This window comes from Dasypus novemcinctus, chromosome 10 (genome assembly GCF_030445035.2).
Source record: "Dasypus novemcinctus isolate mDasNov1 chromosome 10, mDasNov1.1.hap2, whole genome shotgun sequence".
NCBI classification, from domain to species: Eukaryota; Metazoa; Chordata; class Mammalia; order Cingulata; family Dasypodidae; genus Dasypus; species Dasypus novemcinctus.
In genome coordinates this window covers 128,415,805-128,487,893 of record NC_080682.1, presented here as the reverse complement: position 1 = coordinate 128,487,893, position 72,089 = coordinate 128,415,805, and the positions used below count along the sequence as shown (strand labels likewise).

At 42.9% G+C, this 72,089-nt stretch overlaps 1 long non-coding RNA gene across 3 annotated transcripts; it reads right to left on the bottom strand.

The window, feature by feature from the left end:
• Positions 1-40,759: 40,759 nt before the first annotated feature.
• LOC101411007 (uncharacterized) lies at positions 40,760-54,115 on the bottom strand. 3 transcript variants are annotated; one of them, XR_011650005.1, is made up of 5 exons: positions 49,743-54,115; positions 48,726-48,931; positions 47,770-47,973; positions 42,007-42,796; positions 40,760-41,050 (listed from the first exon to the last, which is right to left on the bottom strand). It is a non-coding gene; the product is annotated as an uncharacterized lncRNA (long non-coding RNA). The 3 variants fall into 3 exon arrangements; XR_011650006.1 differs by having other exon boundaries at positions 42,012-42,796; XR_009187731.2 differs by lacking the exon at positions 40,760-41,050 and having other exon boundaries at positions 41,878-42,796.
• Positions 54,116-72,089: the final 17,974 nt, after the last annotated feature.

The window sequence follows — 72,089 nt, the reverse complement described above, 5'->3', positions numbered from 1 at the left end:
CCTGCAGAGTGAGAACTGCCTGAAGGGCCATCCTGCCTACTTCCTCATTGACCACCATCTGACAACCATGTGCCAAAGCCCACCAGAAGAGTTGGCACGTACTAGGCTTTCATTCCACTGAATTGTTACTTCTTCTCCTGGTTTCTATCTCTTCTTTGGGAACATACTGAAGGGCAGAGTTTGTGACTTGAAGTGTTGAATATTCTCCCAAGATGGCCAGCAATGGAGGAAGCCTTTGGAGGAGAAGTCCAACTTGCTGCCCTCATGTCTGCTTGACGTTTACAAATTCACACACACCCCAACTACACATCTTCACACACACACATTCCACTGTCCACAGCCACCTCACTGTACACTATCAATGTCCTCCCCAGGGTTTATATTTCATAGTAAACAACGCTTGCAATTGTTCACTCCAGAGTTGTATGTAAATATACAGGTATAGAACTCAATTTTTTTCACTCAGGATAAAGTCCTTAAGTTACATCCAAACTATTGCATACATCAATAGTGTGCTCCTTTTTTTAAGAATCCAATTACATATGTTGAAAGATAGGTACCAGCCATGGTTCCATTATGGTTTACATTATGGTTTACATTTTAGGCTATAAACGCTTTATAAATTTTTGGTGATATCTAACATGGCCTGTATCCATCATTTGAGGATCATGCAGAACACTTCCCTTGCCCCCAAGTGATCCCCTCTCCCAATTACTCTATTCTTCACTCCCCCTGCCCTCAGGGCCCACACTGACACCCAAGCTTCACTTCTTGAAGGACAAGATTTGTAGATACTTGCAAGAATGCTGAGGGCTTGACACACTGGTCTGTCCTCCCCCACTGGGAGCCACCTATGCTCGAGAGACACCCTCCCCTCTGTGGGAGAATATCAGGTCTCCCCCGTATGCGGTCATAACACCTTCCCACTCATTGTATGGGTCTACACACACTTATATAACACACTATGACATGATGAGCACTTGCACACTCCCTAGAAGCCTGACCCAGGTGCACCCTGTGCCAGAAGATGTATCAAACACCTTAAACCAGTAACCCTTCCTTATTATATTTTCTAAAGAGGTTTCTCATGATTACAGTTTCAACCACTACCTGACAATCTCTTCTGTTCTCCTGCTCCGCCCAACCCTCCCCCCAATTCCTTGGACCATCTGACCCATCCTCACCTAAAGCATCCAAAGCCAGACCCGGTAGTGTCCCTATGCCCCTGTTGTATCCCTTCATGCACAATTACTTACCTCTAATTTATCATAGGTTTCCCCCATGTGGGTGTCAACTCACAACCTTTCTCTCACCAACTATTTTCTGTAAGCCTGTCTTCCAGTCTCTAACTCTCTGAGACAGTTTGATTTGCTTAATTCATAACAGAGAGGTATTGTACTATATTCTACTACAGAATTATTGTGACTCTAGCAATGGAAATTATATCATTGATGTGGAGACAGTGGCCATGGGAGTTGCTGAAGGCAGGGAGAGGGAAAAAGAGGTGTGATACTGGGGCATTTTGGGGACTTGGAGCTGTCCTTGATGATTTTGCAGGGACAGATGCAGGAAATTATATATCCTGTCAAAACCCAATGAATGGACTGGGAGAGAGTGTAAACTACAACATAAACTATAATCCATGCTGTGTAGCAGTGCTCCAAAATGTACTCATCAACTACAATGAGTGTACCACATTAATGAAAGATGTTGTCAATGTGGGACGAGTGGGGGTTGTGGGGAATGGGGTATGTGGGAACCTATTTTTTAATGTAACATTTTGTGTGATCTATGTATCTTCAAAAAAACTTTAAAAAAAGAAACCATATTTGTGGAGCACATGCAGAGTGATGAAGTAGAGAACGTTTAAACTTAAGATAAATGAGCAAGTTCAAATATTCTGAAGGCTGTCATACAAAAAAGTGTGAGTTTGGCTATTCAGTATTTTTTTAAAAGGCAGAATTTAAACTAAGGAATAAATATTAGCAAACAACAGGAGGCAGGATAGTTGTACAAGCATATCACTGATCTAATAGTTTCTTTTCCAATATCATGCACTTTGCACTTACTTTTCCCTTCTGCTGAAGGAAGGAGTAACTTAACACTTCTCCTAGACATCTGCATGCTGGTCCATGCAGAGTGCTTATGCCCTCAAGGAGTGCCTTGCCACACAGAGTTGTCTCCCGCATAGGGGAGCCCCATGCACAAGGAGTGTATCCCATTAGTAGAGCCGCCAAGTGCGAAAGAAAGTTCAGCCTGCTCAGGAATGGTGCTGCAGATATGGAGAGCTGATGCAGCAAGACGACACAACAACAACAAATAAGAAACACAGATTCCTGTGCCGCTGACAACAACAAAAGGGGAGATAAAGAAGAATACGCAGCAAATGGACACAGAAAACAGAGAACAGACACTTGGGGTAGGGGTCAAGGAGAGAGAAATAAATAAAATAAATCTTAATTTTTTTCTTTTACATCCAAGTCATCTATTGCCAACAGAGAATGCATTCACAGCATCAGAAAAAAGTCTAAAGCTAACAAACTGTTTGTGGTCATTTGAGACTGCATGTACCCCAGAAAATCATGTTCTTAAAGCTGTCCATTCCTGTGGGTGTGAACTTACAGAGGGTGGGCCCTTTTGATCAGGTTACTTCAGTTAAGGTGTGGCCCAGGCTGTTTCTTAATCCTCTTAATGGAGTCCTTTATAAATGGGGTGAATACACTGAGAGAAATAAAGAGAAAGACCAAGAAGCTAAGAGAGAAAGACAGAAGCAAGAAGCTGAAGCAATTAAAACCAGAGAAAAAGGAAAGCCCAGCACATACCACCATTGCCTTGCTATGTGACAAAAGAAGCAAGATCACTGGCAGCTGGTCTTTAGGGACATTCTCTCAGCTGATGGCACATTGATTTGGACATTTTTCTCAGTCTCAAATCTCTAAGCTTGTAAGATAATAAATTTTCATTGTAAGATCTAGTCCATTTCTGGTATGTTGCATTGTGGTAGCTTAGCAGACTAAAATACTGTTCTCTCAGCTATGTTTTAGTATTTCACATCAATAATTCTCAGGAGGTGGGAAGACATAGAGAGCATATTCTCCAAAGAGGAGGAGTCAAATACCCAGCAATTGTCAAATACCCAGCAATTGTGCATTTCCTCAATTTCTGAATGAATCACTACAGCTATCAATCAATGGTATAGATGGGATTGACATGTGTGTTTTGGGAAAAGAGGAGGAGTCAAATACCCAGCAATTGTCAAATACCCAGCAATTGTGCATTTCCTCAATTTCTAAATGAATCACTACAACTATCAATCAATGGTATAGATGGGATTGACATGTGTGTTTTGGGAAAAGAGCAAGGAAAACACAGCTGACCACCAATGCTCTACATTAAACAGGAGAGCTATATTTTAAGTCAAAAGGAAATACAAACTAACCACATAACACCAATGTGGCCCATCCAAATGGTTAAATAATACAAAGCGAGAATTGTTTCAAAATATTCAGCATACTTTTTAAGGAATATATATATATATATAATATTATATATAATATAATATTATATATATAATATACTTCATGTTATATATGTACTTTATCACATACTTAGGTAGGAAGGCTGAAGTGTATAATGCACCCAGTAAATTGAAAATAAAAGTTTTACATTTTTTTATTTGTTAGTATTCAGGACTCTGAAGGTGGATCTTGAGGTCAGAATGCCCCATCAGTTTTCAAGGAAAGCCATGGTGTTGGTCACTCTGACGACTTGCTGTGCATTGGGGATTGGTGGGCCTGGGGCAGCTCTGGTAAGAGAATAAACCTGTTAAAGGAAACATTCAAGGTCCCTGCCACTGGCTTTTTGAGTATAACTCTTTTGTGGTGGAGTCAGCTTACAATCGGTGTTACAATATCCCTTTCACAGCCTCTTCACCATGAAGGCTGACAAAAGCTGCAAAGCCACTGGCAATTACAAAAGGATAGGCAAAGTCATTGGCAATGACACAAGTGTCCTCTTTGCATCTCTTCATATCTCCATGATTAGCTGAACCATCTCAGAACACAGGTAGGTATTGATGGTCATAGGATCCCAGGAAAATACCTCCACAAGATTCTCTGTCCTACTGATCAAACTACCACAAGTTCAGAACGGGCAGATTTTATAGCAGGTTGCATTCTACCAAAGAGCGCTTGCATTATGCATGTCATTATGGAGCAGATATAAAGCTACAAGCTGACTGCATAGGGGTGTAGCAATTCCTTCAGGAGCCTTGAGTCTCTGGTTCTTGTCCTGATCTACTGCATATTCAAAGGAGTGAAGTTCATCTCATCCAGAGAGCTTGGACTTATGCACACACTAGACACGAGAGGGTGGGAAGTCCTGGGGATATCCTAAAATTCTGCTTATCACAGGTTCCCATAGAATTCTTGTCCATATGGGGTGGACACTTCCTTCTCAAGGAAGGTATTGGGGACTGAATCATGTGCCCTACAAATGGCAACTTCAGGTCCAAACCCCTGGTCCCATGGGTGTGGACCCTTTTGTAATTAAGATATTTGAAGATGGTATGAATAAAGGTATGCCCAAATGGAATACAAAGTGAATGTGAGTGGGACTTATTCCAAAATAGCTGAATTCCTTAAAAGCAAAGGAAAATGGACACAGAAGAAGTAGCCATGGTCAACAGCCAGAAGCTGCAAGTCAGTTGAACTCAGAAAACAAAAGGGAAGGTGATGTGCTTTGCATTGTCATGTGACAGATAAGCCAAGGACCAAGGGTCCCTGGCAGCCTGCCTCAGAAGGCAAAAGTCTTTAAGGGAGAGCATCACCTTGCTAACATCTCAATTTTTGACTTCTAGCCTGAGATCCATGATCCAGTAAGTTTCCATTGCTGAAGCCATTCCATTGAATGATATTTTCTTAGTAGCTGGGAAACTAAAATTGCAGTATTTTTCAAATATGTGACCACAACTTGGATCTCTTCCCAAAACTAGTTCAACCCTCTTCAAATATCTTCTCTTCCTTCAGATATTATACCACTGAAAATCTTCCAAATTATACTTACTATAATTATACTTAAATTATACTTAGTATAATTTTACTTAGACCACACTCTTACAAAATTTATTACATTTCACATCAAGTCAATGTGTTTGTGATACATGACCTATGGGAGTCCTGTGTCATGTTATGCATATTTGTTTTTTAAGTCCACAAATTTACTATACACTTATTGTTTATGTATGTTCATGTAGGAATGATATACTTCAATAAATTGTTTTAAAAATGGAAAAATAAAGAGAGTTCCACAGTCCCATTCTCTTCTTTGGAAGCTCTATAGAGAGTCAGGATCAATCAGGGGTCACCAGTGACACAGAAATATATATACAGGAAGAGATTCCTTTTAAGGAATTGATTCCTTTGATTGAAGGAAGGTGAAAAGCTTGGAAATTCCAGGATAAGGGTAGTTGAAATCTTCTGTCTGTATTCCTTATGCTGGAACTAGAGGAGGCAGTGGAAGGTGTAGTGTTGTGGAAGTACTCCTTATGATACATGGAATACCCACTTCTCCCTTCTGAGACCTCTCACTGTTTGCATTAGTCCAAATCACGTTGTTCATTGTAACTTTCTTTGCTTAGAGTCAAATCATTTTAGTCACTAATCCCATCTATGAAGTAACTTTGTAGGGACAACTAGGACAGCTTTTGACAAACAACTGAACACACAAATTAGACATGTTGACACATAAAACTAATCATAACGGTCTATCCATTGCCAATTGGACACCCACTGACATCTCAGATAAACTATACTTTATCTCCAAATAAAGACAATAACAAAATCACATTTCCATCTGACATGATACAACTATCCTGTGTACTACTGAAAGTTCACTAATGTTTCCTCAAAATAGGATGCAAGCACTTGGGTAACCAATATTCACTCTTACCCTTGCTATCCTGTAACATAAATACTATGACGCAAAGTTAATACAACTAATCTTATATGGGGTTAGGAGAGGGATGAAAAGAAAGACATTTGCTTTATACACATATTCATATGCAAAAATGCTTCTAACAAAATAAATATTAATAGCAATTATAGTCCTCGTTGTGGCAAATGGTCACATGATCATAACTGGTAATTGCAACCATCTACTTCTATTACACATGCATAATCATTTCCCCTCAACAAACAAAGTAGCTGGTTATGGTTCTTTCCCTAGTGCAGTAACCCATACCATTTTAATGGATGATATGGGCTATTAGTAGTCCTGTGCAAATTGATTATTAGAGTTCTCCTTTGACTTTAATCACAGGAAATGGAAATACAAGTAGATACCCTAAGGAATATCCTGTATTCTGGAATTCTCTTCCTTACTTACATTTTGAAGTAGCAGTCTAATTTCCCCAGGTAATCAGGATCAATAACCTCAGCTAGTACATTCAATCCTGTCTTTGCTTGTTGATTCAGAGGCATGAGGAAACCAAAGTGGTCCACAGCAATTTTGACTTCCAGTTCAATGAAATCATTTTTTTTCTTTTCTGGAGGAAAAGCATAAGTTTTGGTGATAAGAAGCAAAACACTTGGTAGAGGATCACTAGTGAGTTTTCTCTATTGCCATCCCTTGATTTCTGGACTCACAAATCACAGCTTTGGGAGAAGCAGAACCATATATTAGACTGTAATTGAGTGTATATACAGCTTCCGGGAGGACATTTATCTAGACCTGCAAGGTATGGCCACCCAGCTAACCCCATAATTGAATCTTCCAAAGGTCATTCCACTGATGTGTCAATTCAGCTGCTCCAGTATGAAAATGGAAGATGAGGGAATTCCATTAGCATATGCCCAGTACTGCATTTCATTAACCATGAAGCGGGTTCCATGAACAGAAGCAAAGCTGTGTGGAATATCAAGATGAAGGATAAGATGTTCTGTAAGTCCACAGATGGTAGTTTTGTCACGGTTAATGTTTTCAGGGAAGAAAAATTCATATTCAGAATAAATGGAGAGCTGTGTCTATTTGAATAGGCATTGGTCTGATTGATACATTCGATAAAGTGGCCAGATCCTTAAAAGTGTAATCTGCAAAGGCATGCCTTAGATTCAAAGGAAGAAAAAGGTGGAAAGTAAAAGGATGAAAAAGGATTATCATGTGACAGCAATCATAAAAGAGGTGGAGTGTCTCTTGCTTTCCGATATATTAAGTGAAAAGTTTAAATATTGTGAAGGCTAGGAAAGGTTATGTTCTTGAACTCATCCATTCCCATGAGTGTGGGGCCATTTGATTGAGCTACATCAGTGCAGCATGACCCAGGTTGGGTCTCGACCCGTTTGTTGGGTCTTATTTAAACTGAGAACTGAAGGAAGAGCTACTCAGAAAAAGAGCCTCCACTTTGACCATGCCATCTGAGAGAGAAGACTTCAGGAATGGCAGTGATTAGCTGCCACCTTGACTTGCCACGTGGCAAGACTCCAGGATCTGCCAGCAGATGACATTTGTTGAGGAAACATCTCTGCTGGTGCCTTGATTTGGACATTTCAAGTCCCTTTGTAAAAACTAACCCATTCCTGGTAACTTTGCATTGGCAGATTTAGCAAACTAAGGCAGTATGCTTTAAGGCAATAAATGTTATAGAGACAAAGAGAAATACTTCATAATGATTAAAATGTTATTATATCTTAAAGACATGACAATTATAAAATATGTTCATGCCTAACAACGGACACTTCAAATGCCTGAAGAAATAACCTGAGAGATTTGAAAGGAGAAAGAGATCATTGAACAGTCATAGTCTAAGTTTTCCATACCCACTCCCAATAATTGATAGAACTACTAGACATGAATTCAGCAAGGTATAGAAGATTTGTGCAACATTATCAACCAACTCTATCTAATTGATGTGAACAAAACATTCCATCCATTGGCAGCAGTACACACACTCTTTTCAAGTTCACAGGAAATGTTCTCCAGAATAGAAACTCTGCTGTTCAAATGGAAAAAACAACAAAGCAAAGTCTGTATAACTTTAAAATTATGCAAAGTATTTTCTCCAATTGCAATGGAATGAAATTAGAATCAACAATTGAAAGGGGTCCGGAAAACCTCCCGATATTTGGAAGCTAGTTAATGACCATTGGAATAACCCATGGGTCACTGAAGACATTACAGGGAAATTGCTAAATACCTTAATCTGATCTAAAAAATAACACACCATATCACAACCTATGGGATGCATCAAAGAGCAAAGCTTACAGACTATGGGGAAGATGGCATCAGAGTACACAAGCAGGGCTCAACGCTCACAAAAGCAATGGAGAAGTGCAAGGAGATATCAGAGGGACTTGTGTTGGGGAATAACTAACCCGGACAGTACTGCCCAAGGCCCAGGAGGGCAAGGGACAGAGAGCCAAAGAGCCTGAAATGTCAACTGTGAGGTTCTAAACACCCCTGGCAGGAGGAAAGGGCTCCCAGTGCCCATTTTCAAGGCATGAAGCCTGATAAAACCCATGGCTAAGTGCAGCTGACTGAGAGGGAAGAGGGAGGATGTGGCACATGACAGAGTGGTTTCTCTTCTGTGAATCTGACTAGCAGAGCCAGACCAGAAGCAAGGGTAGGCTGGGGATTGTGGCACTTCCTTGGAAGTGTTTGCCAGTGAACGCCATCTGCTAGCGAGTTGGATAACAGCAATGAGAAAAACTGCTTTTAGGTCACTTTTTTTCCCAAAACCCGGGGGAAAAAAATCTGTACCCCATTAGTGTATCCCTGGCCTGGTTTTGGTTACATAACGTTGGCAATTTAAAAGCCTCAGAATGAGGTGAACCAAAACTCAAAGAGGCATTGTGATAGAACAAGCAATCATTCAAAGATGATCTAATACCAGTCTTCCTCAAGATGTTCCAAAAAATCAAACAGGAGAGAACAAGAACACATTCTATGAAGCCAACGTCACGCTAATATCAGAACCAGATAAAGATGTTACAAAAAATAAAATTACAGACCAATACTTATAATGAATATATATGTAGCAAAGTTCCAAAAATACTTCCAAACAGAATCCAAAAGCACATTAAAAATTATACACACACACAAAAAGTTATACACAGGCAGCCTACTCAATGGGAGAAAATATTGAAAAATATTGAAAATCCCATATCCAACAAGGGTTTGATATCCATGTCATATAAAGAGATCATACAATTCATCAATGTAAGGAAAAGCAACCCAATTTTAAAAAGGGCCCAATTAGGAGGACACCCAGGACCTGCAGTCATGACAGATGACTTGGGACTTCAGTGCCTTGTCAGTGGGCCCTACTGTGGAACTTACAATCCTGAGTGTGATGGAGTTGGACTCAGATGTGACTTCTCTGTGCATGCCTCTTATGTCACTTTTCCTGAACCTGAGGATCGTGCTGGGGTTAGTGTATGCTCAGGAGACCTGAATCTCAGGACTGTGCATGTGCCAGCTGGGACCTGAGCTTCAGCAGAGTTTCAACACCTACTCTCCAGTTTGTTGGACTTATACCAGTCAGCTGACAGGGAGGTAAGGATGGTCAACCACCACACCATGGAAACGAGTCTACAATGGCAAGTGGGAGAATCCCATCTACCCGTCATGTGGGATTGAAACACTTCTCGATTTTGAGGTGGAGTGGACACCACCATCCCAGGAACTTCAGGATGGAGGAATAAATTATGGATTACAGTGGACTTACCGGTAATCTAGTATACAATTGTTGTGACCCTAGCTATGGAAGAAACTGTATCACTGATGTGGAGACAGTGGCCATGGGAGTTGCTGAGGGAAGGGAGAGGGCAGAAAAGGAGTGATATGGGGGTATATTTCGAACTTGAAGTTGTCCTGAATGATATTGCAAGGGCATGCAGGACATTAAATATCCTGCCAAAATGCACTGAATGGACTGGGAGAGTGTACTCTACAATGTAAACTATAATTCATGCTGTGTAGCAGTGCTACAAAATGTATTCATCTAATGCAATGAATGTGCCACACTGATGAAAGAGGTTTTTGATGTGGGAGGAGTGGGAGGGGGGTGTGGTGACTGGGGTAAATGGGAACCTCATATTTATTAATGTAACATGTTGTGTAATCTATGTTTCTTTAAAAAAAGATAATAATGAAAACAAACAAACAACATTGTACAATGCATGAGACTATAAATCACAATGAATCCTATGGTGGAAGGTGGACTGTGGGTAACAGAACACATAGAAGAACATTCTCTCATGATCTATGACAAGTATATAATGCTAATACAGGTTGCAATTTACCAGATAGGTTGGAGGAAAATACACCAAATGTAAGATATAGGCTATAGTTACTAGCAATATTTTGATGATGCTCTTTCATAGTTTGTAATGATTCTTTTACAAAAATGCAAGGCGTTGGTAATGTATGGGAGCCCTGTATGATGATATGCATATTTTTTGTAGTTCACAACTTATACTATACACTTTTTGTATATGGATGTTCATGTATGAATGATGAACTTCAATAAAAAAAGTAAAAAAAAAAAAAAAAGAAAGAAAAAAAGAATTATACACCACAATCAAGTGAGTTTTATTCCAGGGATTAAAGGGCGTTTTAACACAAGAAAATAAATTCCCTTTATATACCACAAAACAATTTGAGGAAGAAAATTCATATGACCCTCCTGATTGCTGTAAAAAAGCATTTGACATAGAACAGCACCCTTTCTTGATTAAAAAAAAAAATCTTCAAAACATAGGAATAGAAGGAACCTTTCTCAATATGGTAAAGTTCCAACATGAGAACCTCAAAACCAGCACTGTACTGAACTGTGAAATACTGAGACATTCCCTGCTGAGATCGGGAGCAAGACAAGAATGCTCCTTGTCACCACTGCTATTCAATATTGTGCTAGAACATCTAGCTAACTTGGAAGGGTAAGAGGGCATGAATAGACCAAAAAAAAAAAAATTTTAAAAAGAAGAACAAGAGGATGATATGAACATGGCCAATGAGCTAGGCAGATAAAACTTAGCTCTCACTGTAACAACCGAGAGGGAGTCAAGGCTGCCTTGCTGACCTGCAATGGGGTACAGCAGACCAGGACAGTGCTTCACAAAGTAATCTCTCTGACTACAATGAAATGAAGCTGGAAATCAGTAGGGACCAGAGAACCAGATTAGGCACAAAGATATGGAAGTTAAACAATGCACTCTTAGATATACAGTGGATTAGGCAGGGAATCTCAAAAGAAATCAGTAACTACCTTGGAATGAATGAAAATGACAACACTACGTATCAAAACCTATGGGATGCAGCAATAGCTGTGCTGAGAGGGAAATTCAGAGCCATAAATGCATATTTCAAAAAAGAAGAAAGGGCTAAAATTAAAGACCTACCTGAACACCAGAAGGAATTAGGAAAAGAACAACAAACTAACTCCAAAGGAAATATAAAGAAGGAAATAACAAAGATTAGAACAGCTCTAAATAAAATCAAAATTTAAAAAGTAGTAGAAAAAAACAAAACAAAACAAAATCTGGTTCTTCAAGAAGACCAAGCCCTTAAATAGACCAGGAAAAATAAAAAGGAAGATGCAAATATGCAAAACAAGAAATAAGGAAGGGAATATCAACACTGATCCCACAGACAGAGAGTACCATATGAGGAAAATTTGAAAAATTGTATGTCAAAAAGATGGATAATTGAGGAAATGGACAAATTCTTAGAAACACACAAGCAGCCTACATTGATAAATAAAGAAATTGATGAACTCAATGGACAAATCACAAGCAATGAGATAGCATCAGTCATCAAACACTTACCAATTAAGAAGAGCCCAGAAATAGATGGCTTCATAGGTAGATTCTACTAAACATGCTGGAAAGAACACTAATCCTGCTTCGAAAAAATAGAAGCAAAAGGAATATTGCCTAACTTATTCAGTGATGCCAACATCACCCGAATACCAAAGCCAAACAAAGATGCCACAAGAAAGGAAAACTACACACCAATCTCTGTAATGAACCTACATGCTAAATTCCTTAACAAAATACATGCTAATCATATTCAACAACACATCATGAATTAGACCCCATAACCACATGAGCTTCATCCATGGAATGCAAGGATGGCTCAACATAAGAAAATCAACCAATGTTTTACACCATATAAACAGATCAAAAGGAAAAAAATCACATCATCATCTCTACAGATGCAGAAAAAGCATTTGACAAGATATAGCACCCTTTCCTGATAAAAACTCTATAAAGGATAGAAATAGAAAGAAACTATCTCAACATGATAAAGGGTATATATGAAAAACCCAAAACTATCCTAATATAAAATGCTGAAATTCTAAAAGTTTTTCCTCTAAGATAAGGAACAAGACTAGGACCCCCACTATTACTGTTCCTATTTAACACTGTTTCACAAGTACCTGTTCAAGCACTTGGGGAAGAAAAACCTATAAAAGGCATCCAAATTAGAAAAGAAGAAGTAAAAATTTCACTATTTTCAGACGACATGATCCTATATATAGAGAAGGCCCTGAGAAATTGACAACAAAGCCTCTAGAGCTTATAAATGAGTTCAGTAATGCCACAGGTTAGAAGATTAATGTGCAAAACTCAGTAACATTTCTGCACACCAAAATGAGCAATCTGAGGAGAAAATCAAGAAAAAAAATACCATTTAAAATAGCAACTAAAAGAATCAAACACCCAGGAATAAATTTAACTAAAGATGTAAATGACTTTTATGCAGAAAACTACACAACACTGTAAAGGAAATCAAAGTATGCTTAAATTAATGGAAGAATATTCCCTGTTCATGGATAGGAAGAGTAAACATCATTAAGATGTCTATCCTACCCACACTGATCTACAGAATTACCACAATCCCAATAAACATCACCACAGCATTTTTTTTTGCTGAATTGGAAAAACTACAAAAATTTATTTCAAAGTGCAAGAGGCCCTGAATAACCAGCAACGTATGGAAAAGAGAACTGAAATCCGAATTCTCACCCTACCTCGCTTTAAAGTATACTATGAATCTACAGTGGCCAAAACTGCATGGTATTGGCACAAAGACGCACTGATCAATGTAACCAAATTGAGAGTTCTAATATAAATCCTTTCACATACACTCATCTGATCTTCAACAAGGTCACCAAGCCCACTCAACTGGGAGAGAATAGCCTCTTCCACAAATGGTACTTGGAGAACTGGGTTTCCATATTCAGAAGAATGAGACTGGAACACCATCTCACATATTATACAAAAATTAAGACAAGATCAATCAAAGATCCAAATATAAGAGCCAGCACCATAAAGACCTTGGAAGATAATGTAGGGAAGCCTCTAAAGGAGCTTGTATTAGGAAATGGTTTTATGACCTTCACACCCAAAGTACAAGCAAGGAAGAAAAAACAGATAAATGGGCCCTCTTCAAAACTAAAATTTTGCACTTCAAAGGAGTTTGTCAAGAAAATGAAAAGGCAACCTACTTTTGGGAGAATAAAATTCAGAAACCATCTATCTGATAGGAGCATAATATCCAGCATAGATCAAGAAATCCTACACTTTGAAAATGAAAAGGCAAAAAACCCACTCCAAAAATGGGCAAGTGCTTTGGATAGATATTTCTCCAAAAAACAAATACAAATGACTGGAAAGCACATGAAAAGATGCTCAACATCACTAGTTATTAGGGAAATGAATATCAAAACTACAACAATATGTCATCTTACACCCATGAAACTTGCAACCATATAAAAAAACAGAAGACTACAAGTATTGGGGAGGATGTGGGGGAAAGGGAACCCTCATCCACTACTGGTGGGAATGTAGAATGGTGCAGTCATTTGGATGATAATTCAACAGTTTCTCAAAAAACTAACTAGAGGTCTGCCACATGATACAGCAAATCCACTGCTGAATACATACCCAGAAGAATTGAAAGCAAGGACACATCGGATACATAACACCAATGTTCATTGTGGCATTATTTACTATTGCCAAAAGTTGAAATCAACCCAAATGCCCATCAAGAGATAAATGGATAATAACAATGTGGAACATACATACGTTGGAATATTGCTCAGCTGGAAGAAAGAATATAGCACTAACACAACGGATAATACAACATGGGTGAATCTTGAGGATCTTATGTTGTGTGAAGCAAGTCAGGGTTTGAAGGACAAATATTTCATGACTTTACTGATATAAATTAAGCAATTTGAGCTGACTCACAGAGCAAGCATCTGGAAGATAGGTGTACAGGAAATAGAAATGGATAAGAAGATTGTCAGCCAAAACCTATATGGATGAAATCTCTGATGAGGTGGAAATGTGTAGCTGTGCAGTGAAACGACATGGCAGGGGTGTAGTGATACTATTGGGTTTGGTGCAGATCTGACAGTGGGTAGGATGGGGAGGGAGAGGTAGACAGTCCTTGGAACTGGGGGATGGCTGAAGAAGGTAGCAGGTAAACACTGGGGACTGGCAGGGATGTGATTAAAAGTACAATGTTGGGAAAGCTCTTTTGTCAATTTTACAAGGAAGAGTTGCTAATTTAGTGTGTTGGATGGAAGGGCATTTGGGGCAAGGCATACCTGGGGCAGGCTTTTTGGGAGTGTTCAGGAGATCATTTTGCCATAGTGTGTTCTCTCAATGGGTAAAGATCCACAGGATGTTGTTGGATTCCCATCGCGGGGAGGCCTGCTATGTTTTCAAACAGATGGGTGGGAGTCCCTTGAGAGTATGGGTGGTGCCTTATAGGGAAGGACAGACCAGTGTGTCAAGCCCTCAGTGTTATTGCAAGTAACTGAATCTTGTCCTTCAAGAAGTAAAGCCTGGTGTTCACCATGGGCCCCAAGGGGAGGGGGAAGGAAGAAGAGAAGAAACAGGTGGCGTTTGGGGAGCAATGGAAGTGTTCTACATGATATTGCAATGATGGATACAGGCCATGTTTAATTTCATCAAATATTTATAAAATGTATGGTCCAAAATGTAAACCATAATGTAAACCATGGACCACCCTTAGTAGCTACATTTCAATATTGGTACATCAGGTGTAAAAAATGTACCATCCACATATAAAAAAGTTATTAATATGGGAAGGGGTATTAATATGGGAAGGGGTAAAGGGGGAAAGATGATGGTTATATGGGAGTCCCCTGTTGTAGTAGTTTGATATAATTGATGGATTCCAAAAAGAAATATTGGATTATGCTTGGAATCTGATCTGTACATGGGCATGATTGAATTATGTTTAGGGCATTGAGTCCCCACCCCTTGGTGGGTGGGGGCTCACAGATAAAAGGCATGGTGAAGAACAGTTTGGGATTTCTGATGTTAGAGTTTGATGCTGAAGACGTGGAAAGTCAGCACCCAGAGGAAAGGGAAGCCAGCACCAGGAGGGAACCTTGAACCCAGAAAAAAGCAAGCCCCAGGAACATAGGAAACCCTGAATCCAAAACCCTCACAGACATTGTGAGACATCTTCCTCCAATAAGCTTTAGTGAGGGAAGTAATTTCTGCTTTATAGTCTGGTATATGTAAGCGCCTACCCCAAATAAATACCCGCTATAATTCCCAGCAGATTTCCGGTATTTTGAATCAGCACCCCTTTCGCTAATACACCTGTATTCTGTATGTGACTTTACTGTGACCTAAAACTTCTTTGAAGACAAAATAAAAAAAGAAAGACACTGGAGGAATGGAAGAAAATAAGATCACTGTACATGCAGGACGATATATATTACAGTGATGAAAGGAAAAACATACAAAATTTTAAACAAAATAGTTTTCACTGTATTTTTAATATCCCAATTTTTAAATTTTAATTTCTCTAAATTATTATGTATTTTATTTCTTACATTTAAACCTATTGTTATTTCATTTTCCTGTTAATTATACTTGGTGATATCCTTGGCTTCATTTTTAAGGAAGTTTTGGGTCACAGAAGGGTTTCAACTATGGTGGGGGAGGAGCATTGGGGTGTCAGTGTGGGGGATATATGAGAGGAAGCTCACCTGGGCATACATATAAGGCATAAAATGTATTTTAGTGTTCATGGGGCATTTTTACAGTGAGTGGAGATTCACACAATAACTAAAGAATATCAAATTCTCATTGTGGGGAGCTCTGCCACTTTCTCTAATGGAAGAGCAAGAATCCCCCACTAGTCACAGAGGCAATCACTAGTGAAGGAGGATGGTCCATTGATGAGCCCTTGATATTGATGACTGTTTGTGAGCCTTCACTCTTGAAATTGAAACTTAGCCTATTGTAGGGTGCCTAAGAGTTAGCTAGTGGGAACCACCCTGTGCTCAAAGGTGGCCTCTCTCTAAGCCAAACTCAGCATATAAATGCAGTAACTTCCCTCCAACATGCTTTATGACTCCCAGGGATGAGTAAACTCATGGAAATAAACTCTGGAGTATGGATTACTAAGAAATGGAATGCGGGTTGAGAATGGGAGCTGATGACTGATGTATGTAGCGATATAATTAGGTTAATTGTAATAGAGTGGAAATGAACAGGGTTGAGAGTAACACATGTAACACATTATAGTAGTGCTCAGAGTGAACATTATTGCTTGAATGCTCAAATCAGAAAATAAGCACCTCAAATCAGTAAGTTAAACTTCATCTTAAGATAGTAGAGAAAAGAAAACTAAGTCCAAAGCAAAGAGAAGAAAGGAAATAATAAACATCAGAAAGGAAACCAATGAAATACCAGAAAACCAATAAAAAGCAATATTATGTTGAAAAGATCAATAAAATAGTCAAATCTTGAGATCAACTGAAGTAAAAGAGAACTAAATTACCAAAACCAGGAGAAAGGATGGGAACATCACTACTAAGACTATGGAAGCAAAACGATTATAAGCAAAAATTGTCCTAGTGGGTCACTAGGGGTAAGAGCAAGCAGTGTCACTCCCATTTTCACCCCTTGACTCCTGGACCCATGGATTCTGGTTGTAGGAGAAACAGCACCATAAAGTGGATGCTGATTTAAAGCATACACAGCCTTCTGGGCAACATTGCCCCAGCCATGCAAGGTATTGCCAGCTAGTTGGCACTGTTAATGAGTCTTTGACAGGCCATTCCACCATTCTATCAATCCAGCTGCTTCGGCTGCAGGGGAACATGGTAAGACCAGGGAATTCCATAGGCATGTGCCCATTCCCACACATCATTTGCTGGGAAATTAGTTCTTTGAGCAGAAGCAATGCTGTGTAGAATGCCATGGCGGTAGATAAGACATTCAGTAAGTCCACGGATGCTAGTTTTGGAAGAGCCATTGCATGTAGGAAATGCAAACTCATATACAGAGTATGTGTCTATTCAAGTTAAAACAAATCGCTGCCCCTTGCATGGCGGAAGTTGTGTCAGGCTGTAGTGTCATGGTGGTCATGGTGACCAGGCGTCAGGCTGGTCACCTCAAGGAATGTTGCCATATTGGGGACTGAGTGTGGGTCTCTGCTGCTGGCAGATTGGGCACTCAGCAGTGGATGTAGCCAAGTCAGGCTTGGTAAGAGGAAGTGTGTGTTGCTGAGCCCATGCATAACCTCCATCCCTACCTCCACGGCCACTTTGTTCATGAGCCCACTGGGCAATAACAGGAGTGGCTGGGGAAAGAAGCTGAGCATTAGCCACAGACTGGGTCATCTTTTCCACTTGATTATTAAAATCTTCCTCTGCTGAAGTTGCTCTCTGGTGGGCATTCACATGGGACAAAAAATTTTCAGGTATTTTTCCCACTGATAAAGGTCAATTCACATAACTCTTCCCCAGACCTCCTTCTCACCAATTTTCCAATCATGCTTCTTCAAAGTCCCTGACCATCCAGCCAAACCATTGGCAACAGACCATGAATCAGTGTACAAATGCACCTCTGGCCATTTCTCCTTCCAAGCACAATGAACAACCAGGTGCACTGCTCCAAGATCTGCCCACTGGGAGGATTTGCCTCACCACTGTCCTTCAATGATGTCCCAGAAAGGGGCTGCAATGCTGCAGCTGTCCACTTTTGGGTGGTACCTGCATATCGTGCAGAACCATCTGTAAGCCAGGCCTGAGTTTTCTCTTCCTCAGTCAAATGATTGTAAGGGACTCCCCAAGAGTCCAAAGCTGTGGGCTGGGAAGGAGAAAGTGACATGGCAGCGGTGGTGATCATGGGCATTTGGGCTACTTCCCCATGTAACTTTCTCATGCATTCATGACCCACTCAAGCCCTTCTCATATATACCACTTCCACTTTATTATGGAGTGCTACTATGCCCTCCCGACTTAATGGTTTGGTGGGTCATGATAGGCAGTTCAGGACTCATGGTAACTTGGCCCATAGTTAAGCATTCGGTCTCTACTAAGGCCCAGCAGCAGGCCAAAAGCTGTTTCTCAAAAGGGGAGTCATTATCTGCAGAGGATGGCAGGGTTTCACTCCAAAATCCTAAGGTCAGTGTTGTGATTCACCTATAGGGGTCTACCAAAGACACCGGACAAAATGATGATGAAGGACAACTGTCATCTGAAATAGAATATTTACAACTGCAAGCAAAACAGCCCTTTCCATCTGCCCCATAAGATCTAAACCACCTCTGAATCTGAGAGAGTGGCCATCAAAACACCAAAAAATGTACGGTGTAGGAAAGAACCAATTAAGGTGATCAGTAACCATGGACAAAGTAAACATTAATATTGTTTTTTCTTTGTTTTTTTTTAAGGTAGCAATTAATTTTATTTATTTTTTAATTGATTTTGTAAAAATATTACATTAAAAAAATATGAGGTCCCATTCAACCCCACCACCCCCACCCCACCACTCCCCCCTCCCCAGCAACACTCACTCCCATCATCATGACACATCCATTGCACCTGGTAAGTACATCTCTGGGAATCTCTGCACCCCATGGTCAATGGTCGACATCAAGTCCCACACTCTCTCCCACTCCATCCAGTGGGCCCTGGGAGGACTCACAACGTCCGGTGTGCCTGAAGCACCATCCAGGGCAACCCCAAGTCCCAAAGGCACCCCCACATCTCATCTCCTCCTGCCACTCCCCACACCCCTCAGCCACCATGTCCACTTTTCCCACTCGAAAGCCACCTTTTCTCTGTGGACCTTGGATTGGTTGTGTCCGTTGCACCTCCCTGTCAAGAGGAGGCTCAGATTCCACATGGATACTGGATGCAATCCCCCTGCTCTCAGTTGTAGGCACTCTAGGCTCCATGGTGTGGCGGCCGTCCTTCTTCAACTCCATCTTAGCTGAGTGAGGTGAGTCCAATAAATCAGATTGTAGGAGCTGGAGTCTGCTGAGGCTCAGGGCCCAGCCATCACACTGTCAGTCCAGAGATTCAAATTCCCTAAATATATCTTAAACCCCAACACCAACTGCAATTCCAGTAAAGTAGCATGAAAGTCTTATGAAAAGAGATCCCATCTGAGTCCAGTTTTATCACGCAGAAACACCAGCTCCAAAGAAGGGCCATCTGACATGGCAGTGAACCCCATCTCCCATGACCATAGAACCCGTGGGTCTCTTTAGCCCTCCAAGGAACCAGTACATGGGGATTGTATCTACTTTATCTGTCTCTTAGACTCTGCTCAGTTGTGCATAAGGGCAATCCTTCTGACAGCCTCCAGACTCTTTTTCAGAGACTCGTAGCCATATAAACTAATTTCTCCTTTCCATTTCCCCCTTACATTAGGTCAAACAGCATTTTAAAGTCATGTTATTATATGTAGACAGGGATATTCTGTTGATCCGCATCGAACCTTCAATTCAAGGTCATTTTCCAGTTGCATCATCAGTTGGTAGTGGATAGTGATCCCTCGGTGCCAGGGAGGCTCATCCCCGGGTGTCATGTCCCACGCTGGGGGGAAGGCATTGCATTTACATGCTGAGTTTGGCTTCGAGACTGGCCACATTTGAGTAACATGAAGGCTGTCAGGAGGAAATTCCCAGGCACAGTGCTGCTCTAGGCCTTGTTCTTATTTCAGGCATATAGGCTCATAAGCATAGTCATTAGTATCAGGGGCTCACTGTTGGACCCTCATTCCTTCCCGGTCCTTGCTGCTGCACCTGGGGGACTGCTGCTGTTCCCCTAGGGACCACAACAGAGTACCCCCGGCCAGGCACCCAGTACCCACCCAGCTGTAGTTTTTAATTGTTGCCACTATGAGTATATCCAAACATTACCATGCACCCTGGACATATGCCCTGTATAGCTCCCTGTCAGCCATATATCACCTGTCAATAGTATCCTATACCAGTATTCCTCCACTGCCATTGTTGAACCACTCTGTGATCCAGAACTTCCTGAAAATTGAAGCCCAATATAATGTCAGGATCCCTTACTAGCAAAATGGCATATAGCGATGGGTTTAAAGGTTAGATATAGAATACGTGTTGACTTGGAAAAATTTCTACATCCTATCCTTTTTTTTTTTCCTTAATTATTGAACTTCTCTTCACAAGAGCCCTAGACCACAGCAATTCATATATACAATATACAGCACTCCCACACATCCACCACAAAACCTTTTCCCTTCCACAGCGATACTCTTACAACCTATTCACATCATATTTACTTAAAGTGGTGTACAGAGTCTGAGACAATAGCTTTCAAACAAGGTGACATCGTGCTTACATTGTGGTGCATACTTTAGGACACACAGTTTTCTAAATTTTTAGTTATCCTATGTTTTACATTATGGTTTACATTATCAGTCTGTCGTCCCCTATATGTTTATCGTGTAATATTACATGTTTTATATTCATCCTCGTGTACTCTCGGGAAACTCCTCTCTTACCCCACATTTACCTTGGTTCCACACATTTAACATCCATTTTCCCCTCCCCTTGGTGCCCACAGTGACAGCCAACCTCCGTTTCCCAAGGAGCCACGTCCAGAGATACTTGCAACAGTGTTCAGGGCCTAACTTGCTCAACTGCCCCAATGCCCTGGGAGCCACCCTTTCTCTCGAGAGATACAGTTCCCTCTATTTGATGGCATTAGTCCTCCCCAGGATCTGGGTCCACCCCCACTCTCACTACTTGGGTCTCTACCCAATGGTACCACCCACTCTGGCAAAATGAGCATTCAGACATTCCCAAGGAGCCCGTCCCGCATCAGACCATCCCCTTCGAGCATCCTAAACAGATAACCCTCTTAATTATATTTTGATACAATTTTCTCAGCATTTTACTCTCAACCAACACCTGACACTCTCCTATGTTTGTATGCTACCCCTTTCTCTCCCCACTTTATGGGCAATATTACCCATCCGCCCATCCCCAGCCCCCCTCAAACCCACAAAGCCTAACCCAAAGACAACCCCTTGCCCCCATTTTATCTCTTCTTTTGTTCATACTTACCACCAGCTCATCATAAATTCCACCCCTGCAGACAACGGCTCACCTCCTTCCTCCACCCCCCGATTTCCTGTAAGCCTACCGTTCAGTCTCTAGCTCTCTGAGGCAGCTTGCTTATTTCATACCATTGAGGTCATGTAGTATTTGTCCTTAAATGCCTGGGTTGTTTCACTCAACATAAGATTCTCGAGGTTGATCCATGTTATCATGTGTGATTGTAGTGTATTTGTTCTTACAGCAGAGTAGTATTCCATTGTGTGTATATACCACATTTATTGATCCACTCATCTGTTGATGGGCATTTGGGTTGATTCCAACTTTTGGTGATAGTGAACAATGCTGCTATGAACATTGGTGTACATATATCGGTTTGTGTCCTTGTTTTCAGTTCTGCTGGGTATATACCCAGCAGTGGTATTGCTGGGTCATACGGCAAATCTATGGTTAGTTTTTTGAGAAACCACCAAACTGTCCTCCAGAATGGTTGGATCCTTCTGCATTCCCACCAGCAGTGAATGAGTGTTCCCCTTTCTTCACATCCTCTCCAGCATTTGTTTTCTTCTGTTTTCTTCATAGCTGCCAATCTTATGGGAGTAAGATGGTATCTCATTGTAGTTTTGATTTGCATTTCCCTGATAGCTAGAGATTTGGAGCATTTTTTCATGTGCTTTTTAGCCATTTGTATTTCTTCTTTGGAGAAGTGTCTGTTTAAATCTTTTTCCCATTTTTTAAATGGGTTGTTTATCTTTTTATTTTCAAGATTTATGAGTTCTTTATATATGCAAGTTATAAGTTTCTTATCAGATATATGGTTGCCAAATATTTTCTCCCACTGTGTGGGCTCCCTTTTTACTTTCTTGACAAACTCCTTTGAGGTGCAGAAGGCTTTAATTTTGAGGAAGTCCCATTTATCTATTAGTTCTTTTGCTGCTTGTGCTTTTGGTGTGATATTCATGAATCCATTTCCTATTACAAGGTCCTGTAGATGTTTCCCTACACTGCTTTCCAAGGTTTTTATGGTCTTGGCTCTTATATTTAGGTCTTTGATCCATCTTGAGTTGATCTTTGTATAAGGTGTGAGATGGTAATCCTCTTTCATTCTTCTACATATGGCTATCCAGTTCCCCAGGCACCGTTTGTTGAATAGGCCACTCTCTCCCAGTTGAGAGGGTTTGGTGGCTTTATCAAATATTATATGGCTATATATGTGAGGTTCTATATCAGAGCTTTCAATTCGATTCCATTGGTCTGTGTGTCTCTCCTTATGCCAATACCATGCTGTTTTCACTACTGTAGCTTTGTAGTATGTTTTGAAGTCAGGTAGTGTGATTCCTCCAATTTCGTTTTTCTTTTTCAATATGTCTTTGGCTATTCGGGGCCTCTTTCCTTTCCAAATAAATTTCATAGTTAGTTTTTCTAGTTCCTTAAAGAAGGCTGTATTGATTTTTATTGGGATTGCATTGAATGTGTAGATCAGTTTTGGTAGGATAGACATCTTAATAATATTCAGTCTTCCTATCCATGAACAAGGAATATTCTTCCATTTATTTAGGTCTTCTTTGATTTCCTTGAACAGTCTTGTATAGTTCTCGGTGTATAAGTTTTTTACCTCTTTAGTTAAATTCATTCCTAAGTATTTGATTTTTTTATTTACTATTGTGAATGGTATTTGTTTCTTGATTTCCTCCTGGTCTTGCTCATTATTGGTGTACAGAAATGCTACTGATTTTTGGCATTGATCTTATAACCTGCGACTTTACTAAATTCATTTATGAGTTCTAGAAGCTTTGTTGTAGATCTCTCAGGGTTTTCTATGTATAGGATCATGTCATCTGCAAATAATGAAATTTTGACTTCTTCCTTTCCAATTTGAATGCCTTTTATACCTGGTTCTTGCCTCAGTGCTCGAGCAAGTACTTCTAAGACAATGTTAAATAAGAGCGGAGACAATGGGCATCCTTGTCTTGTTCCTGACTTTAGAGGGAAGGATTTTAGGATTTCTCCATTGTAAACAATGTTGGCTGTAGGTTTTTCATATATACTCTTTATCATGTTCAAAAAATTCCCTTGTATTCCAATCTTTTGGAGTGTTTTTATCAAGAAAGGGTGCTGTATTTTGTCAAATGCTTTTTCTGCATCTATAGATATAAGCATGTGATTTTTTGCCTTCAATCTGTTTATATGGTGTATTACGTTGATTGATTTTCTTATGTTGAACCATCTTTGCATACCTGGAATAAATCCCACTTGGTCGTGGTGTATAATTCGTTTAATGAGTTGTTGAATACGATTAGCAAGTATTTTGTTAAGTATTTTTGCATCTAAGTTCATTAGAGAAATTGGTCTGTAATTTTCCTTTCTTGTGGTGTCTTTGTTAGGCTTTGGTACTACGGTAATGTTGGCATCATAAAGGAGTTCAGCAATGTTCCTTCTGATTCGATTTTTTGGAATAGTTTCAGCAGGATTGGTGTTAGTTCTTTCCAGAATGTTTTGTAGAATTCACCTGTGAAACCATCTGGCCCTGGACTCTTCTTAGTTGGGAGATTTTTAATAACTGATTCTATCTCACTGCTTGTGATTGGTTTGTTAAGATCATCAATTTCTTCTTTCATCACTATGAGTTGCTTATGTGTTTCTAGGAATTTGTCCATTTCCTCTAAATTGTCATTTTTGTTGGAATATAGTTTTTCAAAGTATCCTCTTACAATAGTCTTTATTTCTGTGGGGTCAGTGGTGATATCACCTTTCTCATCTCTTATTTTGTGTATTTGCATATTCTCTCTTTTTTTTCTTTGTTAGTCTCACTAAAGGTTTGTCAATTTTGTTGATCTTCTCAAAAAACCAGCTCTTGGTCTTGTTTATTTTTTCAAGTGCTTTCTTATTTTCTATTTCATTTAGTTCTGCTCTTATCTTTGTGATTTCCTTCCTTCTTCCTGTTGGGTTACTTAGTTGTTGTTTTTCTAATTCCTTCAAATGTGCTGTTAGTTTTTCAATTTTCCCTCTTTCTTCTTTTTTGATATATGAATTTATGGCTATAAATTTCCCTCTCAGTACTGCTTTTGCTGCATTCAATAAATTTTGGTATGTTGTGTTATCATTATCATTTGTTTCAAGGTAGTCATTGATTTCTTTTGAGATTTCCTCTTTGACCCACTGTTTTTCTAAGAGTGTGCTGTTTAATTTCCAAATCGTGGTGTGAAATCTGGGCCTCTGTCCCTTGCAAATTTCCAGCTTGACTCCACTGTGGTCAGAGATATTGTTTTGTATGATTTCAATCTTTCTTAATTCATTCAGCCTTTCTTTGTGGCCTAGCATATGGTCTATCTTGGAGAATGATTCATGTGCGCTTGAGAAGAATGTATATCCTGCTATGTTTGGGTGTAATGATCTATATATGTCTATTAGTTCCAGCTCCTCTAATATACTGTTCAAATGTTTTGTTTCTTTAGTGATTCTCCTTTGAGATGTTCTGTCCAAGGTAGATAGTGGTGTATTAAAATCCCCCACTATAATTGTAGATGCATCTATTGTTTCACTTAGTTTTTCCAGCATTTACCTCACGTATTTAGAGGCACCCTTGTTAGGAGCATAAATATTTATGATTGTTTGATCTTCTTGACAGATTTTCCCTTTCATTAAAATGTAGTATCCTTCTTTGTCTCTCACAATTGTTTCGCATTTAAAGTCTATTTTGTCTGATATTAATATAGCTACTCCTGCCTTTTTTTGGTTATTGTTTGCTTGTATGATTGTTTTCCAGCCATTCACTTTCAATCTCCATGCGTCTCTGGGTCTAAGATGTGTCTCTTGTAGACAGCATACGGATGGGTCATATTTCCTTATCCAATGTCCCAGTCTGAATCTTTTGATAGGTGAGTTTAATCCACTGACATTCAGTGTTATTACTTTCAAGGAATTATTTGTGTTAGCCATATTTTGATTGGATTTGTGTTTGTCATATTTTGTTTGTATTTTTTCCCTTCTATTTTTGTCTTTTTTTGTTGTTCTTCTTATACTCTCTTCCAACTCTGACTGTCCAGTTTTTTCCTTTCTTCCTGCAGAACTCCCTTTAGAATTTTTTGAAGGGGAGGTTTCTTGTTGGTATACTCTTTCAGTTTCTGTTTGCGAATATTTTGAACTCTCCATCATGTTTGAATGCTAGTTTAGCTGGATAGAGTATTCTTGGTTGGACATTTTTTTCCTTTAGTACCTTGACTATATCATACCACTGCTTTCTTGCCTCCATGGTTTCAGATGAGAAATCAGCACTTAATCTTATGGAGCTTCCCTTGTATGTGATGGTTTTCTTTTCTCTTGCTGCTTTTAGGATTTTCTCTTTGTCTTGAGCATTGGATAATTGCGGTCACCCCTCAGGCTGAAGCGTGGTTTGCTGGCCTGGCGGGGGAGCGGCCGCGGTAGGCCAAGCCGCTGCCCCCATAATAAGGTGGTTGGTCGGGCCCACCGCCACCCCTGAAGGGAGCCCGGCATGGGCGCAGAGTGCCCTCGGGTCTCCCCTTCTCGGCAGCCATGCTTCCGCGGCCGCCCCTCCTCCCAGATGGTGCCACCCGATGCCTTGTGGGGCTGCACCCTTCTTCTTCTTTCTCCCTGCGCAGGCGCAGGGCGGAAAATTCCAGTCTGCCCTTTTCCCCTCCCCCGACAGCAGCAACAGCCAGGTGTGGGCGGAAAAATCCAGCCCGCCCTTTTCCCCTCCCCTGACAGCAGCAACAGCCAGGCGTGGGTGGAAAAATCCAGTCTGCCCTCCACCCCAGCAACAGCAGCCACCAATCCCTAAACCCTGCCCCTTCCCCCAGCAACAGCGACAGCCAATCCCTAACCACCACCCCTCCCCCGTCCAGTACCGCCCACTGACCTTTCGCCAGCAACCAATCAGAACAGGGCGTGGCTTCGACCAATCAGCCTTCCCCAGCCCCTATAAAACTGTTGCCTCTCCCTCAGTAAAGTGGACTTGCGTGTTTACCTTGTCTCCGCGGTAGTTCTTCTGCCGTGCGCCCTCCAGTCCTGAGAGCCCCCGACAAGGGCCTGGCCTCCCTTGTCCCCAGTTCGTCGCCTGCTTCTCCGGGCGACCCCTTCGTCGCCGGCTTCTCCGGGCGACCCCTTCGTCGCCGGCTTCGCCGGGCGACCCCGTCAGCCGAACCGCGCAACCCCTTGTGAGACCGATCCCTCGTCTGCTGCCGGACCGACCCCTCGTCCCAAGTGGGACTGACCCCTCGTCCCAAGCGGGACCGACCCCTCGTCCAGAGCTGGACCGACCCCTCGTCCGCAGCCAGACCCCACCTCTACCGACCGAGCAAGCCGCTGCAGTTGGCGTCCAACGTGGGGCAAAGCAACCCCACCACAGCACAACGTGGGGCAAGGCAACCCCACCACAGCCTCACTCCATAACCTGGCGGCTCCCCCCCCTCCTCTCTTCTCACCTTGGGACTTCTCTCGTGCAACATTGCTGCTACCTGAGCCTTGGCTACCTCATATGATCCACGGCGGTCTGGGAGAATCGCTGGATGGCTTTCTCCTTCCATGTCGGGGGCTTATACCGACCCGCTATGATTAAGAGGAGCCTTGGATTTCTCGGGAGCGCGCGCTTGCACGTCTGAAGTAATCCTACCACAGCCCTACCCCCTCCTCTCTTCTCACCTTGGGACTTCTCTCATGCAACATTGCTGCTACCTGAGCCTTGGCTACCTCATATGATCCACGGCGGTCTGGGAGAATCGCTGGATGGCTTTCTCCTTCCATGTCGGGGGCTTATACCGACCCGCTATGATTAAGAGGAGCCTTGGATTTCTCGGGAGCGTGCGCTTGCACGTCTGAAGTAATCCTACCACAGCCCTACGCCCTCCTCTCTTCTCACCTTGGGACTTCTCTCGTGCAACATTGCTGCTACCTGAGCCTTGGCTACCTCATACGATCCACGGCGGTCTGGGAGAATCGCTGGATGGCTTTCTCCTTCCATGTCGGGGGCTTATACCGACCCGCTATGATTAAGAGGAGCCTTGGATTTCTCGGGAGCACGCGCTTGCACGTCTGAAGTAACCCTACCACAGCCCTACGCCCTCCTCTTTTCTCACCCCTATCTTTTCACTCTGCATTGCTGCTCCTGAACCTTGGTGACCTCATATGATCCACGGCGGTCTGGGAGAATCGCTGGATGGCTTTCTCCTTCCATGTCGGGGGCTTATACTGACCCGCTATGATTAAGAGGCGCCAATAAAACTCTCAGGAGCGCGTGCCTGAGCACCTCCACCCCTGCCTTCACCTCTGCCTCCTCCCCTCTGTGCTTGCTCCCCTTTGCCTTGCTCCACTGCTCGTTGTCCCGCCCTCCCCTCGTCGGGGCCTTCTCTTGGCCCGCGACCACCGTCGGAGCCCCACCGGCTCCGACCCCTCGTCTCACCGTGCACCTCAGCTCCCATCGCCTCGCTCTCAAGGTAAGGGCCCCTTTTCTTATCGGCTCCAAAAGGCCATTAGCAATGGGTAACATCCTATCTGCTAAGCAAGCCCCACAAGTTCGGGCCCTCGCCGGTCTCCTAGACACTCACCGGTGTAAGATCTCTTTCAAACAGTTTCAAGTATATTGGGACCTTTTTCTCCCCTTTAATCCGTGGCTTACCACGTGTCGGCTCTGGGACCTGGACACCTATACTCGCCTTATAGATAGGGTCACTTTTCCTGTGGAGCAGGAAGGTAAAAGATTCCCTCCTGGCTTATTACAGGCAACATGAAGTCCAGAAGAAATCTTGAAGGGTATAATCTATGATATGCTATATAAAAAAGGATTTAAAAGCAGCTATACCAAGAAAGTAAGAATTATGAGTCAACTGTAAATAAATTATATATTTCTGTTAATGTGTTGTAATTGTTCTGTGTTTGTCTGTCTGTTCGTTCAATGTCAACGTATATTGTGATACCTCCGGATGGTAAATATAAATTACTAGAAATCTTTAAAAGAGCTCTATTCAAATGGCCAAAAATTAAATAAGCGCTTATATTAATACTTAAGTTTATTATATTAATACATAAGTTTAAATGTTAATAAGATATCTACAATTAAAAAAAATTGTAAGTCTTAATTAACAAAATTAACTGTACGTCTTCATAAAAAGTTGTTCTTGCCTAGATTAAAATGAATAACTTATTTTTCTTCACAGGATAATATAAAGAATGTAAAACTTATATGAATATTAAAAAGGTTAAAAGTTTGTAAAAATGCTAACGGAAATGTAATAAGTTTTGCAAAAAGACGTATTTTGTCCTAAAGTAAGATGGCTAATTTTTCATAAACTCTTGAAATTTAATTTGCATGCGGCAAGTGTAAAAGGTATTGTGATAACTTTACGTAAGGGAATGTGTTCTGTAAGGATAAAATTTATCTTCAATAGTTTACATTAAGGTATTAAATGGCTAATTCCAAAAGGTCATTCTTAAATATATATATAAAACTAAATTGATGATAATAATAATAAAAGGTAATTTTATAACAGGAAAGATTAACAGCAACCAAGCTCCCCTACCAACTTGCTTTTAGGAAACGGTTTCTAATATTGCATGCTACTAAGTATTTAAAGAAAAGTTATTCTTAAGGAAACAAAAAATGGTTTTGTCTTTGCAGCCATTGTCTATTTAGCAACACCCCTCGCTATCAGCCTAGCCACTGTTGCGCTGGACGATTGGAACCTTAAACAAAGACTCCTCCTCACTGTCATCTTCCTATCTATCGTTACTATATTTACTGCCCTCATTCTCCTTCATTTATAAAGCAGTCTCCTACAAACCACAAAGCTTCTGTCTTAAACATACCATTCTCAACCCTATCCTCTAAATGATCTTCTCACTTCCCCCACAGCCTTTAATACTCTATTTCTTTCTCATAACCTTTGCTTTCTTGATAATATTTTCCGCCATCTGTCTAGCCGCTACCACCCCAGAAGATTGTAACCACGGCCCCCCATGCCACCATCGCTCTCAAGCAGCTCCAGCCCTGCTAAACGGCCCGCAACCCGCTTTCCCCGGCCCGCGGCCTGCTTTCTAGCATCCAGTAACGCTTCTGCTCTTGCCTCCCCATACTTCTGCGGAGCTTCCTCCTGTCTCGACCTCGCTCCTCTTCTCAGCCATCCAAGGCGTCCTTTCTCGTCCCCCGCCCCCCTCCTTTTTTCGCTTGAACCCCTACTGCGTTGCAGAATTGGGCCGCCCCATGTCGGCCCGCCCCATTAACATCGGCCTCTCTCGCGCCCGTGAAGACTTTGGCCTTCTTATTGTCCTCGCCTACGTCTCCACCACTCCCAATGCTGCCGCCACCACCATCGCTGGTGCCCTGACGTGACTTGTCCTCACCGCTGCGATCCTCCAGACCATCACACAGTCTGCCTCTACCGCTCTTCACCGCCAAGAAGAGATCAACTACCTGTAACGCGCTGTCATCCTGGACTTTTAACAAGCAGATGGACCTTATAGCCACCGAGATCAACAAGAATTGGACATTGGCCACCCTTGCTTGCAATGGCAAGATACTGCCCCCCAAATTGTACATTTGTATCCCCGGCATACTCGCCTCCCTCTTCAGCCCCGCTTCCCTCATTGCTTACTGCCTCTTGGGCCTCAGCTACTTGTTGCTGCTGCCATCCTGGTCCTTATTTGAAAAGAAGGAGGAAATGCGGTCACCCCTCAGGCTGAAGCGTGGTTTGCTGGCCTGGCGGGGGAGCGGCCGCGGTAGGCCAAGCCGCTGCCCCCATAATAAGGTGGTTGGTCGGGCCCACCGCCACCCCTGAAGGGAGCCCGGCATGGGCGCAGAGTGCCCTCGGGTCTCCCCTTCTCGGCAGCCATGCTTCCGCGGCCGCCCCTCCTCCCAGATGGCGCCACCCGATGCCTTGTGGGGCTGCACCCTTCTTCTTCTTTCTCCCTGCGCAGGCGCAGGGCGGAAAATTCCAGTCTGCCCTTTTCCCCTCCCCCGACAGCAGCAACAGCCAGGTGTGGGCGGAAAAATCCAGCCCGCCCTTTTCCCCTCCCCCGACAGCAGCAACAGCCAGGCGTGGGCGGAAAAATCCAGTCTGCCCTCCACCCCAGCAACAGCAGCCACCAATCCCTAAACCCTGCCCCTTCCCCCAGCAACAGCGACAGCCAATCCCTAACCACCACCCCTCCCCCGTCCAGTACCGCCCACTGACCTTTCGCCAGCAACCAATCAGAACAGGGCGTGGCTTCGACCAATCAGCCTTCCCCAGCCCCTATAAAACTGTTGCCTCTCCCTCAGTAAAGTGGACTTGCGTGTTTACCTTGTCTCCGCGGTAGTTCTTCTGCCGTGCGCCCTCCAGTCCTGAGAGCTCCCGACAAGGGCCTGGCCTCCCTTGTCCCCAGTTCGTCGCCTGCTTCTCCGGGTGACCCCTTCGTCGCCTGCTTCTCCGGGCGACCCCTTCGTCGCCGGCTTCGCCGGGCGACCCCGTCAGCCGAACCGCGCAACCCCTTGTGAGACCGATCCCTCGTCTGCTGCCGGACCGACCCCTCGTCCCAGGTGGGACCGACCCCTCATCCCAAGCGGGACCGACCCCTCGTCCAGAGCTGGACCGACCCCTCGTCCGCAGCCAGACCCCACCTCTACCGACCGAGCAAGCCGCCGCAGCTGGCGCCCAACGTGGGGCAGAGCACCCCCACCGCCACCGACTGAGCAAGCCGCCGCAGATAATTTGACAAGTATATGTCTTGGGGTGGGCCTGTTGGGGTTTATGATTAGTGGAGTGCACTGTGCTTCTTGGATATGTACATCTGCCTCTTTCAGTAGATTTGGGAAGTTTTCAGCCATTATTTCCTGCAACACTCCTTCTGACCCCTTTCCCTTCTCTTCTCCTTCTGGAATGCCTATAATACGTATGTTTCCGTGTTTTGCATTGTCATTCAGGTCCCTAAGTCCTAGCTGGATTTTTTCTATCTTTTTATCGACCCCTTCTACTATCTGTTTGATTTCTGATGTACTGTCTTCCACATCACTAATTCTCTGCTCTGCCTCTTCTAGTCTGCTGATATTTGCTCCAAGTATATTTTTGATTTCTTGAACTGTGGTGTTCATTCCCATCATATCTGTTATCTTTTTGCACACGTCGGCAATTTCCCATCCAAGTGTTGTCTTCATGTTGTTAACCTCTTTCATTACTTCATTAAATTTGTCGGTGATAAATGTTCTGAGATCTTTCATTGCTTGTGCGAAGTTCTGCTCCCCTTCCTGATTTTTGGTTTGTTGATTGGATTCAGTCATGTTTTCCTGATTACTGGTTTGGTTTGTAGATTTTTGTTGCTGTCTGGTCATCATATTATCTTGATGGGTTTAATCAGTTCCTTAGCTTCTTTGTCTAGTCTTGGAGATTAATTAGCTGTTGTTTTTGCATAAGTGTTATATCTTCTCTTTGTCACTTTGTTCTTCTTATTCTAATTTCTTGTTGCTGGTTAAGTTCACTTTAAAGGAAAGTATTAGTGGCAGGGAAAGGCAATTGTGTAAGCAAGGAAAAAGTGTAAAGTAGTATTGGAGATATATGTTAACAAAGCAACAATATGAGTTCTGGGAGGATGGAGGTTAGATTCATGTAAATTGTGTAGCGTTATAGCAGTAGGTAGAGTACCTATAATGAGGTAGATGACTGAATATGGGAGGAATATGGTATGATCTAAAAAGCTATTGTTTTCATGAGAGAGGGAAAGAGAAAAGAAAGGTAATAGTTTCAAGAGTGGATAACAGACAGAAAACAAAACAAAGGTATTAGAAATTAAGAGTTAGACACTTTGTGGATCAAAGAAAGGGAGGTGGAATATAGGTTAGATAGTAGATGATGAAAGATATCAAGATGTAGGGGAAAGGGGATAGTGTAGATAGCCAAACTCTATTCACACAGAAATGAGGCAGTGGAGGATGAGGAAACCCAGCAAATGTGAGGTGTTTCCTGCAGCACCTATTGTATTGTTAAGATAAAATAGAAGAGGATGGTGGATGAGAGAGAGGAAAAAAAAAAAGACTTTGGGATACACTGGGAGAAAAGACTAGGGGATAATGCAATGCCAGGAATCAGAACATTAAAAAAATTGAATAAAAAATAAAAATAGAATAAAAATAAAAACAAAACAAACCAAAGAAGAAAAACCGCAAATGTTAAGGGTTAGGACATTCAAGGACCTCAGATGGGCCTCAGGGCATGGAGGATTCAGGGATGGAAAGTCTGAGATATTGAGGACTCAAGAGGTGTGAGTCTCTGGGGTGTGGGCCACCAGAGTCCAGGGGACTCAGACCTGGCAACCTCAAGTCTGGTTAACAGGAAGCCTGGGAGCACCACAGTGCATCACAGCCTTCTGGGATTCCCACAGCTGGGTGCTAGCCCTATGGGCGAGGTCACATCCACAAGCTCTATCCTGTGTTCTGTACCCTACAATTCACTCACTCACTAGGGTCTATTGCATGGATATATCACCAATTGACTTCAGGAACCCTCCCACCCTGTGGTCCCCAGGAATGGCCACCTGGGGGCGCCTCTAGGCTGCAGCCAATTTAATGACTCAGATCAATAGCCAGGTCCGGGGGAGGGGCTCCAGCCCAAAGTGCTAATTACAGAGTCCAAACCCGAAATTCTCACGCTTTGCAAAATATTCCCCTAATCAGCTTCCAAATGTCTCCCACCCAGGAGACCCTGGTAGCGTCTCTTTGTTGCTATCACTTTAAGACCACTATAGATCAGTAGCCGGGCTTGGGGGGGGCGTGGCTCTAGGGGAAATGCTATTGTTGTGTCCGCAATCAAAAATTCCCCCACCTTGCCTTAAAACTCCCGTCTGTCTGCCTAAATCAGTCTGGAAGCGCCTCCCATCCCACCAACCTCCCAATAGGCCGCCCAGGACCCACGAACTCCCCAGTACCGCAGAGCCTCAAAAAAAAAGAAAGAAAAAAAAAACCCCACTGTGCTGCACTGGCGGCTCCCCACGCTGTGCTGCGCCGGTGTCAGATGCCGTGGCTCTGCCCACCCAAGGACGGAATTTTCCCCGTGCAGTTGGGAGCTCCGTGTATATTTCACAGATGCATCCTCTCTGTTACCTTCCCTCCAAATTGACGTCCAGACACCTCCCTACCAGCAAAAATCCCAGAACAGCCTGGTCCCAAAGAGCCTCCAACGCCGCCCAGCTGACTCCCTGCAGGAGATACTATCAGGGAAGTTCACTCAGCTGCCATCTTGCCCCCTCTGACCTAATATTGTAACAATGGAAGAACAAGTAACATTGATGCAAAGATAGTGTTTAGCAGAGGTTCTGAGGGGAGGGGCTGGGAATACTAGGTAGAAAATAGGGCATTTTTAAGGCATTGGAATTAAGTGTAAACTGCAGTGTAAACTATTGACCTTGGTTAGTAGTAATGTTTTAATGTTTTATTCATCAATTGTAATAAATGTACCACACAATTGTAAGACACTACTCAGAGGGAAACTTGTGGGAGGGGGAAGGGTGGGTTATAAGCAAATCCCTCATACTTCTGATGAAACTTTTAGAAATATTATCCTTACAGAACACTTATAAAAAAATGTTTATGAAAACATAAACAGATGAAAATAACCTGTGGTAACAGTTTCCACTTATTATCAATAGACCTTCCACAAACTAAAAGAAATACATCCAACACAAATTAGAGCAAACATCATAAGTACCAGCCACATGCTAGCACCATATCCCTAACATTAGGAAAAAGACAAAGAGGAGCAGTCATTACCATTTCTATTCAACAGTGCAATACAGGTCTTTACAATGGAGATTAAAAAGTTAAAAAAGAGGGAAACGGACTTTGGCCCAGTGGTTAGGGCATCCATCTACCACATGGGAGGCCTGCGGTTCAAGCCCCGGGCCTCCTTGACCCACGTGGAGCTGGCCCATGCGCAGTGCTGATGCACGCAAGGAGTGCCGTGCCACACAGGGGTGTCCCCCGCATAGGGGAGCCCCACGCGCAAGGAGTGCACCCATAAGGAGAGCCGCCCAGCATGAAGGAGGGAGCAGCCTGCCGAGGAATGGCACCGCCCACACTTCCTGTGCCGCTGATGACAACAGAAGCGGACAAAGAAACAAGACGCAGCAAACAGACACAGAGAACAGACAACCGGGGAAGGGGAGGGGAATTAAATAAATAAAAATAAATCTTAAAAAAAAAAAGTTAAAAAGAAATGTGTTTTAAAGCTTGGAAATCACGTGCACAATCATCATATAGCCAAAGAAACCACCTGGAATCTACCAGTGAATTATGAGAATCAATGACGGGGTAAGGCTGTCTGTTAAAACATCAATCAACCAAAATACTTTGCATGCATAAAGAGTAATTTAGTATGAGGATATTTCAGTGTATGAAATATTTCTGTGATTTAGCCTCTGGGTTTTGGCATATTTTGACCAAAACGTACTCAAATTCATTAAAAGTTCTTCGTATTGGGAATCAAAATTCAAAACACAATAATAAATATTTTTCTGTTTTCTAAAGTCTTCTACTATGTAGTACCCTAAATTTCCAGAGTCTCCCCTTATGAAAGATCAGGCAGAACAATTCTAATGCCCTAAAACTGTCCTTTGTTCCCCCACCCCCAGCACCTGTGGTACCCACTGTTTCACTTTCTGAAGAGTATGACTCATAATTACTTGCAATAATATTGAGTACTTGACATAATTGTCTCTTTTCTTTTATTAGACACTGCCTATGTTCTCGAGAGTCTCTTGCCCCTCTATTTGAGAAGATAACATGACTCCCCCGATTGGGATTTAATATTTTCTTGCTTATTGTGTGGGTCTCCACCCACTGAGATAACACATAATGACAAGATGAGCACTTACATATTCCAGAGAAACCTGCCCCAGGTACAACCTCTCCTGTATGCCACTCCCATCCAATACCTATACCAGTAATCTTCCCCTGCCATATTTGCTAAAAGAATATTTGCGGTCACCCCTCGGGCTGAAGTGTGGTTTGCTGGCGGGGAAGCAGCCACGGCAGGCCAAGCCACTGCCCCCATAATAGGGTGGCTGGTTGGACTCACCACCACCCCTGAAGGGAGCTCGGTATGGGCACAGAGTGCCCTCAGGTCTCCCCTTCTCGGCAGCCATGCTTCCGCGGCTGCCCCCCCTCCCGGATGGCGCCACACATGCCTTGTGGGGCGGCACCCTTCTTCTTCTTTCTCCCTGCACAGGCGCAGGGTGGAAAATTCCAGTCTGCCCTTTTCCCCTCCCCCGACAGCAACAACAGCCAGGCGTGGGCGGGAAACTCAAGTCTGCCCTCCACCCCAGCAACAGCAGCCACCAATCCCTAAACCCTGCCCCTTTCCCCAGCAACAGCGACAGCCAATCCCTAACCACCACCCCTCCCCCATCCAGTACCGCCCACTGACATTTCGCCGGCAACCAATCAGAACAGGGCATGGCTTCGACCAATCAGCCTTCCCCAGCCCCTATAAAACTGTTGCCTCTCCCTCAATAAAGTGGACTTGCGTGTTTACCTTGTCTCCGCGGTAGTTCTTCTGCCATGCGCCCTCCAGTCCTGAGGGCCCCCAACAAGGGCCTGGCCTCCCTTGTCCCCAGTTCATCGCCTGCTTCGCTGGGCGACCCGTTCATCGCCGGCTTCGCTGGGCGACCCCGTCAGCCGAATCGCGCAACCCCTGTGAGACCGACCCCTCGTCTGCTGCCGGACTGACCCCTCGTCCCAAGCGGGACCGATCCCTCGTCCCAAGCGGGACCAACCCCTCATCCAGAACTGGACCGACCCCTCGTCCGCAGCCAGACCCCACCTCTACCGACCGAGCAAACCGTCGCAAATATTCCCAACATTGTAGTTTTAAGCACAGATCTGCAAATCCCCAGAGTTCATCTGTTCCTTCCCTCGACCCTCCTCCCAACCCATGGATAGTACAAACCCCCACTCTACCCGACTCACAGACCAGCACTGTTGATCTCAATATCATCACCACACCACTGTCATCCTCATCCCCTGTACAACTACACCCTTCCACCTTATCCTATTTACTGCCCATATGGGCATAGGCTCACAACCCCTATTCCCTCTGTGTCCCCTGGAGACACTAGCTCCATGAGACTGCTCAAACTGCTTAATTCAAATCAGTGAGGTCATGCAATATTTGCCCTTCAGTGCCTGGCCCACTTCTCTTAACATGAGGTCTTCAAGATTCATCCAGGTTATCCTGTGTGTTAATGAGCATTGTTCCTTATACCTCAGTAATGTTCCATGGTATGTATACACCACTGTTTGCTTATCTATCCTTCTGTTCATGTGCATTTGGGTTGTTTCCATCTTTTGACGATAGCGAATAACGCTGCTATGAACACTGGTGTTCATAGATCCGTTCGTGTCCCTGCTTTCAATTCTTCCTGTTATATACCCAGAAGTGGGATTGCTGGAGCACATGGCAGTTCTGTAGTTAGCTTGCTGAGGAAATGCCAAACTGTCCTCCACAAGGGCTCCACCATTCTCCCCTCACACCATCAGCTAATGATGGATCCCTTTCCTCCACATGCACTCTAACTTATATTAAAGCAGTTTTCAGAAAAATGTATTTCACTTCTATTTATATAGCGGGGAATCATACATGGATAATATTTATTTTTAAAATGAGTCAGTTGTATTAATATGTATTAACAAATCATTCAAGTAATCCAAAACATACAATCAGTGGTATCTGGTATAATCACAAAGTTTTACATTCATCACTTCGACATTATTAGAGCATTTCCATGATTTCAATAGTAATAATATTAAACAAAAAAGACACCCTGTGCCAGCATAACAACCATCTACCTACAATCTGCAGACACACAAACTGCAGTCCCACAACAACCAGACACATGCAAGACACTCCCTTGCCTAATGGATATACATGGTAACAATCTCACAAATGCACGGAAGCCTGAAGAACCTCTGACACTAATTATATATTTGCCAGAACTTCCAATGTACAATCAGAGTCCCTTGTACAAAAAATATGAGTTTATATGGTTATGAGTCTCCAAAACAGTCAGGAGACCATCAGAGGGGTCACTCTTATGCATGCCTCAGCAGGGTCCCAGAGACAGCCAAAGTAGATACAACCCCAGGTATTGGTTCTTCTGAGGGCTCCAGAGACCTCAAGGTTCTATGGTCATGGCAATGGAGTTCAGTGCCATGTCTGTTGGCCCTACTTTGGAGTTGGTGTTCCTGAGTGGGATGGAGTTGAACCTGAGTTCGGAAGCCAATCCTGTTACTTTTACTGGACCTGTGGTTGGCACTGGGGTTTGGAGTATGGTCAGGGGACCTGAATCCCTGGACTGTCCATGTGATAGCCAGGCCCTTAGCCTCAACAGACCTGCAGCTCCTACCCTCTATTTTAATGAACTTATATCAGCCAGCAAACAGGGAAGTGAAGAAGGTCAACCACCACACCAGGGAGCCAAGAGGGCCTACAACTGCAAGCAGGAGAATTGCATCCATCATCCATGTGGAATCTAAGCCCCATCTCAATATAGAGGTGGAGTGGACATAACCATCCCAGGGTCCACAGAATGGAGGAATAGAGTATGCATGAGAGTGGACTTACTGATATTCTATTCTGGAATTGTTGTGATTAGTAATGGAGGAAAATGTACCATTAATGTGGAGGAAGTGGCCAACATAGCTGCTGAGGGTAGAGAGAGGGCAGAAGAGATATGATGTGGGGGCAGTTTCACAACTTGGAGTTGTGCTGGGTGGTACTGCAGGGACAGTGACTGGACATTGTAGGTCCTGCCCTGGCCCACTGGGTGGACTGGGTTAGAGTATAAACTACTATATAAACCACAGTCCATGTGGTGCAGCAGTGCTCCAAAATGTATTCACCAAGTGCAGTGAATGTGCTATGATGATGAAAGAGGTTGTTGATGTGGGAGGAGCGGGGTGAGGGGGTGTGGACTATATGGGGACCCCATATTTTTTTAATGTAACTTTAAAAATATATTTATATAAACCCCACAATTCCCAGTAAAAAATAATCTTTAGTACAAAAACACAATCTCTAAACATCCATGGACAAACAAGCACTTAGTAGTAAACATATCCTCATATCCCATAAAAAATACACCAAAACTCACAAAACCCCCAAATCAATCCCATAGACTCTGACAACAATCAAATGCATTCACGATAAACTCAGATATTACCAAGTACTTAAGGAACAGTCAGTCCCCCAAATCCTGTGAACACACACCAAGGTACGATGCCACAGAACCTGAAGACGAAGAGCAACTTTTCCACACTCTCCTAAATCTCACACACGACAGCCCCTCTTTCAGCTAAATGGACACAATAACCTCATACCCCAAATACAAACTCACACAAGCCTCCATCTTGACAAACTATGAACAGAATGTGCCCACACGCCCCGATAATATGTTCACCTTCACAAACCCAGCCCCCCACAAAATCCAGTCACTCCTTTCCAAATTTGGTCCACACCAAAAAAAAAAAAAAAAAAAAAAAACCGCCCTGAACTCCCACCCAGGCAGTGTGAGCACGTATTTAATGCATATGCTCTGAATAGACACAGACCCAATTCGCACCTCACAAAGAGACACATATACAATAAGTCACTTTACCCTCAAAATAAACAGAGCCACCCCAAAACACACATATGCAAAAGTTTCCAAAGTGGTCCACTGTGCTGCTAGGCAGAATATTTGGTGTTCCTTTCTACAGTGTCTTTGATGAGAAAATACTACAATCTCCTCCCTGTTCAACCCATAGGTGGCCATTTGACTTGCTTTGTTCCATGAATACCCACAAATTACTAATCGCCAATCCTCCAATGAATGCATTAGAAGGGTAAACATAGACTTGTGAATTAGCACACACTCCAGAGTTCACCTGAGCTCCTTGCATTCTCCAAACATGTAGAATATACCTACAAACTCCCTGAATTTTCACATAATTTGTCCACAGCCCTAGGACACCCAGCCCACAAGTCTTCATGTATATATAGAAACCTCCACCACCCCACACATGTATTTACCATCTAAACTTCACTCTGACACACCCGTGGTCCCCACCTTTTGAATTCACATACACTAGTGCATCTTATATACACAGAAACTCCCATCTCCATAAACACACTGACATTCACACAACCTGGAGAACACACACACACATTCAGAATGCATGGAGGGGTGGGTTGGTGTAAGTGAGAACCTCTTATATTTTTAAATGTAATATTCATAATATATGTATCTTCAAGAAAATACATTAAAAAATAATGCCTATAAAGCAATGGCTCCAAACCTAAAAAGGGATGCATTTTGTGGGCCACAGATCTCTCTGCATCTGCACGGAAGGCCTCCAGTCTCTAGTAGATGGGAATGTAGGTGGAAGACAGCCTAGATGGCAGCACCTGCAGAGATTGTCAGGACAGGGAGCCACTTTCTGCAGGCCTCACCCTTTTCCAGGAGGCTCATAATCCATTGCCTGATGGAAGCAAGTGAGAAACGTCTGGATAACTCAGTTCAACTGAGGAAATGGCAGGCTTTCTAGAGCCACAATCCACCTGGCCAGCTGAGACAGTTTTGGGGTCTATGTCACAATTTGACTACTCCCTCTGCCCATACCCATTTACGCATCTTTTTATAGAGATTCTTTACTAACCATCTTGTTCAATAACCTCTGACTCCCAGATTGCATTTTAGAGATTCAAACAGATACATCCCATTTCTTCACTCAACAATTATTTGTGGAGCATCAATGTCATGGTAAAGATGCCTCATGCAGGTCTTGTATAATAGTGCAGGAAACCAGCTATAAACAAATATCTCTAGCCTGGACTCATATGCAAACTGATTTTCTGAAATGTACATTCAGCAATGAAATTTAGTGCTATAATCCTAGTGGGCTCTGCAGATAGAAACTAGGGAATGAAAATAAGGTTGAATGTTAACAAAAAACCCGTGATTGAAAATGTAAGAGAAGAATTGAATGCTCAAGGGGAGAGTCAATTTCCTCACATAAAAATAGTTACCTTACACTGGAATCCTCTTCCTGGGGTATCTGCATCTGGGCACTGAGGTTCATATTTTCCAGGTATACCACTTATCCACTGCCACAATAGTGCAGATAAACAAACTACTGCAAAGCTCAAGTGATTACAGCCATAGGTGTAGATTTCCCTCAGGTGTCTGAGGGTGGGGGTTTGCAGCTTGGCTCTTCTGGAAGTTCTCCTCTGATCTAGGCTCCTTCACATGTCAGGGTTGACTAAAGAAAAGCAGTCTGGCCGACATCTTACCCTCAGGAGGAGAGCATGAGCACATGCACCTGTCACTGGCTGATGTGCAAGGGGAAGGCCCAGAACCAGGTCCCAGAGGCAGAGCAGGAGGCATTGCAGTGTGACAAGGGGAAGGGCAAGGAGGCCTGGAGAGAAGCACTCTGTCATTTGCCTTCTGCCACAGGTAGCTGTGACTTCTAACTCACCAAGTTTAGAGGAGACTGTTACTGCAAGTTACTGCACTCTGACCCTTGGAAGCAGCTAAAAACACATCCTCACGTCATCTAATCCTTATTCAGCAAACACTTCCTTGTGGCGTCCTTTGTGCAAACACTGTGAAGGCTGCTGTGCAGAATTCAGAGCTGAATGGGTCAGGTCCCAGTGCTAGATGACTGAAATCACATAGGGGGTTTTGTAATTAATTTTGTTTGGAATCAGAGTGGACTGCATAAGGGGACTGGGCAGTTGTGTTCTACCTAGTAAAAGTAAGAAGGAACTTTTTTATGAGAACTCACAATATGCCAATAACAGCTCCTATAAATTGAATGTACTAACTATAATTTTTACAGCTCTACAGAGCTAGCAGTGTTATCCTCATTTCACAAATAATTGAGACCTGGCTCAGAGGGGGAAGACTATTAAAACAGTCATAAAGGGCATGGAATCAACATGGGGGAACCAAATTTGAGCCAGGCTTTCTGGAAGCAGAGGCTCTGCTCTAGCCCTGACCCCAGGCTCCCTCTTGTGTTCCCTGAAGCTGGGGAAGGATAGAATGCAGAGAAGGCACCCACTACAGGAAGGACAGCTCAGGTTCCTCCCTGGGATGGAGCTACCTCCAACAAGCCTGGCCCTCCAAGGTCAGGACCTCTCCATCAAGCCTTTTCCAGGTGACCCCTCTCAACAGGGGCAGCAGTTTCCTCACCTGGAGGATACTCTCATCTCCCGCTGCTGCTTCCCCTTCTGCCATGGCTAGTTCATGCTAGGGCTGCCTCCAGCCACATCTGTCCCAATGTTTCAGCAGGTTTCTGAACTTTATGGTTTCTAGATGTCCAATGATGAGATACTGGGTTTGCTTTAATACCCATTTGTCATCTGGGGCCATCATATTAAGATATATTTGCTGATGGAAGGATGGGTAAGCAGGGAACTTGGCCTGCAGCCAGAACCTAGACTGGTAAGCTCTAGGCTGATGATACCACAGGGATTCCTGCTTGAGGAAGCAGCAGCCAGAAGGTGAGTCTGGGAAAAGGGGAGGTGTGACTATTAGGGTTAGGGTTGGGGTTGGGGGTCTTCTCATCCCTCACATGCTCTCTCCACCTGCTACTGCAGAGCCAAACCTTGTTCTGACCTCACCCCTGATGCCTGGCCTCTGTCAGGCCTTGTCTGGGCTCCATCCAGCATGCTTTGCTTTCCACATCTGCAGGTCCTCGACCTCCTTCCTTGGCTCTTGGAACACACCCTCCACCTTCAGTCCCACATTCCTGCAGCAGAAATCAGAAAGACTTCCTTTTAGGAGCAGTTTCCCAGTGGTGGCAAAATAACCTTCAGAGTCTCCTCAGACCTTACCAGTGCATTACGGCAGGGCCCGTGTGACCCCATGCCCTGGTGTAGAATTTGAAGGGAACAGGGCCTGTCACCAGCCTTTGGAAAGTAGAAGAGTCTGGGGCATCAGGGAGCCTGGCCATAAGGGCCACTCAGTGAAGACCTAAGATGGGAAGAGGAGGGTAAGACATGCCCTGCCCCTAGGTTGAGGGCTGTTGCCTCTGGGCCTCAATCTTCACATCCAACATGGGGGCAGCAATGCCAGGCTGGGGCCTGCAGCCCTCAGATCGCGCTCCATCCTCCCAGGTCAAGGTACACCCTCAGTCTCTCCCCACATTGTGTCTTTGTGGTTTTCATGTGGGGGTTTTAGATACCCCCACTCCCACAACTCGAAAATTTAGACATACTTCCAATACATACAATCATCCCACTGTGGTAGATTGAATTAGGTCCGGCAATTTGACCTGTGTTTAACCTTAATCCACTTTCCTGTGGCTGTCAACCCAGTGTTAACAGGATTTCCTCTGGTTTTCATTTTCAGGTCATGCACAGCCCATCTAAATGGTGGGTGGGTCCTGCTCCACATGGCTGTAGGCCTGAGGAAGAGAAGCAAGAAGTCACAGAAGCTTGGAAGGAAAGGATACCACCAACTGACCAGAGGCTGAGAAACAATCCAAGGAACTGCAAGGATTCCCAGAAGATGCACCAGAATGTTACGGGCTTTCAGAGGAAGCAAGTTTTCCCCACACTTTGACCTGGACTCCAGTCTCAAATGAGACACCAACATATGCTGTTTAAGCAAAACCATGGTGTGGGATTTGTGAGATCAGCTCAAGCACACGTAGATGTTCACTTCCACGTATAAACACACAACCCCACCATTCAATGAGATATATATACACATACCAAGTGTCCACAAGACATACTAATAACTCTCTACTGAAAGCTTCAATAACATACTACTGGGAAATATACATCCAAATTACTGTGACCCAGAGTACACACACATTATATATAAAATGTACCACATGCCTCAATTTTACCCACAATTCCCCTATACAATACAAATATGAAAAAATACCACCCTGTATCACCAAATACACATACAGCTCTGGCATTTACTTAGTCCCTACAGTTGCTAATGATCATCAACCTATCTCCAGCATCTTCCAGAATAGGCACGTGAAACCCAACAATCCTTCCATCTGAACATATACATCTGCCAGCTTCATACACTATTATACAGTTTCCCTTCAACACCAAAATATCTATGCACAACTCCTGAAAGTCACCCAAACATACATCACCACTCAACGTACCCTGAGTACATTTCAATTATCCCACACATCCAACCAATATACAGAAGATACAGAGTCACTACCAACTAATGTACTGACATGTTCCCTAGCATTGCCCATATGCATATGCAGAGGCAATTCCAAACTTAAACACACAAAATTCCCAAAGAATCATGGGGAAAGCACACACAGCATATAATGTTTCCATAGCCTCAAACTGCAAATACATAACACCAATTCCTTGATATACATGCACTGCATCTCACAGGATCCAAGAACCCAAAGCCTCAGGCTCACTGAAAAAATAGTCAGGTCCTCCACTTCACCCCAAATATCCACACAGACACCACTGATTCACAGATTTCAAGGTATCTATCACATTCCACCCAACCTATGAAATGCAAATACAAGTGTCAAACTTTCAATTCATGTGAACACACTTCCAAAAGACATGCACAATAGAGCTCACACACCCTGAATTTCTACAGTCCATAAGAGGCCCAGCAATACATGTATAGAATATCACATTTTCAGATACACAATCAACCTCTTCTCTGCATACCTACAATCAGGTACAAAACATCCTTCTATCCTCAAATACACTAACTGACTTGCTAACAACCCCATGAATCACACTTCCACCCGGAGGAACTCAGCTCCTGGGTACAATCATAAAAGTAGTTAAAGCCCCAGTTATGTATGTAGTGGTATGTAGCCAGGTTTAACACTGTGAACCAACTCTCTCTAAAATAATTCTGTGTGTGTATATATATAAATATAGAGAATACATTTCAATCATTTAATAGCATATGGCATGTGCAGCACAAATTTTACAAGTAGTTAGAAAACACACATTATCTTTTGTAAATTGCATTTAGTCAATTGACTCACATACTTTTGTCCATTTTTGCCCAAATCTTATATCTATTATATATAATCTGTGCTTGAAAATCCATCACAATTGACACCAGACCTTGAAAAACTGTTTATTATTCCATGAAGCAAAGACTCTCACGTTCGTGATAAAATAATGGTTTCCTCAGGAACACTGGTTAATATTTCTACTTTAAAAATAATATAGTGAAATATCCAAGATATGCTGGATTTGCACTTAATGTTTAGTGTTCCCTCTTTCCTCAATAGAAGGTATTTTATATACTGAAATATTTTCCCTCATTTTTTGTATTATCACAATGTAACAGATATAGACTTAGGTCACATTATTAACAATTTAAAGTTAATTTAACTCTATACCATCTAGTTGAACAAATGCAGCCAGTCTGGTCTGCAGTGCTCCTCCCTCCCACGGTACAGATGCTCCCCCCACAGTAGAAGGGACAAGTGAGGGCAGAGCCACAGCCTTAGGGAAAAGCTCCTGATTCACAGGAGCACACAAAGTCCTGAGCCCAGAGACACCACTAGAAAGTCACGAGTTGGCGCACTCTTCACCTTTATGTTTTATACAACTGACATAGAAAAGCAGGTGGAAGTGGTGGGACTAGCGTGATGGGACAACCCCTGCCCCACAGACCCTGGGGTTCACAGTTATGGACTCACCCTCCTCCCTGTGCACATGCATTTCCCTTCTGAAACCAGTTCCCAACTGACATCAGAGGTGGTTGGAGCACCAGAGAACACGTGACAGAGCCTTGCCCCACAGCCACGTGCCCAAGCACCAATCTGCCAGGTCCTGCAGGGACCAGGTCCTGGGAGGGGCATGGAGGAGAGGCAGGAGGTGAAGCCTAAAGGCTCTGTGAGGCGTGTTCAGGTCATGCCTCTTCTCCAGGAACCCGAGCAGCCATCCCTGGCTCTGGGAGAAAGCATGTGGGAAAGGACCACTCATGATGTTTAGACTCACAGATGTGGAAGACAGTCCCATGCCCTGAGATAGGGTCCTCCGTGAAGTGTTTTAGAAGAGGTCTAGCCTAGGGCCATGTCCTCAGATTGGAAGGATTGCTTATGCAAGCCTTGGCTGCATTTCTTTTCTTCTGGCTCATGGCCTTTCAAAGAATATGCCCTTTTTCTATTCAGAAGCAGGGTTCCTTATAGAACCATCCTGGCAAAGTATTTGGGATCTGGAAACTCCTTCAAAGCTATGCTTCCTCTGAACTCCATTGCTAGTTGTATCCTAGGACTTTTCCCATATTAGAATATTTTTTAGTGAGTTTATTTAATATGTACAGTAAATGTGGACTCAGTAAGATTTTGTTTGAAGGTTATTTTTTTGATAGCTTTCATAGGACATTTGGTAATCTGAGTCCAGAAACTAGTTCATGGCTTTCTTGAGTCCTTAAACTTGAGGCAAAATTCTTAGCAGGCTTCTTAGCAATGAAGTAGAATAAAAATCCAGACTTTGTAATACTTCCTGTGACTGTTTTCTGATTCAGTAGAAATGTAAAAATCACGGGTTTTGGTGGAGCACAGATACAAATTCAGTTGTCTTTACTGTAGGTTCAGTGGTTTCTTTTTCTTTATGGGGTAACCATTAAAAACGTAATGGGTTACACTTCTTATGTAGCATTGCCAGATGAAATAGAGGACACCTAGTTAAACTTAAATCTCATAAAAATAATGTGTATTAGCATATTTGGCATATACAATTTGAGACATGCTTATGCTAGAATATAATTCATTGTTTACTGAATTTCAAAATTTACTGGGGTTTATTATTTTATTTGCTACAACTGGGAGCATTATTCTTAGGGATATTTTAAAGGTTTTATTAAGTGAAGAACTTCTTGTAGCATATGCTAAGGAAAGAAGAGCTGAAAACAAGCTACCAGCCGAAAGACAGTAATTGCAGTAAAACTGACACTAGATAACAAATATATATTCTTGTATAAACTGTTTAAAATCAGAAATAAACATAAAATGTTTATAATGAATTTACATCGTGTTTGCTTTTAGTTGCATGATATTTTCCCAGAAAGATGCAAAAGGAGCAAAAACATTAGTGTCCACTGCTGATGTGGACTGGGATGCCAGGGGAAGTGGGTGGGTGGAAGACTTCTCACTACATTTTCCATTGTGCAAAATTTGACTTTCACACCATGCAATGTTTACCTGTTAAAAGCAATCAAAATCATTGAAATGTAAATTTTAAACATGTAACAACCAATTAATGAGAAAAAAGCATTGATTTTTCCTGTAAGCATACAAGCCTGGAGTTCTTTGATGTGGAGGGGCTTTCCAGCACAAACCAATGTTTATTTATAAATAATTTAAGTATAGAACCTAGGAAGAAATCTTTGTGCTATGAATTAGGAAGACTCAATAAATTGCTCTAACAAAGTCCCTAATAATTGTGCTGTCCCAGTATACTCTGAAGGGACCACCTGCAATTTCCCCTGTCAGAGTCCTGGATGAGGTTATACCCTCCCCCACTTCAAGCCCACCTGCCCTCTGCCCCTCCCCCCTGTAGAATGTCTGAGTGCTCCATTCTAGTCCTGTCGAGATTCAAACTTCTCCACCCTTTCCGTGGATTCCTGAGAATCTGTTGGCAGCGGCTCACTCTCAGGGCGGTTCACTCTCAGGGCGTAGAATTGAATCTTTGCTAGAGGATGTCAGATAGTGGTGGTCAGTGTCCAAGTGTACTGAGGTGACTTCAAAAGGTAAGCACTTAGGATAAGGTGGTGTGTTATCAGGGTCCCTGACATCCTTCAAATCCATAGAAATTCAAATTTGGCCCATCTTCTTGGAACAAGATTTGAGATGAATCTCGAGGAAGGAGAAATCACTGGACTCCACTAAGAACCTCTCACCTGGAAATTAGTGGGGTAGGTTGGAAAGCCAAGACTTAGAGTTGAGGAAGGGGTCTCCTTAGATATGTGAGAGGGCTACAATAGGTATGAGAAAGTTTGGATGCAGAAAGAGTTTCTCTCTAGAAAAAAGCAACATAACAAGTGTATTAAATGGTAGCAGGTTTACGTTGTGTGGTAGTGTAGAGAGGCTTGTCTCCACCCTTTGTCATTACTTCAGGCACCTGGGAACTTATGATTTTACTGGAAGAATATGACCTGGAGTAAATGAGATCCTATGGGGACAGTTAGAATCAATGGTCTAACATAAAAAAACTTTTCGGTAGAGTTCATCGTGGCCAAGTCAGCAGTGAAACAGCCTGCCTGTGAGGCAGCCTGGAAGTTACTCTAACTGTCCCAGCCCAGAGCCTCTAAGCTCCTACCAGCCCAGAGGCCTTGTGCTTTCATTACTTGATTCAATGTTTCCAGGGCACTTGTGGTAAAACTTCAGCTAGTTTTAGAGATTGGGTTTACCTGGATTTTATGACTCTTTCTTAAACTGTGTAAACTCAGATGCTCAACCAATTCATCTTCTCTAATTCCTCACGGTGAACCCTCAGCTCTTCATTTTAAAGTTGAGGTGACGATGTTGCTCAGAGCCCATGAATACTTCATGGTGGAATGGATAGTGACTGCTATTTATTTTCAGTAAAACACTCAATGAAGGGTGGTTTCTTTCTGAAGAGGGGAAGGAGAAGAGATACAATTAGGTATATGTTACTCTGTCACTAATAGTACTAGAACTAATAGTAGTATTGGTAACAGTCTGAAGAGATGATGCAGAACATAATCTTAAGAACTTACCACCTTCATGATGCCTTTGTGATGCCTAGAACTTACCCAAAAGAACATCCCTTATCTGCTCGTGAGCATGCTGAGGGGTATTTTTTCCAAAGAATTCCTTGACACCAGTTCTTTGGTCAAGAGGCTGACCAAATGCCTTCACCAAATACTGAGTCTGGCTGAATTTCTGGTAGTGATTTCCTCAGAGAGGGACTGTCCTGATAGCACATGCTTCTTTCTCCTTAGCACTCAGAGGTTTGGGAGGCTCACTGAATGGGAGCAAGTCCGCTTATGGGAAAACCCTGATCTGGAGTTCTAGAACCTAAAATCACTAGAGGGACAGGTGCTATACTGAATTTCCTCCACCTAGGTGCCTGCTCACTTTTTGAAATTCATAGCTCTGATTCTCTTGACGTATGCATGGCCATTCCAACAGAACGGCATGCCTGTTCCAGCACCACAAAGGAGAAACACATCTCTCAGTGAGAAGGTGATTTATTGCAAATGCACAAGCAAGAAACTGGGAGAATCTTCCCAAAACCAGTTCAAACTGAGAATGGGAACTTGAATTTGAGTAGGGAAAAAAACAGGGGGAGAGATGAAAAGAAAAGCAAGTCCAAAACAAGAAACAAGTGATGACTTTAGACCTTCCAGGGGTCTTGTGAGGAGGGAACCTGCAAATTTCCAGTCCTGTGTCATCTCAAGCACGTCAAACTCATAACTGTTGTTCCAGTTTCAGTGATTTATCAGTGACAGTTTAGATTCAGATACTGATGCTTCTGATGCTATTCTCTGGTTTTGCCTTCAGTTGATATTTTAAACTGGGAAGGTCTGGTTGTTGTCCTTTTGGGAGCTAAGAAAAAAGAATAACTATTAAGATTGGATTAAGATAAAACTATCTTAGTTATGTCTGGGTAGATCCAGAGCTGTGTAGGTGAAGAAATTTTTAATAAGCACTTTTTTCAGCTCTCAATTTCCCAATGAGTAAAGGACAGCTCCTGATAGCCTCAAGAATGTTGCCTTTGTGGCCTCTAAATCCACCCATTTCCCATCTCTACAGCATCTCCAGTGCTGGGACAAGACAAGACCATGAACTCTGGAGTCTCCCTGTATCCTGGCACTGCCCTGCCAATCCCTTCACCCATTCCTGGCCCACCACACCCACCTCTCTTGGGGCAGCACCTACCCCCATCTTTCCTTCCTGGCAGCTCTCTGCTGCTGCCTGCTTTCCCCAGACCACAGTTGGTGACAGGAAAGGGGGCCCTTGTCTCCACTGGGACTGGAGGTGAGAAGATCATTATTCAAATCAGAAAACTAGTGGGACCAGCAGAGCCCCCTCCTACTTAGCCCTTTATCCTTCCTCAGATGCCCCACATTTCAAGTGACCCAAGGATCCTCTGTGGGGGTGCTCAGCTTGCCCCTCCTGGGATCTTGAGGACCTCTGCTCTGGAGCCCTTGATCCCAGCCTCAGCTGTGGGGTGCACCCAGTCTGCTGAGGGAGGCTGGATCCCAGGCCTTCCTCCTCAAGCTCCACCATGAGCTGCCCAGTTGGCCCCCAGTATTCCTCCAGGGAATGCTTTCTTCAGGCCACAGGGGGCCTCCATGGACAGAGGTCCTCCCTCCACCCAGTCCAAGGATGACTCCTGTATCCCAAGAGTGTTTACCAGAACTTCTGGTGTTGGCAGTGCTTCAAGTCCCTGGCCCAGAGGCACATTCACCCTTGTGCTGATGCTGAAGCTCTTTCCTGCTTTCTTGAGTGAGTGGCTTCCTCTTGGAGACACATTTGACTGCTTTGCACCATTCAGATACAGAGGACTAGGGGATGGATACCCCAGGTTAATGTCTCCAGAATTTCTTGACAGTAGGTCATGAGGAGAGATGATATATTTCTGGTTTATGAGTGATTTTCAGGTGTCTTATCTCAATTAATACCTCCCTAAGTTGCATATATAAAGAACTCCTATATCTTGAAAATAAAAAGATAAACAACACATTTAAAAAATGGGAAAAAGATTTAAATAGACACTTTTCCAAAGAAGAAAAATAAATGGCTGAAAAGCACAAGAAAAAATGCTCCAAATGTCTAGCTATCAGGGAAATGCAAATCAAAACTACAATGAGATACCATCTTACTACCATAAGATTGGCAGCTTTGAAAAAAACAGAAGACTACAAATGCTGGAGAGGATGTGGAGGAATGGGAACACTCATTCACTGCTGGTGGGAATGCAGAAGGATCCAACCATTCTGGAGGACAGTTTGGTGGTTTCTCAAAAAACTAACCATAGATTTGCCATATGACCCAGCAATTCCACTGCTGGGTATATATCCAGTAGAAATGAAAACAAGGACACAAACCGATATATGCACACCAATATTCATAGCAGCATTGTTCACTATCGCCACAGTTGGAATCAACCCAAATGCACATCAACAGATGAATGGATAAATTCTGGTACATGGATACAATGGAATACTACTCAGCTTTAAGAACAAATACACTACAAACACACGTGATAACAGGGATGAATCTTGAGAAATTTATGTTGAGTGAAGCAACCCAGGCATTGAAGGACAAATACTACATGACCTCAATGATATGAAATAAGTAAACCCAGCTGCATCAGAGAGCTTGAGACTGGATGATAGGCTTACAGGAAATTGGGGGGGGGGGGCGGGTAGAGGAAGGATGTAAGCTGACACCTACATGGGTGAACTCTATGATAAGCTGGAGGTATTTGTACTAGGAAGGGATAAAATGGGGCACAGGGTTACCTTTGGGTGGGGCTTTGCAGGTTTATGGGGGGCTAGGGATTGGTGGATGGGTAATATTGCCCAAGGAATTGGGGGGAGGGTGGGGAAACATACAAACATAGGAGATTGTCAGGTATTTGGTTGAGAGTACAATGCTGAGAAAACCTTTTCAAAAATATAATAAGGAAAGTTTCCTGTTTAAGTTGCTTAAAGGGGATAATCTGAAGAAGGACAGGCTCCTAGGGAATATGTGAATGCTCATTTTGCTATAGTGGGTTATATCATTGGATAGAGACAGAAATAATGAGAATGAAGGCATACCCACATCCTGGGGAGGACTGATGCCATCAAATAGAGGGAACTGTATCTCTCCAGAGAAATGGTGGCTCCCAGGGCTTAGGGCAGTTGAGCATGTCAATCCCTCAACAGTGTTGCAAGTATCTCTAAACATGGCCCTTCAAGCAATGAAGATTGTCTGTCACTGTGGGCCTTAAGGGGAGGGGGAAAGAGGTATTGAATAGATGGAACCAATGTAACTGTGTAGGCAATAGAAGTGTTTCACAAGAGTACGCAAGGACGGATATAAGACATGTAAAATTACATAAAAAATGTATAGGGGCTGATAGGCTAAAATGTAAATAATAATGTAAAAAATAAGATAACTAAAAATTTAGAGAATTGTATAGAATAAAATATAAACCACAATGTAAACACAAATGTTCCCTTGTTTGAAAGCTATTGTCTCAATATCTGTACATCAGTTTCAGTATATAGTATGAATATGTAAAAAGATTATTGCTGTGGAAGGGAAAAGGTTTTATGTTGGATATGTGGGAGTACTGTATATGGTATATACGAATTACTGTGATCTAAAACTCTTGTGAAGATAAGCTTAATAATTAGAAAACAGAAAAGAAAAAGATAGGACATAGACACAGAGGAAAAGACGGAAGTAGTTGCCTTGTCAAGTTGCATACAGGGCAACACTTATTGCAGTGATGGTAGGCAAAACACCAAAAACAGAGCTTTTGCATTTTTAAATTTTTTGATACCCCAATTTGTTTTTACCTTAATTTTTCCAAGTTAATATGTATTCTATATCTAACCTTTAAACTCATCACTATATTCCATTTTACTTATAAGGGAACCTGACATTATATTGGGCTTCACTTTTCAAGAAGTTTTGGATCACAGAGAGGTTCAACAATGGCAGCAGAGGAATACTGGTGTGGGATGTTATTGATAGGGGACACATGGTTGGCAGGGAATTCTGGAGGGCATATATCCAGGGTACACAAAAATGTCTGGATATTTTCATAGTGGATACAATTAAAAACAACTGAGGGAGTCCTGAGTTCCTAGCCAGGGGAGCTCTATCACAGTCCCTAAAGGAATAGCAACAATCCCCCAAGTGAATGGCAAAGACCAAAAAAGAAGGAAGGTCCAACAATTAGCCCTTGATACTAATGAATATGATTGTATGTGCACCTGAAATAAGAACAAGGCCTAGAGCTGCAGGGTGCATAAGAGTTACCTCCTGAGAGCCTCTCTGTTGCTCAAATGTGGCCCATCTCAAAGCCAAACTCAGCATGTAATTGCACTGCCTTCCCCCCAGCATGGGACATGACCCCCAGGGATGAGCCTCCCTGGTGCTGAGGGATTACTACCAAGTACCAGCTGATGATGTAACTAGAAAACGACCTTGAATAAAAGGGTCAACTCAGACCACAGAATATCTCAGCATACATATAATATCAGGAGTTAAAAATGCTTTTTGACCTTGAATAAAAGGGGAAATAGAAAGGACAAATGAGCTTATATGGCTATGGGTCTCCAAAAAGAGCTGGGATGTTATCAGAGGGATCACACCTATGCACACCTCAGCAGAGCCCCAGAGACAGATAAAGTACATACAACCCCAGTATTGGTTCTTCTGAGGGCAACAGAGACCCAAAGGTTCTATGGTCATGGTGGATGGAGTTCAGTGCCATGTCAGTTGGCCCTACTTTGGAGTTTGTGTTCTGGTGTGATCTTGCTTCACAAGCCTCTCCTGTTACTTTTATTGGATCTGTGATTGGCACTGGGGTTTAGTGTGAACTCAGGGGACCGGAATCTCTGGACTGCCCATGTGACAGCCAGGCCCTGAGCCTCAACAGACTTCCAACTCCTACACTCTGGTTTATTGGATTTACTCCACCAGCTAACATGGAGGTGAAGAAGGTCAACCACCACACCAGGGAGCCAAGAGTGCCTATAACTACATGCAGGAGAATTGCACCCATCATCCAACTGGAATTTAAGTCTCTTCTCAATATAGAGGGAGAGAGGACATAACCATTCCAGGGTCCACAGGATGGAGGAATAGAGTATGGATTAGAGTGGACTTACTGATATTCTATTCATGAACTATTGTGATTAGTAATCAAAGATAATGTGGCACTGGTGTGGAGATAGTGGCCATAGTGGCTGCTGGGGGTAGGGAGTGTGAGGAAGAGATGTGAGGTGGGGCATTTTCGGGACTTGGAGTTGTCCTGGGTGGTGCTGCAGGGACAGTTACCAGACATTGTATGTCCTCCCATGGCCCACTGGGTGGACTGTAGGAGAGTGTGGACTATGGTGTGGACTACTGACCATTAGGTGTAGCGGTACTCAGAGATGTATTCACCAAGTGCAATGAATGTCTCATGATGATGGAGGAGGTTGTTGTTATGGGGCAAGGAGTGGGGTGAGGGGGATGGGGGGTATGTAGGGACCTCATATTTTTTGAATGTAACATTTAAAAAAGACAAAAAACTTTAAGTAAATATTAAAAAGTAAAATAAAGTCAACCATATGCTTCATCAAAAAAAGAAAAAATAGCGATTTTCCAGAGTACCCCCACATCCAATGACTCTTGTGTCTAATAATCTCTCTCCCCATATCAATAATCACTAGGTTGACTTAAAATAATTAAAATATACAGCACTGTGAAATGTAGTTTTGCCTATTTTGAAACTTTAAATCTGAGTTGTTGCCAGAGCTGTATTTTATTTTGCTTTCATACATTCTGCTGTACAATTATAGCACACTTTGTGTATCAAGTCTTCTGTTGATGGATATTTGCCTTATTTTTGTTTCTGACCACTGCCAATAAGTCTGCAATAAACACTGTGATCCATGTCACAAAAAAAAAAAAAAAAAAAAAAGAGATACAGCAAAGGCAGTCTTGAGAGGGAAACTTATAACCCTAAATGCCTATATTAAAAGAGAAAAAAAGAGCTAAATGCAAAGATTTAATTGAGCAACAAGACAAACTAGAAAAATAACAACAAACCAATCCTCAAAGCAAGCAGAAGAAATAACAAAGAGTGAAGTAGAAATAAATGAATTTGTTAAGAAAAAAGAACTTTAGAGAAAATCAAAATCAAAAGCTGGTTCTTTCAGAAGATAGGTAAAATTTACAAACCCCTACTAAGAATAACAGAGAAAAAAAAGAGGCAAATAAATACAATCTGAAGAAAAGGGAAGAACTATGACTGACCCCACAGAAATAAAAAGGATCCTAAGAGGATATTATGAGAAACTATATGTCAACAAACTAGACAACCTAGATGAAATGGGCATATTCCTAGAAATGCACAAACAACTTACACTGACACTATAAGAAATGCAAGAACTTAACAAACCACTCACACTTAAAGACATTGAATCCATCATCAAAAACTTCCCATCAAAAAGTCCAGGACCAGAAGTCTTTACAGGTGAATTCTACCAAACATTTCAAAAAGAATTAACCCCAATCCTGTTCAAATTCTTTCAAAAAATTGAAGAGGGAAAATTACCCAACACTTTTTATGAAACCAACATCACTGTAAAATCAAAGCCAAATAAAGAAACCACGAGGAAAGAAAATTATATACCAATTTCTCTATTAAACATAGATGCAAGAATTCTCAACAAAGTATTTGTAAATCAAATTCAGGAGCATCTCAATAGACTTGTACATTACAACCAAGTGGGATTTATTCCTGGTAGGCAAGGCTCATTCAACATAAGAAAATCAACCACATTACCAAACTGAAAGGAAAAAAACACATGATCATCTCAATAAAAAAAAATCACAAAAAATCGGAAAAAGCATCTGACAAAATCTGGCATCCTTTCTTGATAAAAACATTTCAAAAGATATGAATAGGAGGAAAATTCCTTAATATGATAAAAAGTATACATGAAAACCACACAACCAACATCTTAGTCAGTGGGGAAAGGTTGAAAGCTTTCCCTCTAAGATCAGGAACAAGACAAGACGTCCACTAGCAACCTTGGTATTTAACATTGTACTAGCTCTAGCTAGAGCAAGAAAAAGAATACAGTAAAGGCATCCAAATAGGAAAAAGAGGAAAGAAAACTCTATTTGTGGATGACATGATCCTATTTTTAGAAAATTCAGAAATGTCTACAAAACAAAGGTACTTGAGCTAATGAGTTCAACAAAGTGGCAGGATACAAGATCAATATGCAGAAATCTGTAATGTTTTTGTACATTAGTACTGCATAATCTGAATAGGAAATTGGGGGGAAATTCCACTAACAATAGCAACAAAATGACTAAAACACCCAGGAATCTATTTAACCAAAGAAGTACAAGACCTATAAGCAGAAAACTACAAAACAACACTAAAAGAAATGTTAGAAAGACTTAAACAAATGGAAAGATATTCCATGTTCATGGACTGGAAGACTATTATGAAGATGTCAATCCTAACCCAACTGATTTAAAGATCCAATGCAATACCAATCAAAATTCCAACAGCTTACTTCACATTAATAGAAAAGGCAATTATCGAATTCACTTGGAAGGGAAAGTACCCCTGAATAGCCAAAAGTATTCTAAAAAAGTATAGTATACTATACTATAGCATAATATAGGAGGAATTTCACTGTCTGATCTTCAAACATATTACAAAGCCACAGTGGTCAAAACAACATGGCACTGGCATAAAGAGAGACACATTGAACAGTGGAATAGAATTGAAAGTCTAGAAATAAACCCTTACCTCTATGGTCAACTAGTTTTTGACATATCTACCAAGTCCATGTTAACAGGAAAAAACAGTTTCTTCAACAAATTGTACAGGGAGAGCTGCATATCTATAACCATAAGAATGAAAGGGAACCCTTATCTCATTCCCTATACAAGAATCAAATCAAAATGGATCAACGGCCTAAATATAAAAGGCAGGGCCATAAAACGACTAGAAGAAAATGTAGGGAAATATCTTAAAGACTTCATGGTACATGGTGATTTCTTGGACCTTACACCCAAAGTACACACAACAAAAGAAAAAACAGATAATTCAGAACTACTCAAAATTAAATACTTTTGCTTCTCACAAGACTTTGTCAAAAGGGTGAAAAGGCAGCCAATTCAATGGGAGAAAATAATCAGAAATCACATATCCAATAAGGGTTTAATATCCATGATATATAAAGATATGTTACAACTCAACAATATAAAGACAAATGACCCAATTAAAAATGGGCTAAAGACATGAATAGACATTTGCCAAAAGAAGAAATACAAATGGCAAAAAACATATGAAAAAGTATTCAATGTCAGAGAACTAAATGTTGGAAAGAACGTGTATAGGAACACGTATTCACTGTCGTTGGCAATGCAGAATGTAGAGCCACTGTGGAGTTCAGCAGTTCTTAAAGAAGTTGACTATAGATTTCCCACATGAGCTTGCAATACCACTATGGGGTATATACACAGAAGAACTGAGAACTGTGAGAGCAGTGACATGAAGAGACATCTGCACATCTATGTTCATAGGGGCATTATTCACAGTTGCCAGAAGCTGGAAACAACCAAGGTGTCCATCAACTGATAAATGGATATTTGAACTGTGGTATATTCACACAATAGAACATTATGCATCTGTAAGAAGAAATGAAGTCATAACATTGACAACACTGATGAACCTGGAGGACAGTACGTTGAGTGAAGCAAGCCAGACAGAAAAGGACAAATACAGGAAAATTGCATTACAATGAACTAAAGTATTGTGTAATATAGTGTATGATTCCATTTATAAAAAATGTAAATAGAAATCAGTTTATAGATGAAAGAAAAAAGTATTTGTGCAAAATAAGCCAGAAAGGGGAGCTGTGGACAACAAAGAAAGTATAGAAAGATTGAGGGGTGGTGGATTTTTTTGTTTGTTTTTTATTATTATCACTGAGATAATGAAAATGCTCTGCTGACTATAGTGTCTGGATATCTCCAGAACCCTCAGGAGCCCTGAAATTTGGGATAGTACCTACTTTGGCAGTCAGTAAGATCCTGCTGAGATGTGCAGAAACTCACTTTGAAGTTTCTTAGCTTTATAAACTCATTTGTCTTGACCTTTTCCCCCTTTTGGTAAAGGGCTTTTTCCAGTTGCATTGCTAGTTGGTGCTTGGTTATAATCCCTTGGTGCCAGACAGGCTCATCCCCAGGATTCATGTCCTACACTGGGGGAAAATAATGTATTTATACGCTGAGTTTGGCTTAGAGAGAGGTCCCAGAAGGCAACTCTTAGCAACCTATAATACTAGGCTAGATTTCAATTTCAGGAGTAAAGGTTCTGGGAAATGGACTTGGCCTAGTGGTTAGGACATCCATCTACCACATGGGAGGTCCACAGTTCAAACCCTGGTCCTCCTTAACCCATGTGGAGCTGGCCCATGAGCAGTGCTGATGCGCGCAAGGAGTGCTGTGCCATGCAGGGATGTCCCCCGCGTAGTAAGGAGAGCTGTCCAGCATGAAAGAAAGTGCACTCTGCCTAAGAATGGCACCACCTACACAGAGAGCTGACACAACAAGATAACACAACAAAAAGAGACACAGATTCCTGTGCTGCTGACAACAACAGAAGTGGACAAAGAAACAAGACACAGTAAACAGACACAGAAAAGAGACAACTGGGGTGGGGGGGAGGGAAGAGAAATAAATAAATAAATAAATCTTTTTTAAAAAAGAAAAAGAGTAAAGGTTCTTATAGTCATCAATATCAAAGACCCATAAGTAGACCATCCTCCTTCACTAGTCATTGCCCCTGTATTTGGGGGATTCTTGCTGACCTATTAGAGAACGTGGCAGTGCTCCCCAGGATGGGAATTGGATATTCCTTCAGTTATTATATGAGTCTCCACCCACCATGGCAATGCCCCATGAACATCTGAACACATTTATATGCCTTTTACGTATGCCCAGGTGAGCCTCCTCCTATTTATTCCCCATCGCTGACACCCCATACAAATGCTCACCCCCTGCCACAGATAGAAAACCACAACTGCTGGACAGGATGTAGAGAGAAATGAACAGTTAGTTATTCACTGTTGGTGGGAATGCAGAATGGTACAGCCCCTATGGAGGACCATTTGGCAGTTCCTAAAGAAGTTGAATATAAACTTGCTACATGACCCTGCAATATCACTACTACGTATATATCCAGAAAAATGAAGAGCAGCAACACCAACAAACATCTGCACACCAAAGTTCACTACAGCAGTACTCACGATTCCAAATGTTGGAAAAAACCCAAGCGTCCATCAACTGATGAATGGGTAAGTAAATTGTGGTGTATTCACATAATGGAATATTACATAGCTGTAAGAAGTGAAATCGTAAAGCATATGACAAGCATGAATCTAGAGGACATTATGTTGAGTGAAGCAAGCCAGACACAAAAGGGCAAATACTGTATGATTGTGTGACTATGAACCAAATACATTGTGTAACATATTGTTTCATTCAAAAAAATGTATATGTATCCAGTACATTTATTTGAGAAATGGTATCTTTATCCAACAGTGTTTTCTTTTTCTTTTTAAATTATTGTTTACATATTCAATTATTAAATGTACAAAATAAAGTTTTAAAAAAAGTGAGGTTACACTGAAGAGTTGAAAATCAGAGACTTTAAAATGTGATCCTTTACTCAAGAAAAATAAATACCAAAAAAAGAAATACAGAAACCAAGCTTTTTTTTTAACATAATAAAACCATGTGTGAAATATATGAATATGGATAAAGTTGCATATATGCCTGTTTTCTTTGAAATTGAACAAATGTATGTTAACAAAAGATGGTAACATAATATCACTTATGCTAAGTGAAGAAGCCTGACACAAAATACTACGTATTGTGTGATCCCATTTATATAAAAGGTAAATGTAAATCAATTTATAAAGTTGAAGTTCAATTAGTAGTTATATAGGGCTGGGGAGGACTGCTAAGTGGTGTGCGTTTTTTCTAGAGTACTGAAAATGTTCTAAAATTTTTGATGGTGTGGAATGCATAATATTGTGATAATACTAAAAGCCATTGATTATACACTTCAGATAGATTGTATGGTATATGAATATATCTCAGTAAAACTTAATAAGTAGATAATTGTGTAAGAACAGCAAAAAAAAAATAGCAGCGGTTCAGCAGGGGAAACAAAGATCAAGGGGTGAGGCATTTCCTTATTCATTTATTTTTATTTATTATTCAAATAATGAAAATGTTCTAATGATGGTTGAGGTAATGAATACACAACTATGTGATTATACCAAATATCACTGGTTGTGCACTTTTTTGGTTGTACACTTTAAATGAATTGTTGTTTTATTAATGTATACCAATAAAGTTGATTTGTTAAAAACAAATAAGCATGTATCAATAAAATTAATTTGTTTAAAAAAAAAAAAAAAAGAAAAACACTTCTAATCCTCATCCAAAGATTTCATTGTTAAGGTTTTGGTATAAAACCTCCCCAGATTTTCCCACTGAGCAACATTGTATTCCTCCTAGTCATAGTTAGGATCTGCTGAGTGACAGTGCATTAGGAGAATGGCACAGTCATCTGTGTGGACATGACAGAGCCCCAAGCAGCTCTGCCTGGCTTTCCCCCTTCCAGGGTGGCAATCGTGTGAAAACCACCTTCAGAAGCTCAGGGGGAAGCACAGAGGTCAAAAGAAGGGGGTGGGGGTGAAGAGGTCCAGCACATCTGTCTTACCTAGAGCAGCTGCTCCACAGCTCTGAACTGCTTCCCTGGAATGGAACCAACTCTTCTAAGAGGCTGAGAACAGTAAGCGCAGAGGCTTCCTCTGCAGCCGGCTCCTTTAAGGTCAGCTGGGTGGCGGCTCTTGGCAGACACAGCAGGGCTAGAATGGTGTCCCCAAGGCACCTGGGTCACCCCCTCTGCCAAGCAGAGGTGCCCTGGAGCTCCTGAAATGCTCAGCACAGCCCTGGGCTCCCTCAGCAGCACCTAGTAGGTGCCCTTTCCCAGTCTATGCAGTGCACCCTAGCAGGCACCCAAATCCGGTAGCCCCTGTTGGCCAGCCAACCTCCTCCGGCCCTCGCAAGCTAGCATCTTAGCAAGACACTCACACCATTTGCACCCAGCATTACTCCAACAAATCAAAGTTTTAAGAAAACCTTTAACCACTACCAAAAGGAAAAGCCTCCCTGGGGCCATGGGGAGCTCTGAGGAAGGCCCTGGCTCAGGCTGTCCCAGGGCGTCCAGGGCAGCACAGCCAGGAGGGGTGCGATGGGAGCCGGCTCCTAGACCACAGACCTCGCCTGCCGCGTGTACTCCCGGAAAGCAGAAAGGAGTAAAACGGGAGGAAGAGAGAAAATGAAAGTCTCAAGTGGCTCACCAGGGCTTGGATCCAAAGAATGCAAAAGCCCACGATGAGGAAGAGCGCCACCCGCAGACCTCTGGGTTGGATACACTTTTAGTTGTAAACTGTTGAGGTCCCTGCAAAACTCCCGGGCTGGGCAGAAACCTGCCCCCAAGTCCCTCCCAGGAGAGGGCCCCATTCCTTGTGCTCCCTGAGGGCACACACCTGGTGTCAGCTCTGCTCCCCCCAGCGCCTTCCCAGGGCCCCTCCCCAGGGAGCAGATCAGTTTCCCCGGTAAAAGTCACGCTGTGGGCAGGCACCAGCTGGCCCTATCCAGGGGAGAAGAAAGAGTAGCAGCCTGGGCCTGGAGGCAAATGTGAAGTGGAGGGCCTGGGAAGGGAGCGCCGAAAGGGGAGGCTCCCAGGAACAGGAACCTGGGAGGGTAGGCAGGGAGGGCAGGGGCAGGGCTGCAAGTTGGGCTGTGGGGAAACAGGGGTTATGTGGGGAGGGAGGGGGGCTGTGGGCAGAGGAGGGGCCATGGGGGGAAGAGGGATGGGGAGGAAAGGGATAGTGAGGGGAAGGAGGGACTGAGGAGGGGGAGGGACCCTGGGGCAAAGGATGGGGGAGGAGGGACAATGGGGGGGTAAATTGTGAAGAGGAGGAGGGGGGGTAGTGGAGGGTAGGGAGGGACCAAGACTGGGGACAGGTCCGTTTGGGGGGACGAGGGACCGTGGGCAGAGGGCCCTGGGGGGAGGAACGGTGGGGGGGAGGGACTATGGGGGTAGGGAAAGTGGGCGAGGAGGGACCGTGGGGAGTGTGGGCCGCCCTCCCTTATTCTGACTCGGGCACCCCCACAGTCCCGCCGCGCTGGGCCTGGACCCCCGAAAGGCCCCCGCCCGCCCCGCGCCCCCCCGTGGAAGCAGCCCCCACAGGGCCCGCCCTGCCTGGTCCCCACCGGCCCCGAAGGACCCCGCCCCCCGCAGGCCAGGCAGCAGGACCTCCGTGGGCGCGGGACGGGCGCCCCTCACGCGGCAAGGGGGCTCGCTCGCCCTCGTCTGCGCCCGCCCGACGCCACGTGGGGCCAGACTTACCGCTGCCCGGGCGGGACACGGGGTTCCCAAGGGCGGGCGAGCGCTCCCCGCAGCGCCCCGTGCGCCCCGACACCGCGTCCCTCCTGCCCTGGGGCTCGCAGGGGTGCCGCGGGAGCGCGCGGCAGGTCCTCGCAGGGGTGCCGCGGGAGCGCGCAGCAGGTCCTCGCAGGGGTGCCGCGGGAGCGCGCAGCAGGTCCGCGGGGCGCGCGCCCAACCGCCGCCAGCTGTTAAAGGGGCCGCCGCGCGGGGGCCGGGCGAGACTTGAGGGCCTGAGAGCCCCAGGGCCAATCAGGTCTGGACCGGTTCCCCGACTCCGCCCCCGAAGGGGCGTGGCCCTCCCCGTGACGGACAGCACCCAGCAACCAATGGACGCGCGGTCCGGCTGGCGCTAAGGAGGGCGATGTCGCCCTACGGCGTGAGGGCGGCTCCTGACTGGTGGGCAGGGGATCCCCGGAAGTGGGGGTGTCCCCACCCACAGTGCACCAGAGGCGGCCTGGGCCCGGGCGTGGGTCACCGAGGCCGGCTGCTTGGAGCTGCTGGAAGCGCGGTGTGAGGGGCCTCTGGCCCGGTGCAGCCGAGCCCGGCCCCGAGCGAGGCTGTCGTCCCTGCTCCTTTCTCCCGGAGCTGGGGGCTGGCTCCTCTGAGGAGCCTGAGGAGTGCTGGCCCCTGGCCTGCGTTCTGGGGAGAATTTATTTCCCACGTTTATTTTATTCGTACATGTTAATAAATCATACAATACATCCAAAGAATACAAGCAACGGTATTTGGTATATCGGAGTTGTGCCGGCATCACTTCATCATTAGGAGTGCATTATCATTATTTCAATAATAAGAATAAGCAGAAAACAGACTTCTTCATCCCTCACTCTCTCTGTTCCTCTGCCTTACAGAGCTGCTATTTCTGGCCATTCTAGCAAAATTATTTATTTATTTAGTCGTTTTATTCAGACATACATACCATAACATCTATCTTAAGTGTAGAGTCAGTGGCTTTTAGTATAATCCCAGTGTTGTGCATTCATCATCACAAAAACTTTTAGAAGTATTTCATTACTCCACACCCCTTAGCATGCCTTCCCTAGCTGTCCATAACCACTAATCAAAGGTCATCTTTATAAATTGATTTATATTTACATTTTATATCAATGGAATCATAAAATATCTTTTTACCTTTATTTTGTACATTTAATAATTGAAAATATAAACAATAAATAATTTTTAAAAAACACAGTTGAATAAAAGCATACATTTCTCAAATGTACTGAATACATATAAATTTTTTTTGAATCATATAGTATGTTACAAATGTATTTGGTTCATAGTAATGCAATCATACAGTATTTGTCCTTTTGTGTCTGGCATGCTACACTCAACATGTCCTCCAGGTTCCTCCATGCTGTCAATTATTTTATAACTTCATTTCTCCTTGCAGCTGCATAATATTCCATCGTGTGTATATACCACAGTTTCCTTATCCATTCATGGGTAGATAGATACTGGGTTTGTTTCCAACTTTTGGCAAGTTTGGATAATGCCTCTATGAACATAGGTGTGCAGATGTCTGTTCTCACCACTGCCCGCAGTCCTTCTTGGTACTTTCCTTAAGCATGCACATACCCGCTGTATTAGTCAGCCAAAGAGGTGAATATCTGGGGCTTCTCCTGGCTTCCAGAGGAAATCTCGTTCCGAATGGGAGTTTCTAGCAAGGGTCTTCCAGCAGCCCTTTTGGGGGCACCGAAGGACACGTGTTTAATGGTGGCAGCTTTCTGCCAGGTTCCAGATCCGCTATCAATTCCCTGTTTACTAGACTGCCTCAGATTGCCACATGTGCCGCCTTAAAGCCAAGGAGCCATAAGCCATACTGAAGCCCTGACTCAGAGGGAACCAACTGTGTTTCAGAAGCAGTGCTGCTTAGCATAGATTTTGGATAAAGAGTGTTACATGGTAAAATGACTATGTGAACATAGAAGAAAGGAGAAGAAGTTTTGCCCTACTTCCCCATATTCATTGTCACACGACAGAACACAGCTGTGTTCAGTATATCGTAGCAGTGTTTTCAGACTTAGATCAGGTCATCGTTGACATTATTCAATTATTCTATGTTAGTGAGATGTCCCTAATTCCACAGAAACCTGAAACATTTTTTTTATGCACAGGGACTATTTTTTTATAATTTTTTTTAATTTTTAAAGAAGCTTTAGATTACATAAATGTTACATTAAAATATAAGGAATTCCAATATGCCCCACTCTGTTCACCTCCCATATTTTTCCACATTAACAGCATCCTTCACTAGTGTGGTACATTTGTTAAAGTTGATGAACCCATACTGAAGAATTGCTGCTAACCATGCACTAAAGTTTACAATATAGTTACACTTTGTCCTGCATAATTTAGTAGGTTATGACAAAATATACAATGGCCTGTATTCATCACTGCAATGCCATGTAGGACAATACCGATGTCCCCAAAATGCCCCCAAATTCCACCTATTCTTCCCTCTCCCCTCTTCAGAACCTTTGGTGGCCACTGCCTTTACATCAATGAAAAGAGCTCTTCAATTGCTAGAATAATAAGTCTTAGTAGAATAATAATTAGTCTATTTTAGTCCATTGTTCATTCAATACCAATCAAAATTCCAACAGTCCACTTCACAGAACTAGAAAAGGCAATTGCCTAATTCAATTGGAAGGGAAAGTATATGTGAGAATCCAAAAGCATTCTAAATGTGTGGAACCAAGGTAAATGGGGGGTTAGAGAAGAGTTTCGTGAGAGTACACGAGGATGGATATAAAACATGTAATATTACACCATAACATATAGGAGATGACAGACTGATAATGTAAACCATAATGTAAAACATAGGATAACTAAGAATGTAAAGAACTGTGTATCCTAAAGTATGCACCATAATGTAAGCACAGATGTCACCTTGTTAGAAAGCTAATGTCTCAGACTCTGTACATCACGTTAAGTAAATATGATGTGAATAGGGTGTAAGAGTATCGCTGTGGAAGGAAAAAGGTTTTGTGGTGGATGTATGGGAGTGCTGTATATTATATATATGCATTGCTGTGGTCTAGGACTCCTGTGAAGAGAAGCTGAATAATTAGGGGGAAAAAAAAAAAGAAAAAGATAGGATGTAGAATTTTTTCAAGTCAACATTCTTTATCTAAGTTCTTTATCTAACTTTATCCAAGTTCTTTATCTAACCTTTAAACCCATCACTATATGCCATTCCCTAGTAAGGGACCATGACATTATATTGGGCTTCAAATTTCAGGGAGTTCTGGATCACAGAGTGTTTCAACAATGGCAATGGAGGGATACTGGTATGGGATACCAATGACAGGTGATATATGGCTGACAGGGAGCTGTACAGAACATATGTCCAGGGTGCATGGTAATGTTTGGATATACTCATAGTGGCAACAATTAAAAACCACAGCAGGGGGGGTACTGGGTTCCTGGCCAGTGGTGCTCTGTTGTGGCCCCTAGGGGAGCACCGACAGTCTCCCAGGTACAGCAGCGGGGACCGGGAGGGAGTGAGGGTTCAACAGTGAGCCCCTGATGCTAATGACTATGCTTGTGAGCTGATAAGCCTAAAATAAGAACAAGGCCTAGAGCAACATTGTGCCTGGGAATTTCCTCCTGTCAGCCTTCATGTTACTCAAATGTGGCCAGTCTCGAAGCCAAACTCAGCATGTAAATGCAATGCCTTCCCCCCAGCGTGGGACATGACACCTGGGGATGAGCCTCCCTGGCACCGAGGGACCACTATCAACTACCAACTGATGATGCAACTGGAAAATGACCTTAAACGGAAGGTTCAATGCGGATCAGCAGAATATCCCTGTCTACATAAAATAACATGACTTTAAAATGCTGTTTGACCTAAAGTAAGGGGGAAATGGAAAGGAGAAATGAGTTTATATGGCTACGAGTTTCTAAAAAAGAGTCTGGAGGCTGGCAGAAGGATTGCCCTCATGCACAACTGAGCAGAGTCAGAGAGACAGATAAAGCAGATGCAACCCCCAGATATTGGTTCCTTTGAGGGCTAAAGAGACCCATGGGAGTTATGGTCATGGCTGATGGGGTTAACTACCAGGTCAGATGGCCCCTCTTTGGAAATGGTGTTTATGTGTGATGAATCTGGACTCAGATGGGATCTTCCTTCATAAGACTTTCATGCTAATGTGCTGGAGGTGCAGTTAATGTTGGGGTTTAAGATATATTTAGGGGATTTGAATCTCTGGACTGACAATGTGATAGCCAGGTCCTGAGCCTCAACAGACTCCAGCACCTACAATCTGATTTATTGGACTTACCACACTCAGCTAAGATGGAGTTGAAGAAGGACAACCACCACACCATGGAGCCTAGAGTGATTACAACTGAAAGTGGGAGGATTGCATCCAGCATCCATGTGGAATCTGAGCCTCCTCTTGACATAGAGGTGCAATGGACACAACCAATCCAATGTCCACATAGAAGAGGTGGCATTGTATTGGGAAAAGTGGACATGGTGGCTGATGGGTATGGGGAAAGGCAGGAAGAGATGAGAGGTGGAGGCGTCTTTGGGACATGGAGCTGCCCTGGATGGTGCTTCAGAGGCAATCACCGGACATTGTAAATCCTCACAGGGCCCACTGGATGGAATGGAGGAGAGTATGGGCCATGATGTGGACCATTGACTATGAGGTGGAGAGGTGCCCAAAGATGTACTTACCAAATCCAATGGATGTGTCATGATGATGGGAATGAGTGTTGCTGGGGGGGGGGGGAGAGGTGGGGTGGGGGGGTGGGGTTGAATGGGACCTCACATATATATTTTTAATGTAATATTATTACAAAGTCAATTAAAAAAAACCAACAAACAACAACAACAACAAAAAACAAAAGCATTCTAAAAAAGAAGAGAGACAGGGAGGAATTACTCTGCCTGACCTCGAAACATTACAAAGCTACGGTTGTCAAACAGCATGATACTGGCATAAAGGTAGACACATCAATCAGTGGAACAGAATTGAAAGTCCAGAAATAAACCATCATCTCTATGGCCAAATGGTTTTTGACAAACCTACCAAATCCATGTTAATGAAACAAAACTGTCTCAACAACTAATGGTGCTGGGAGAACTGGAAATCTATAACCAAAAGAATGAAAGAGGACCCCTACCTCACTCCCTATACAAGAATCAACTCAAAATGAACTAAAAAGACCTAAATATAAAAGACAGGACAATAAAACTACTAGAAGAAAATGTAAGGAAACATCTTCAAGACCTAGTGATCAGTGGTAGTTTCTTGGACCTTACATCCAAAGCACACACAACAAAAGAAATCATAGATAAATAGGACCTCCTCAACATTAAACACTTTTGCACCTCAAAGAACTTTGTCAAAAGAGTGAAAAGGCAGCTGACTTAATGGGAGAAAATATTTGGAAATCATATGTCTGATAAGCGTTTAATCTCCAGGATATATAAAGAGATGTTACAACTCAACAATTAAAAGACCAATGACCCAATTAAAAAATGGGCAAAAGATTTGAATTGACATGTGTCCAAAGAAGAAATACAAAAAAAAAAAAGCACACATGAAAAAATGCTCAACATCACTAATAATTAGGAAAATGCAACTCAAAACTACAGGTATCATTTCACACCTATCAGAAAGGCCAGTATTAAAAAGACAGAGAAACTAAAGTCATGGAGAGGATGTGGAGACATAGGAACACTTATTCATCAGTGGGAATACAGAGTGGTACAGTCACTGTGGAAGACTGCTTGGCAGTTCCTAAAGAAGTTGAATACAGGGAAGCAGACTTGGCCCAATGGATAAGGTATCCACCTACCACATGGGAGGTCAGCAGTTCAAACCCTGGGCCTCCTTGACCCATGTGGAGCTGGCCCACGTGTAGTGCTGACGTGTGCAAGGAGTGCTCTGCCACACAGGGGTGCCCCCCCATGTAGGGGAGCCCCATGCACAAGGAGTGCACCCCATGTGCAAGGAGTGTGCCCTGTAAGGAGAGCTGCCCAGCATAAAAGAAAGTGCAGTCTGCTCAGAAATGGCACTGCGCACACATGGAGAACTGATGCAGCAAGATGATGCAACAAAAAGAGACACAGATTCCTGTGCCACTGACAACAACAGAAGCTGACAAAGAAGAACATGCAACAAATAGACACAGAGAACAGACAACTGGGGGTGGGGGGGAGGAGAGAGAAACAAATTAGAAAAAAAAGAAAACATCAAATGGACTATTATTCCATCATAAAAAGAAAAAGAAGTCCTGATTCACGTGATAGCAGAGAGAACCTTGAAGACAGCATGTTGAGCGAATTAAACCAGAAACAGGTGGACAAATCTTATATGATCTCACTAATATGAAATAATTAGAATAAGGGAACACAGAATGGGGAATCCTTTATTTTATTCATGATGGTTTTATAAACCCACGACTTGTGAAAAATTCAGGATCTATCAATTACTGAATTCCTAAATAACTTCCACAGTTATAGGTATCGGTAACAAAGTCACAGCACTTTCTGGTATCAAATACACCAAGGCTGATACTATAAATACTTCAAAGCTGGTTGTTTTAAGGATTGGAAACTTATTGCCTCAGGTTTGGAAGCTAGAATTCCAAAATAAAGATCTCAACAAAACACACCTTTTCCCTGACATTGCAATGTTCTGCTGCTGCTTGCTGCAGTACGTGGGGTTCCTTATCTGGAATCTCTGCCTCTATCACATGGTTCCACCTTTTCTCTTTTGTGACTTCTGGCTTCCCTGATTTGGGGCTTCTACTGATTTTCTGTGTCTGAGTTTCCTTTGCTTGTAAGGACTCCAGTCTTGTGGCTTAAGAGCCAGCCTGATTCCATTTTGCCACATCTAAAGAGGAGTCTTCAAATGAATTGTGATGAATACTTACCTTAACCTTTAAAAAAAAAGTGCCCCTATGTTCCAGCTCACAGGTAGGCCATCAACAGCTGATGTGAGTGCACAAATGAACAATCCTTGGGAATAATGTAATGCACCAACACCTTTTAAATAAAGATCTCGGGATTTGTAGCTTGCAGAATCATAGACTGTTTTATCTCTTTCCTGGGTGAAAGGCTTGTTCTGCTGGTGACTGGAGAGTAGTTTTGAAGGACTCTGAGGAAAGACAAAAGGGCAAGTGTAAATTTTTAACTGACCCTTTACAATAAGTTGGAATGCTCTCGACTATGTATTGGTTTGGTAGTTAGGTGTTGCTGTTAGCAAAAAGAATGGGGGTGAGGGGCCCAGGTGGACCACACGCCCTTCAGTAAACTTGCTTTGTTTAGCCAGTGGCCTTTTAAAAGTAAATTGAACCTGGCACTGGCAAAGTTGAACCAAACTATCATGCAAAATATTGTACAAACAAATGTTATCATCTTATTGCTGGGAGTGTGTCTCCTAAGGTCAGGGATGGAAGCCAGTGGTTTTATTCTTGCCTTTTGGGAAGGTACTGTTTTGTTGTAGAGCTTGCCTTTCATCTGGGAGAACTTCTAGGCCCAGCTCCTTAGATACAACCTGACTCTGCCAGTTGTCTAATCTCTAGAACTTTAAACGTGAGCTGTTATGCATGGGTGAGAGAAGAGAAGGGACCTCTATGAGGGTATGGCAGCATGCAACAGTTTTCCATGTACTTGTCCTTTCAGCCTTGATAAAAATCAGGGGCTTTAGGGGACACACCCCCACCCCCACCCCCAGGAAAACAGCAAGAAATTGGATTCTAAATTTAAACTGGAAAAGAAAACAAGAAGTTGCTATAAAATAGTTCTATGGTGTTATATATTTCAGAATCCCAACAAGAAATATGAATATTTCTCACTCTAATCCTGTGATTTTTTGAGAAAACTCTTAATATTTAAAATTTGAATTTTTAGAAAGATTTTTTGCACATATAACTTGTGACCTATTACAACCAGTTGATCCTTGTTCAAAATGTGTTCCATAGACCAGAAGCCTCACCAAGTTCTGAGAGATTGTAGAAACACCTCACCCCAGACTTTTGAATCATAATAGGAAGTTTCCCCAGGTGATTTGCTGCAACCTGCGTGGGTGAACTGAGAATCTGAGGGGAGGTGACATGAGCTGAAGAAAGATACATAGAGACAAAGACAAGATTAGAGGGGACCAGGTGCACCAGGGCTAGCTGATGGCAAAACCAAGGCCCTGAGCTGGCACCACAACCTTTATTTAAAGCAGTTAAGGGAAGCAGACCTGGCCCAGTGGTTAGGGCATCTGTCTACCACATGGGAGGTCCGCGGTTCAAACCCTGGGCCTCCTTGACCCATATGGAGCTGGCCCACGTGCAGTGGTGATGCATGCAAGGAGTGCTGTGGCACGCAGGGGTGTCCCCACCTAGGGGAGCCCCACATGCAAGGAGTGCACCCTGTAAGGAGAGCTGCCCAGTGTGAAAGAAAGTTCAGCCTGCCCAGGAATTGTGCTGTACACATAGAGAACTGACACGACAAGATGACACAACAAAAAGAAACACAGATTCCTGTGCTGCTGACAACAACAGAAGCAGACAAAGAAGAACATGAGGCAAATAGACACAGAGAACAGACAACAGGGGTGGGGGAGGAAGGGGAGAGAAAAAAATAAGATAAATAAATCTTTAAAAAATAATAACGCAGTTAACTAGGTCATTGTTCTCAGAGCAGGGGCTATCAGGCACGAAGTTCTTTGAAGAGGGTGTTCTTAGAGTTCCTTCTTATCAGAACATCAATTCCTTTCTGCTTACTTGCAGGTACAGACATGTTTGACCACACCCCCACCTCTCTGCACACATTGATCCTCCCTCACAACATGGCTTGAACCCCGCACATTACTTCAGGGACCCCTACGTGATTCACATGCATATTAAAGTTTGAGAAGTACAGTCCTCTATGTTTTTGTGCTAAAAATCTCACATGGGTGCTATCCATCAGCCCTCAGAAGCATTTAACAATCCACCTCAAGGCTGAGATTTTTGTATAAAAGGGGTCTGAATCTGAGGTTTCTCCCTTGCAAGGTGTTTAATAATGAACTGATCACACTGTTTACAATGGTTAACAGTGACTTGAATTCCTGTGACCTAGAACAGCCCCCATCCAGAGCCTACATGTTCAGATACAGTTCATTTACCCACCAGAATAGACAAAGGAGCCACGTGACACCACCAGCCCCTCCCACACTCCTAGAATTCACTACCACTAGCAGACCACCCCCCTGGCCATCTGTATTGGCCCTCGGTCTTACCCAAGCCCCACCCCTCCCATTGGCTAAGCATGTTCCTGCCTATAGATGTACTGCATAGATTCATGACCCCCTCTGCCAAATGCGGACTGAAGTCTCTCTCCAGTCCCCTCCATTGGGAAAGCTTCCCAATCAACTTCCTGCCTGCAATCCTGCCAGTCTCCATGTCTCAGTGAGCACCATTTTTTCTCTAACAACCTCCATCAAAGGATGAAAAGGATGGGCTAGCATATAAAAATAGCATCTAGCTTCTTAAATACTTAATTGGTGTATAATAAATATTAGCTATCCCTATTGCTAATTAATATTCTGTCTCTAAAGAAATTTGGTGAAAATCCCCAATCATGGGAAACGGACTTTGGCCCAGTGGTTAGGGCGTCCGTCTACCATATGGGAGGTCCGCGGTTCAAACCCCGGACCTCCTTGACCCGTGTGGAGCTGGCCATGCGCAGTGCTGATGCGCGCAAGGAGTGCCGTGCCACGCAAGGGTGTCCCCCGCATGGGGGAGCCCCATGTGCAAGGAGTGCGCCCGTGAGGAAAGCCGCCCAGCATGAAAAGAAAGAGCAGCCTGCCCAGGAATGGCGCCGCCCACACTTCCCGTGCCGCTGACGACAACAGAAGCGGACAAAGAAACAAGACGCAGCAAATAGACACCAAGAACAGACAACCAGGGGAGGGGGGAATTAAATAAATAAATAAATCTTAAAAAAAAAAAAAAATCCCCAATCATGAATGTGTATTTAAATCAATGATACTTTGCTCCTTAATGATTTAAAAGTTGAATTGATATTTTAAATGGGATGTTTTTTAACAGTAAAACTAATCAGTGGAATTGCATAAATTACATCTTTAAAAAGTGAAACCCATGCCTATCTCATAGTTGGGAGAATGTTTACCATGCTTATGTCAAACAATAAGAATACTTTTTTTGTGGAAATGATTTCATTTAAACTTCTTATTTAAATTAGCTTCCTCCTATTCATGAGTGAATTCTGTGAGAGGTTATTGGTTTTTTGCTCCTATCATCATGTTAGGAAATAGTTAATGTAAGTCCTTTGGTTTGAGAAGTCTAGTTTTTTATTTTTATTTTTATGAGCTTGGCTGAAAGCATAGTTTTATAATTGCAGTGATGGAGGAGAATATTCTCATATACACTGTGATGTAAGGACATTGTGAGAAGGAGAAGTGCCCTGGATTGGACAAAACTTTCTGAACAACAGCAACAACAAGAGTAGCTATCCATCATTTAGTGTGTGCTTAC